At 33.1% G+C, this 70155-nt stretch overlaps 9 protein-coding genes and 1 non-coding gene across 21 annotated transcripts in view; 7 read left to right on the top strand and 3 right to left on the bottom strand.

Annotated features, from left to right (window-relative positions):
* Window positions 1-163, top strand: part of LOC140814970 (voltage-dependent chloride channel 1, chloroplastic-like) — a 2711-nt gene extending 2548 nt beyond the window's left edge. The window contains exon 4 of the mRNA XM_073174064.1: window positions 1-163. This exon is cut by the window's left edge and continues 116 nt beyond it. Within this exon, the coding sequence (XP_073030165.1) occupies window positions 1-70 (70 nt within the window). The 3' untranslated portion in view covers window positions 71-163.
* A 9932-nt stretch (window positions 164-10095) lies between these two features.
* LOC140813947 (uncharacterized) lies at window positions 10096-15989 on the top strand. Its single transcript, XM_073172772.1, has 14 exons — window positions 10096-10588; window positions 11358-11416; window positions 11601-11709; window positions 11801-11910; window positions 11985-12053; window positions 12397-12957; window positions 13317-13852; window positions 13950-14014; window positions 14403-14482; window positions 14597-14701; window positions 14780-14919; window positions 15026-15154; window positions 15351-15503; window positions 15587-15989. Exons 1-14 carry the CDS (start codon window positions 10420-10422, stop codon window positions 15759-15761), a joined length of 2460 nt encoding a protein of 819 aa, XP_073028873.1. The 5' UTR covers window positions 10096-10419; the 3' UTR covers window positions 15762-15989.
* Window positions 15990-17353: 1364 nt separating this feature from the next.
* Window positions 17354-21031, top strand: LOC140814263 (probable E3 ubiquitin-protein ligase RHB1A). 5 transcript variants are annotated; one of them, XM_073173193.1, is made up of 5 exons: window positions 17354-17597; window positions 18056-19134; window positions 19582-19954; window positions 20392-20501; window positions 20645-21031. In XM_073173193.1, the coding sequence occupies exons 2-5, from the start codon at window positions 19072-19074 to the stop codon at window positions 20666-20668; spliced, it is 570 nt and encodes a 189-aa protein (XP_073029294.1). In that variant the 5' UTR covers window positions 17354-17597; window positions 18056-19071; the 3' UTR covers window positions 20669-21031. The 5 variants fall into 5 exon arrangements, with proteins under 5 accessions (XP_073029294.1, XP_073029296.1, XP_073029298.1 ...); XM_073173195.1 differs by having other exon boundaries at window positions 17354-17622; window positions 18963-19134; XM_073173197.1 differs by having other exon boundaries at window positions 17355-17577; window positions 18963-19134.
* Window positions 21032-24983: 3952 nt separating this feature from the next.
* Window positions 24984-31755, top strand: LOC140814029 (histidinol-phosphate aminotransferase, chloroplastic-like). Of its 4 annotated transcripts, none has more exons than XM_073172879.1 (11): window positions 24984-25112; window positions 25932-25968; window positions 26056-26312; window positions 26852-26935; window positions 27064-27218; window positions 27311-27408; window positions 27759-27867; window positions 29883-30040; window positions 30160-30302; window positions 30394-30534; window positions 31491-31755. In XM_073172879.1, the coding sequence occupies exons 3-11, from the start codon at window positions 26076-26078 to the stop codon at window positions 31620-31622; spliced, it is 1257 nt and encodes a 418-aa protein (XP_073028980.1). In that variant the 5' UTR covers window positions 24984-25112; window positions 25932-25968; window positions 26056-26075; the 3' UTR covers window positions 31623-31755. The 4 variants fall into 4 exon arrangements, with proteins under 4 accessions (XP_073028980.1, XP_073028983.1, XP_073028981.1 ...); XM_073172882.1 differs by lacking the exon at window positions 25932-25968 and adding an exon at window positions 25868-25931 and having other exon boundaries at window positions 25014-25112; XM_073172880.1 differs by having other exon boundaries at window positions 25014-25112; window positions 25868-25968.
* Window positions 31756-35074: 3319 nt separating this feature from the next.
* LOC140814193 (ubiquitin-conjugating enzyme E2-23 kDa-like) lies at window positions 35075-38033 on the top strand. Of its 2 annotated transcripts, XM_073173096.1 has the most exons (7): window positions 35075-35285; window positions 35435-35514; window positions 36152-36266; window positions 36399-36451; window positions 36560-36688; window positions 37164-37211; window positions 37654-38033. In XM_073173096.1, the coding sequence occupies exons 1-7, from the start codon at window positions 35242-35244 to the stop codon at window positions 37782-37784; spliced, it is 600 nt and encodes a 199-aa protein (XP_073029197.1). In that variant the 5' UTR covers window positions 35075-35241; the 3' UTR covers window positions 37785-38033. The 2 variants fall into 2 exon arrangements, with proteins under 2 accessions (XP_073029197.1, XP_073029198.1); XM_073173097.1 differs by lacking the exon at window positions 37164-37211 and having other exon boundaries at window positions 35079-35285.
* A 1063-nt stretch (window positions 38034-39096) lies between these two features.
* TRNAY-GUA (transfer RNA tyrosine (anticodon GUA)) lies at window positions 39097-39181 on the bottom strand. The gene is given in 2 exon segments: window positions 39097-39132; window positions 39145-39181. It is a non-coding gene; the product is annotated as a tRNA-Tyr (tRNA).
* A 150-nt stretch (window positions 39182-39331) lies between these two features.
* LOC140814529 (bifunctional L-3-cyanoalanine synthase/cysteine synthase 1, mitochondrial) lies at window positions 39332-43090 on the bottom strand. 2 transcript variants are annotated; one of them, XM_073173546.1, is made up of 10 exons: window positions 42735-43090; window positions 41731-41840; window positions 41549-41606; window positions 40899-41162; window positions 40484-40621; window positions 40353-40404; window positions 40117-40196; window positions 39968-40027; window positions 39656-39736; window positions 39332-39560 (listed from the first exon to the last, which is right to left on the bottom strand). In XM_073173546.1, the coding sequence occupies exons 1-10, from the start codon at window positions 42912-42914 to the stop codon at window positions 39462-39464; spliced, it is 1122 nt and encodes a 373-aa protein (XP_073029647.1). In that variant the 5' UTR covers window positions 42915-43090; the 3' UTR covers window positions 39332-39461. The 2 variants fall into 2 exon arrangements, with proteins under 2 accessions (XP_073029647.1, XP_073029648.1); XM_073173547.1 differs by lacking the exon at window positions 42735-43090 and adding an exon at window positions 42346-42714.
* Window positions 43091-51413: 8323 nt separating this feature from the next.
* Window positions 51414-54551, top strand: LOC140814697 (ATG8-interacting protein 1-like). 3 transcript variants are annotated; one of them, XM_073173763.1, is made up of 5 exons: window positions 51436-51536; window positions 51677-51734; window positions 52828-53638; window positions 54005-54082; window positions 54240-54551. In XM_073173763.1, coding segments are annotated over exons 2-5 (906 nt in total). In that variant the 5' UTR covers window positions 51436-51536; window positions 51677-51732; the 3' UTR covers window positions 54255-54551. The 3 variants fall into 3 exon arrangements, with proteins under 3 accessions (XP_073029863.1, XP_073029865.1, XP_073029864.1); XM_073173762.1 differs by lacking the exon at window positions 51677-51734 and having other exon boundaries at window positions 51414-51536; window positions 52826-53638; XM_073173764.1 differs by lacking the exon at window positions 51677-51734 and having other exon boundaries at window positions 51414-51536; window positions 52826-53638; window positions 54195-54519.
* Window positions 54552-55281: 730 nt separating this feature from the next.
* LOC140813911 (cytochrome P450 86A8) lies at window positions 55282-58847 on the top strand. The gene has a single exon (XM_073172723.1). The coding sequence runs from the start codon at window positions 56786-56788 to the stop codon at window positions 58448-58450; it is 1665 nt and encodes a 554-aa protein (XP_073028824.1). The 5' UTR covers window positions 55282-56785; the 3' UTR covers window positions 58451-58847.
* A 1887-nt stretch (window positions 58848-60734) lies between these two features.
* LOC140813579 (probable glycerol-3-phosphate acyltransferase 8) lies at window positions 60735-63826 on the bottom strand. Its single transcript, XM_073172149.1, has 2 exons — window positions 63162-63826; window positions 60735-61815 (listed from the first exon to the last, which is right to left on the bottom strand). Exons 1-2 carry the CDS (start codon window positions 63795-63797, stop codon window positions 60940-60942), a joined length of 1512 nt encoding a protein of 503 aa, XP_073028250.1. The 5' UTR covers window positions 63798-63826; the 3' UTR covers window positions 60735-60939.
* Window positions 63827-70155: the final 6329 nt, after the last annotated feature.

Raw genomic sequence — 70155 nt, 5'->3', positions numbered from 1 at the left:
AAAGATCAAAACAAAGACAACTCATGCTGAAAGTTGGCCTGCCTCTTTGGAACAGACAAAAACCAGTTGAAAAAGGGATGTGTGTCTTTGTTCACAAGGATTTCTTCTAGTTTTTGTGCATATAACGTATACATTATGAAAAGAAAGATCACTCACATATATATATATATATATATATATATATATATATATATATATATATATATATATATAGATATATGTGTGTGTGTGTGTGTGTGAGTGTGGGTGCGCGCGCGCGCACTAGATCAGGGCCCATAATAAATTCAGATCAAGAACGTAAAGGTAAATCTCGCTCTAAAAAATTATATATTCTGAACAATGATGATGACCGGATGAATCGGGTAAGAGCTTTGTGGGCGATCACACCGAGATGAGTTGATGAGTTGGAGATGATTGCCCGGGCACCTAAACCTGTACTTTCAAAGGAGAAAGAACAATATTAATGGGCGTCGAAAGATTCTCCGGCGTGACCACTCCGACGTTCAAGTCAGTGAAGGGTTTTTAGAGATAATCTGATAATAAATGTTGTAGGCAATATGAAAAATAAATGAGAGTCTTTAATGCTAAATCAACTCGATATTTATAATAAGAAAATTAATAATTACTTTGTTTTCAGTATCCAACAACTACTTATGAGAGTAGTTATCCTTGCTTTCTGCCTTTACTGACAGGTCTGACAACCCATGCTTGTTTTGATTGAGTTCGGTTGCTTTTTACACGCCAAAAGTTTTGATAATAATGATTACAAAGCTAAGGTTTCTCATACCTATGCACTTGAGTACTATGTTTTATCGAGGTAACCCAGCCCGGGACACGTCATCCAAATTTTGTCTGAGCCCGGTCATCTATATATTTGGCGTCTTACATGATCCTATTGAAAACTTTCTATGATCTGGGCTATTCATCTATTGTCTCGGGTCATCCATGACCCGAGTTCTTCCGGTGATATCACCAATCAGAAAGTGTGATTTATCGGAATCAGATCAATTTTTAATAATTAAAAATAACTTGTTTAGTTTACATCACCGTATAAACTTTCAACTCTTTCCTTTCTTTTCTACATGGGATTAGTATCATATAGGCATTATGATCCATTTCCAAGAACTATTGCACGAAAATATCAGTCATGGAACCTATGCTTATCCCAAAATCCAATAATCATAAAATGTCTTGCGTAGCAACCACTCGTATGAATACACGCATATACATATGTATATGTTTGACAAATTCCAACTTGTCTCAAACGGCAGATTTTCCCAATCATTGTATTTGTTCCAACCCCGATATATATTTATACACGTACCCCTATGTTTCCATCTCCTGATCAGGAATATCAACTTGGGACCATTTCTCTACTCCTATATTCTTGAACAAGAAGACCCGACCCGAACACCCACCAAACCATCCATACCCGCCACACTGGTTCTGGAACTCCTGCCCGCGATCAGGTTCACCGCGGTGGACCGCCGGAAAGCTGTGCGGTGTGCTTCTGTGCATGAGTTCATCAGTTCATGGGTGAGGAAGAAATCAAGTGTTTGTCCCAACTCCAAGGTTTATTCCATCCTATCCATGTGAGCATTGTCCCCGTGATAGGATGGATGACCAAGATTTGCTCATGCATATATAGGACCCACTTTTTTTTTTGAAATTGTATTTGTGACAAGATCTTACCCATTGAAATGAAGTAAATGTAATATCCACATAGATAAGATCTCATCTACCCAACTCCAAGCACATTTTTCATCGGGGATGTATGGAGACCAATACCATTAGTCATTACCAGATGACGTGCCCGCTTTGTGGGACACGCCTATTGCCACGTTACTTGCGAGAAGAGTTCGATCGACGGCTGGAAAATGCCTTTGGCTATGATGCTGAAGATGATCGCGTGGACCATATTACAGCGGTTTTCCGAGTGTAATACGTCTTTTTTTTATAATAATTTTTAGCGAACATATTTTTGCATCATAATATATTACAGTATAATATCTTTTACAATTTTGTTACATATGTAATATAATTGGTAAAAACTAGTGTGAGACGGTTTCATGGGTCGTATTTGTGAGACGGATCTCTTATTTGGATAATCCATGAAAAAATATTACTTTTCATGCTAGGAGTATTACTTTTTATTGTGAATATGAGTAGAGTTGATCCGTCTCACGAATTAAGATCCGTGAGACGGTCTCACATGAGACTCACTCATATAAAAAATTATCTATCAGATAAAATACTTACACTTTTTGATTGCTACAACCAGGGGCGGAGCCAGGATCTTGGTTCAGCGTAGGCAACCATATAAATAATTGATAAAGCAAAAAAGAGAGCAATAATTAATCGACGGTTAAAAATAATGTGTCATAAAATTTGAACACAAGTTACGCACATCCAGTTGCATTGATAATTGATGGGAAAACTTCAGAAAAATGATGAACAACGACGTGTACAAAATCCGAAATAAAAAAAAATTATATAAAATTTACGTTCGAAAAATAAGCATTAATTCATTATCGATTGGAAAAAGCATAAAATTATAAAACAATTGAATGATCGACAAACATTGAACGAAACAACGAACCTAAAATTTGGTAACATTTTGAATTTTTTAGAGATTATGAAAGATTAAGCAGTAATTAAAATGAATTGGAAAGATTGTTACTCAAAGTATATGACGTTCGTAACTCGAGAAAAGAAAACACATACAAAAGGCTATATAGAGTGTATACTTAGATACTAATAACAAGTAAAAAATTGAGTCTAAAATTTGAGTCTACAAATTATTAAAAGAAAATTGGACCAGTATAGACAACTAAACATATAATAATAGCATACACAAATTAAAAATTTAGACATATATATATATATATATATATATATATATATATATATATATATATATCTATACTATTATAAATGTATGAGTTTGAATTGTGAATTTACTTGGTTACCCTTTTCCAACTATTACTTAATTAATGTCTTATTTATTTATTTAGGTGACTTTTCAATTTTCTTATCTAATTACCTAATTTTTTTAATTGATACATTTTATTTTACTATGCATTATTTCACATCAATATATTTTCTAAGCTTTATAATAAAAAATGGTTTCAACTTAATTTTTTTAAACTTCAAGTTACATTAATATATAAATTTTTTGTTAGCTGTTCAGATTTAATTTTTAAAACTTCAATTTAAAAAAACATATATGTTTTATACCTAAAAATAGTTCAAACTTTATTTTTTAAACTTCAAGTTAAATTAACATATATCTATAAATTTTTTGTTAACAATTCGAACTTAATTTTTTAAACTTTAAGTTTAAAAAAACATATATGTTTTATAAATAAAAATAGTTCAAACTTTATTTTTTAAACTTCGATTTAAATGAACATATAAATTTATGGTTAGCGGTTCGGACTTAATTTTTTAAACTTTAAGTTAAAAAAAACATGTATGTTTTATAAATAAAAAAAGTTCAAACTTTATTTTTTTAATTTCAATTTAAATGAACGTATAAATTTATGATTAGTAAACTTCAAGTTACATGTACATATAAATTTTTGGTTAGCGGTTCGAACTTAATTTTTTAAAACTTCAAATTTAAAAAAAAAATCATATATGTTTTATAACTAAAAATAGTTCAAACTTTATTTTTTAAACTTCAACTGAAATGAACATATAAATTTATGGTTAATATTTTTTAAACCTAAAATATATTTTCTATTTTCTAATATATTTTCTATGTTTTATAACCAAAAATGGTTCAGACTTAATTTTTTAAACTTCAAATTAAAAAAATATATATGTTTGATAACTAAAAATAGTTCAAACTTTATTTTTTAAACTTCAATTTAAATGAACATATAAATATATGGTTAGTATTTTTTTGACCTACAATATATTTTTTATTTTTAAATATATTTTCTATGTTTTTTTAAACTTCAAATGCATAAACATATAAATTTTTTGTTAGCGGTTCGGATTTAATTTTTAAAACTTCAAGTTAAAAAAACATATATGTTTTATACTTAAAAATAGTTCAAACGTTATTTTTTAAACTTCAAGTTAATGAACATATATATAAATTTATTGTTAGTATTTTTTAAACCTACAATAAATTTTTCTATTTTTAAATATATTTTCTATGTTTTATAACCAAAAATGGTAAGGACTTAATTTTTTAAACATCAAATTACATGAACATATAAATTTTTTGTTAGATTTTTTGTTAGCTGTTCAGACTTAATTTTTCAAACTTCAAATTAAATAAACATATATGTTTTATAACAAAAAATAATTTAAAATATATTTATTAAACTTCAAGTTAAATAAACATATAAATTTGTGGTTAGTATTTTTTAAACCTATAATATATTTTCTATTTTTTTTAACAAAAAATGTTTCATACTTAACTTTTTTAACTTAATGTTAAATCAATATATAAATATGTCATTATCTCATTTATATTTATCTATAACACTCATCCATACATTTTTAGTGATCTAATATTTGATTTGCATATGTTTCGATATATAAATTTAGCATAAATAAATATTTGTAGATGTTGGTGCTTTATTGTTTTTGAAATAATTGTGAGGACATCACGATATGAATAATTTTAGTTTTTTATTTTTTGTAATAATAATAATAATGTATTGTGATTTCACCGACTTATTAAAATGAACATACTCATATAATATTGCTCTAACGTTTGTTGATTTGATTGATTTATATACGATTAATGTATGTTTTTAATTTTTTAAAATTTAAGCTAAATGAACATATTAATTTTTAGTTAGAGGTTCAGACTTAATTTTTTAAACTTCAAGTTAAATAAAATTAATTTATTTAATTGATAGATTGATACATCATTATGCATTATTTTCCCTATTATTAGTTAATAATTGATATAATTTTAATTTAATTTAGTTTATTTATTTATTTAATTGATACATAACTATGCATTATTTCAAATAAAAATTTGAATGCTATTAATATTTCTTACATATTTTTTTATTATGCATTCTTTCACATGAAAAAGTAGGCTATTATTAATATTTTTTAAAGATATATTTTCTATGTTTCATAACAAAAAATAGTTCAAACTTGATTTTTTAAACTTCAAATCAAATAAACATATACGTTTTATAAGCAAAAATGGTTCGAATTGTATTTTTTAAACTTCAAGTTAAATGAACATATAGATTTGTGGTTAGTGATTCAGAGAATAAAATATAAATCAAACAAAGAGAAGAATTTTGTTTTCTATTATATATATTTTTTATTCAGCAATGAGCCTTTTATAGGCAAATATACATATGAAAAAAACCATAAAAATAGCAACAATATTTGACCACTAAATAACAAATATGCTAAGATAATTATTTTCTGTAATACTTTGTTAATAGTAAACAATGACTAACAGATTTTATTTGACAAGACAGATAACTAAGTACTTCGACAAACCTTTAACAATTCAATAATATCTCCCTTAAACCGATAAGGTAAACATCGGCTTAATAAGAACATCATCCTTCAAATTTGTTTTGTAGTATGCTAATACCAAGTAGCTCCCTTAGTTTATGAAATGCAGGTAGTTTCAGGGACTTGGTAAACATGTCAGCTACTTGGTTTTCACTTTTGCAATATATGAGATCAATTGTTTCATTCTTTGTGCAGTCACTTAAAATTGATATTTCACATCAATGAGCTTGCTTCTTTCATGGAGGACTAGATTCTTTGATAGTTTTATGGCTGAACTATTATCATAATAAATTACAAAAAGATCATGATTCTTGAATTTAAGCTCTTCAAGAATTTTTCTCAACCAAATAGCTTTACATGCACGTGAAGTTGATGCAACAAATTTAGCTTCAATGGTTGATAAAGTAACAATTGATTGTTTCTTCGAAGTGCATGGAACAACCGCTTGATCTAAGAAAAAAAATCATATCCTTAAGTTCTTTTTCTATCATCTCGATCTCCTTCAAATCTGATTGTTCTCCTTTCTTATAGTAGAGACCAAGTTCTTGTGTTCGTTGTCGGCATCATAAAATCTTCTTAACAACTTAAAAATGCATTTCTGTAGGATTCTCTATGTATCTGCTTATGAGACTGAAAGAATACATAATATCCGACATTGTTGCTGTCAAATACATTAAGCTTCTAACAATTTGCTTGTAAAATGTGTTGTCAATCTTATTTCCTTAACAAATTTTTGTTATCTTCAAACCATAGTCTACGGGAGTACTTGCATAATTACATTTCTTCATATTAAATCTGCACAAAATTTTTTGAACACATTTCTTTTGTGAAATAAAAATCTCATAAGTAGATTGAACTACTTCATATCAAGAAAATGATGCATCTTGCCAAGATCCTACATATCAAACTCAACCATCATGGACTTCTTAAATTTTGCAAACATGACACTATCATTTTCAGAGAATATAAGATCATTAACATATAAACAAACAATGAGATTTTTCCATCATCTTCAATTTTGTACAAAGTTTATACTCATATGAACTTTTTTGAAAACATACCTTAAAAAATAAGTCTTAATTCGACTATACTAAGCTCGTGGGGCTTGCTTTAACTCATACAAAGTTTTTTTTTCAATTTATACACTTTATGCTCATTTCCAACTTAATATAACAAGGAGGTTGATGGATACATATATATTCTTCCCAGTCTCCATGTAAGAATGTCGACTTTCCATTTTCTTTCAATTTACTCATGTAAATCTACTTCACACATCGTTTTTTGACCTTTTGGAAGCTCGATGAGTTCCCAAGTTTTATTTTTATCGATGGATGTGATTTCAGCATCCATTGCCTTTTGCTATTTTGATTCTTTGACACCTTCTTCAAAAGCTACTGGATCACAATATGAAAATAGAGCAAAATGAACAAATTAATCTTCAATTTGGTTATTACCAGTTACCTCATAATTTGTCATCCATGTTGCTCTTCTTCTAAATCGTTGAGATCTTTGTTCATTTTCTGTCTCGTTGACTAAAATATGTTGATTGATTATTGATTGTTGCTTGTACTCTACATATTATGCATTCTCCAAAGGTTGATGCATTTCTTCTCCATTTTCTCCATCAAAATCAGCTTGAATTGGTTGTTTAATAATATTTTCATCAACGAAAAACTACTGAACATCATGAATATTTTTGGCATTGGGATAATTGGATCTACCGATTATCGTGTTAGTATCTATTTGGTTCAACTTTGAACACAATTCTTTTTCTGCGCGTATATTTTACCTTGTTGACTTGTAACTCAACTGAGTTGAGATAAAGCGATTGTATTTTGTTAGCTCAAACCAATAAATACCGAAAGTTTTAATAGGTATTCATTCACCCCCTCTAAACATCTAGCCGGTCCTAACAACATATGAGATTGAGTACATGCTGATAGTCATAGCCTAAAAAACGAAAGCTAGAGAAATCCATCATTCATTGTTGCAATTGCAATTATTAAATAACAAAAGGACACTTGGTTATTGTATGTTGTTGAATTAGTTAAATATAATTTGACATAACATATTGATAAAATAATGAATTCCTTCAAAATCATTGCTTAAGAATTGATATGTGCATTAATCGATATTTGAACAGTCGTTTATTAATTATTTTAATTTAAATTATTTAAATTGTGTTTGTTTTATCCTTTTATTTTAATTTCAATTTAGTTTATTAATTTATTCAAGTTTTTGTTCAAGTTAATTAAAGAATTGTTTTTAATGTAGATTTGTAATATATCAAGTTTTTTCGGACGATATCTGTTCTTGTTATTAAAACTTGACATGTACACAGAAATAACAAACAAAATTACATAACGAAAAGTAAATTATTTAAAATAAACATGTGAAAACATGTAAATTTCATATATGTAATTAATATGAATTTATAAAAAATATAATTTTCAATTTTATTTATTATATCAACTAATTTTATCTCAAATAAAATCGTTTCCACGTGCAACGCACGTGCACTGTTCTAGTATATATATATATATAAACATATAAAAAAAATTTTGGCCCAGTGTCGGCACCAGCCCACACTGGGCCTATGCTGGCTCCGCCCATGGCTACAACAAACTCTATTTATTAAAAAAAATCCGAACACTTCCATACAATAGACCAAAAAATGAAGCCACAAAAAATATAAATGACCGCGAGTTTCTAAGTCATAAAAAAAATTATGGATGAGTCATGCGGAAGCCAACTTGGTGAGTACTTTATCCGTTTTCATGAATCAATTTCTCCAATATTAATTAATTAACTATACTAAGTGCCCCAGAAGAAATGTATTATCCAATAATATATTATCCGGTAAATAACAGCAAACATATATTTAATATATCAAAATATTATCAAATAATATTTCATGAAAACATAAAAACCAAAACTAAACAGTAATGTGGTGTACAGATTCTTGTAGAAGTTTTGACTATGTTTATTCGTGTAAGAAATACTAAGATAAAAAGGAAAGAATCGAGAATAAGTGATTTTATATTAAATACATTGTTTGATATTATGCGCAAGAACCTGCTTCAGTAAACTAGCGTAACTTTTACTATTTTTAAGTGCATTTTTAAATTATCGGAAAACCATTAATATTTAGAATCGCTTTAAATTATATGTATTTATCATACGGTGAATTTGGTTGAATTTACGTACAAACTACCATGTGATTGGAATTGCTTTTGTATTAATTTCAGTGTTTTAGTACCAAATGATGATTGTTCACTTCCTCGGTTTTCAGAAATCACGGCTCCGCCTATTTGTGATATTGTCCGCTTTAACATGATGAAGTTGACACAAAACAACCGACAAAAAAAGAAACGGAAAAGTGTAAAAGTTTATGTTTTGATGGGTTGCTAATCTAAATTATTTATGATAAAATCTCATTAACCCAATTAAACCTACAAAAAACGAGAGAAAAATCTTATCAAACCAACTAAACTAATATTAGTAGACAGTAATGTATACATGTTCCTGATAATATTATTATTATTATTATTATTATTATTATTAACTCGGGGTCGAAGCAACACGTGTATTGATATTATACATTGATTTAACTCCGGGCATCTTGGCTTTAAAACGAAACACAATGTGTGGCGTCTGCATACACGGGCTCTTTTACCAAATGTCATGGTTCAGTCCACTTGTGATATCGTCCGTTTTGGCCCAAGGTACTTTAAAATAATAATTTATTTTTTATTTTAAAATTTTAAAAAATAAATATTTTTTGACATATTTGTATTGAATAAAAAAAAAAAGAATATACCATTGAGTTTGAATTTGAATCCAAAACAGATGAATTATTGAAAAAAATATGAAAATAAACAAAAAAGACATAAAATAGATTTTAAAAAAAAAATCACCTAGCTGCCGCCTGTGTACCTAGGTGGTGCCTAGATGATCGTCCCTCTACAAATATTTGAATCACTCATTAATAAACTATATTATTTATTTAAAATCATAATATTTTTCTATCCAAAAATTTTATTATTATTATTATTAACCATATTGTTGTGTATACAAAAATAAATTATCAATATGTCAGCCTATCAATAAAATGAACGTTGTATGTAATTGTAAATTTTTCCACAAAACCTTTGCATAACAAACTAAACGTGTGGGAAAGTAAAATATTAATTATTATTTAAAAAAAATAGAGATTAATTATTTTACAATTTAAATCGGAACGTAGATTTTTTGATGATGTACAATTAAGTCAATGATTACGTAACAAAGTACTAAACTACAAAAATATTAAAAACAGTATTACATTATGGGGAAGTTATTGAAAAATCCCCAATCAAAAAAATTCTTTGGCTTCACTCCCTACCCACAAAATTATGGTATTATGTCATACAAAATGTGGTATACTTCATGTGGAAATGTGGTACACTTCATGTGAAAATGTGGTACTAAAAAAGTACTTAGGAACTGAACATAAAAAAAAATGACGGTTGGGGACTTTCCGTTACATTATTATAGCCCGACTATAATATAATCATGTGCGTGTATGTAATAAAGGATTTATGTACAAAAGCAAAGATCGAGTCATTAAAATATGCGCGTGACCTTTACGCTCCTCTTCGTTCTTGTTCAAGTACATAAACATCAGTCAACCAGTCAGGACCCAAAATCCAGAAAATAACATAGAAAATTCGCCAGATTCTGATCCCTGATTGTCATAAGTTTATTCATCACCAAAACACCCTTTTTCTTTATATATATATATACAAACATATTCATATATTTGTTATTTTCAATGCATTTTATTTATTTTTTAATTAGTAATTGTTCAGATTATATTTGTACCTTCATGAATCTTTGATTGTTTAAAGTGGAAACAGAATAAAATTGTCGAAGATGGTAAATTGGATCCTGGCTCAATCTTTTCTGAATATATGTCTGGCATTTATTGGATGTTTGCATATGTGCAATTCTCAAGAAAGTGGTCAGGTCAATACTTACACTATTTCGAGCTTCGCGTATGCACAAACTTTCCTCAAACCATATGACTGGCGTTATTTAAGAGGTAAATTTACTTCAATTTTGCTTTTCTTGTTTCTTTTTTCCCTTTTTTTTTATGATTCTTTGTGAATTATGAATGATCTTGAGCATAATTTAAACTTGTGTTCTTGGTGTTCTTTTAATATATGTGTATATATATATATATATACACATGTGTGTGTGTGTGTGTTTTGATGGTTTAAATTCTTGATCGTTTGGGTTTAATTCGCTCTTCTGTATGGTTTTAGTATTTTGAAGAATTTTTAGTTGTGACGCTTGGTGTGTTATATAGCTGTATTGAATTTCTTTTAATGTTTTTTTTGGGGAATGCATCTGATTTGTATTGGTCAATTGAGCTATAATCTAGATAAATTATTGCTCTATAATTTTTTTTTTTAATTGTTCTCACGAGTTAATGTATTTCCAGAGCTTAAAAGTTGTTAGCTTGAGGGTCGAGTTCAAAATACTCAAAAAAAATGTGTTGATGTTCGATGTTGAGTTCGACTCCGATATTTTATTACTGGAATGTTGGTCTCATTGATCCTTTTTCAATACCTTGTTGTTCATGAGCATTTTGGATTGTCATGTTTGGTGGTGGGGACTAAAAAAAGTTACAGTTTGAAGATGTTATTCCGGATAATCTAAATCTTGGCCTGGCAGAACTTAATTAAATCCTTTTGATTTTTAAAAGAATATTTTTTTTTTGTTTATAAGCATTAACATAAGTGTTTAGATAGTGTGACGTTTATTCGTGCGATAACTTAGAGTTTTGATGTCCGTGTGCCTCATTGCAGTTGAATTGCCACCGCGGTTTTCTTCAATGTCTCTGGCTTTGGAATCAGATGTAGACCTTGTAAGTCTTTGTACAGGCGTGCTGATTACTTATCACTTATCAGTAGACCTATAGAATAAAAAATATTTTCAATCTTCGTGTCCTTTTTCTTGGTACTTAATTGTTCTACTTAATATTTACACAAGTCATCGTGCGATGTTTAAGACACTTTCACATTTTTAATGTGGATGTGTGGTTTTAACAGGATCTCAGTGAAATAAAAAATGCGACCGCAAGCTCTATGCCCATGTTATGCTTTCGTGAAGGGAGTCCTCCTCTTCCTGATGTTTATAATACAACTCTAACCAGCCTAGGTAAACTGTTTGGTGGCATGTCGTCCAAATTTTGTTCTCTCTGTGATGAAATTTTTTAGGATATTACTTAAATAAGTTATTCATATTGCAGTTATAGATTACATTTCAAATAATTCTTTTGTTGGGAATCAAAGCCTTCAAAATTTTGAGAACTGCTATCCAATGCAGAAGAATATACAGTTGATAGTGACAAATGAGCAGGTTTGTTTGGAAACCTTTTATGCAGCAGATGCCTAGACTAGACAATTCCGAACATGAACTAAGTTTCTGTACAGATTTCTTCAGGAACGTGGTATTTCGGGCTATTTAACGGCATAGGACCAGTGAGGACACAGTCTAAAATGGTACTTTCTCTAATTGCTTCTAACAATGTTATTTGTAAATGATAGAATTTGTTACTAATTATGTTGCAGGAGTAACACTTACCCCTTCTATCATGTGTGGCTGCCTATGTGGCACTATGATAGAAAATGTGTTGTTTGAGCTCCTACATAATATAAATAATTAAAAATTGTATTGTGATAACTGGAGTATAGTGGCGAATGCGACCTTACATATAATTTCTTGAAATCATAATTATAGAAGAGCTCATTAATGCTAAACATTTTGAAATTCCATATGCGCTAATTTTGACATAACTCACTTACAATGCTCTCTTATCTTCTGACGTTCATTCTATATTAACAGATTAATCGAGGTTCAGGATACTCCTTCGGAGCCAATATTACTGTGGAAGGATGCACAACTTCAATGGTGGTTGGCCAGTTCTGCAACCAAACCATTAATTCACTTTCTTGTGAAGAAAACTATAATACAACCAGCAGTTTAACTTTTGGTGGGATAGCCAAAAATGTTATTTCCTGCAGAAATCCCAATGGTGTAGTTTGTCATGAAGATGATGGATCGAAAGTCTATTCTCTGGATTTGGTAGGATTCACCGAGGAGCTAATTATTACAGCATCAAATGTCACCGATAGCAGTGGTTTGATGTGTTATGTTAGACTCAACTCAATGCCGCTCAAAACTGCTTTTGATTTTTCGGGTGACATCAGTAAATCCCCTTTGGTAATAAGCCGTCCAAAAGCTGGCAGTTGGTACATTATCATTCAACCCATAGACGTCTCAAATAAAAGTGAGGGAATGCAGAAAAATAGCTTGAAATTGTGCTATTTATTGGATTTGCAAGTTTTTCAATGTCCTGAAAACAAGGCTGGATTGAACTGCACATTTGATAGATATGTTCTTCAGGTAGAATTTCAAGTTTCTGTTACTCAGTGAAGTTCTTTATGATCAACATTGAGTAGTTTGTTCATTGTATAGGATATATTAATAACTGAGATTCAGTACATCAATCCTCCAAGATTTACGCCCTTAAACTTAATGGACAAGTGAGATTTGCTCTTTGAACTCAGTTCCTTAAAGTTTATTGTTGGATCTAAACTTTGGGCTTATGGGACGGGGATTTTTTCCTTTTGATATTCATAACTTATTCTAGTGCATATTATAATATTCGAAAGTAGTCTACGTAGTCTAGCTTTGACATCAGGTTCATTTATCTTTGAGAAATTTGAGCTTTTTTTAGCTTGCTGAGAATCATTTTTCTGCAGGCGGTACTTCGGAAAAATCCATCTATCCCTTTTGAATCCTATTATGTGCCATTAAATCAAAAAATGTCTCCAGATTCTACTAATTTTCCTCTTGAACCTCTCTTGGGCAACTTTTCTAATGGCGAAAATACCAACAATTTTTGGACCTTTTTCCTCCTGGATATTCCATCTGCTGCTGCTGGAGGAAGTATCCACGTGCACATTGCATCTGATGTGAAGATAAGTTATGAGATATACGCAAGATATGGAGGGTTGCCGTCTCTGAAGGATTGGGATTACTTCTATGCAAACTCCACAAACAACAGCAATGGTTCAATGTTTTTCAAATTGTATGACTCGGATGACGACAAAATTAGTTTTTACATGTTATTAGTCAGAGGCGGAACCTGGAGTTTTGGGTTGAGGCGACTGAGTTCTCCTTATGGTTCCGCAAGTCAAACTATTATCTCCTTATCATTAGAGAGGTGTCCTCGGAAGTGCTCTTCTCACGGAACGTGTCAATCTGTTTTAGATACTAGTGGGCTGACTCTTTACAGGTTTGAATGTGTTATCTTCTGAAATTTATTGAGTTGAATAAAAATAGCTAAACTTTCTCTAATTTGTTTATCTTCTGTTTTTGTGCCTTGGAATCAGCTATTGTGCTTGTGATCGGAACCACGGAGGCTTTGACTGTAGTATAGAACTTGTATCTCATCAAGGTTGGTTTATTTGCTTATATAAATCTTAAAAAATGCTTCTTACTTCTTTTTTTGCTTCTAGCCACCTATTTCCTTGTTTTACATGGGCCAGAATTCTAGCCTGCTAATAAATACCAAGAACCACACTTGCATAACGAAAGGAGGGTAGCATTTTTAGGGTATATTCAGGAATTCGGAGGAGGTCTGGCCCTTTAATGGACTTGTGGAAGCAAAATTTCTAATTTTAGAAAAATTATACATTAAATTCAAAAGTTTTCTAGTCCGAGAGGGCGATTGCTCCCCTTATTCGCGCCTAAATCCACCTCTACTTGTGGGGCTACAACCATCCTCTGGAATTGTCATTTTTTTACTCTTGTGCTTTTGAGCGTTACCATGAAATCTTGTGTAGGTCACATTCGACAATCAATTTTCCTAATAGCATCCAATGCTGCTGCTATGCTCCCAGCCTATTGGTCCCTCCGAAATAAGGTATTCAGCCTTAAAAATTCGTTAAGGTTAAAAAAAAAAGAAATATTAGCACTCAAGTTTTCCAGCTTATCCCAGCCATCGCTTTATCTGCATTTCAAAGTCGGTTTTCTCTAGGCATTTGCAGAATGGGTTCTTTTCATGTCAAGTGGAATCTCAAGTGCTCTGTATCATGCATGTGATGTAGGGACATGGTGTGTGCTATCTTTTCACGTCTTGCAGGTATTAATTTATTATAGGTCTCGAGTTTTATCAGGTTTCCTCATCTATGGCTTGACCTTGGTTGCATGCTTCTTCCAGTTCTTGGACTTCTGGCTTTCTTTCATGGCTGTTGTTAGTACGTTTGTCTACTTATCCACTATCAGTGAAGTTTCGAAAAGGACAATACACACAGTCGTTGCAATTCTAACAGCTCTCATGGCTGAAACTGGTCCAACGAGGTAATTTGTCCGTCAATACAATATGCGTATACTACATGTAGTATCTGGTTTGTTCGTTCAATAGAATTGCATCATCTCATTTGATTGGAAAGTGGGCTTTATTCAGATCTTCAAACATAGCTCTTGTAATAGCCATTGGAGCGCTTGGTCTTCTTGTTGGGTTGCTAATCGAGCTCTGCACTCGTTATCGGTCACTATTCTCCTCAACAGAGTTTAATATAAATCTCCTTCACGGGTATGTAAATCATCTTGCTGCAAAAAATTTTATGGTAGGTGCGTGAAAAGTGTGAGATCATTGTCAGCCACCTCCCATCTGCTGGATCTTTCATTAAAAGTCTATGATACATACTATATGATTAATGTTAGTACAACTACCAATATTAACGATCATCATGTAATAAATTTATCCTTCTCTGATAATTTAAATACAGATGGGAAACTGTAAAGAGTTGGATCCGTAACATCATCAAGACGATTATAAAACGCTTTCGCTGGGGATTCATTCTTGCTGGTTTCGCTGCATTAGCAATGGCTGGGATAAGCTGGAAAATGGAGAGCACAGAAAGTTACTGGATTTGGCACAGGTATACAATACTTATTCCAAACCAAAATCTTTCTTTTCTTTCTCTTTTCGAATATCTCAAGTTTGGTTCAAATCGTCATGCAGCCTGTGGCATATATCCATCTATACGTCTTCGTTCCTGTTCCTCTTTTCGAAAGTATCTGTTATGAACTGTGATAACGAAAGATCTTCTGGTGGGAGCTACGGATTAGCTCGACAAAATTCAATCACCGGAGTCGAGCAAATACGTGGAAGTTCGACACCGTTTGCAACTCTATAGTAGTTGTATATCAGCTTTACATGCACCGAGTATGAATTTCATTTTCCGTAGCTACACAAGGTGAGGTTATACAACAATAAACATGAGAAGAATAGGTGTATATTTTTATATGGAACTCAGAAAATGTTTCAATAGGGTGAAAATTTGTGAATTTTGGAAGTACTGTGCTCACATTTGATCTTATCAAAAATCGCTTTTTGATATATAAATTTTGGATCTGAGTAAACGGATATGCGAGCGTGGATTGTGTTTAGAGCATCTGCATTGGTATGTTAAATTGTGTTGTAACACCAATTTTTTTGTTTAAACCAATGCACAATTGAGTTATAACTGACACTTAGGCAACAGAGAATACATATTTGGATCATCTACAAACACTGATATTGTTTTTTTTTAGATAAAATGATAAACTAATTATTTCATATAAAAAATGTACAGGTGTTGTGTTTCAACTACGAAGTTTAAAATCCAAGAGAATACATTGTTAATACATTTGAGCACAAAAAAAATTTTGAGCAAAAGTTTTATTTTTCCTGCGCGTGAGTACACATACAACACTAAAAATTTGGTATGTGCGCACAATCGCACTGTTAGGAGAGTGGGAGTGACCGACAGTTGTTATCCACTCCCATGGATACATTACCTTTTTGTTTACAATTTGTAGATATATTTTATTATTTAGTTTTAATCTGTATTTTTAAATAATTCATTAATTTTAAAATAAAAAAGTAATGGTTGTTTTTATTAAAAAATTTAAAAATTGTTTTAACGGTTATTTCACAGCTAATTAACGTCTATTTAATAAAAATAAAATAAAATATTCATCTATAAATATTCATATATAGAGTATGTTTTTTGTAATATAGTCTCACGAATCTTTATCTGTAAGACAGATCAATCCTACTGATATTCACAATAAAAAGTAATAATTTTAGCATAAAAAGTAATACTCTTAGCATAAAAAATAATATTTTTTCATGGATGACTCAAATAAACGATATTCACAATAAAAAGTAATATTCTTAGTATAAAAAAGTAATATTTTTTCATGGATGATCCAAATAAGATATTTGTCTCATAAAATACGACCCGTGAGACCGTTTCACACAAGTTTTTGTCTCACACGTTACCCAAATTATTTTAAACATCAAAACACATTATTCTACATCATAAATCACTCCAAAAAGCTTCTCTCTCCTATTTTCATCATCTCAATTTTTAAATTTTTTATTCTTAAAACATACTTTGTTCCGAAATGGATGAAATTACCGAAGTTTTTTGTGTAAATAATTTGAACCCCAATATTTTTATGAGTTAATGTGTGTTATAACGAGAACAAATATAGATATCCTTAGATAAAATGATCTTGCAGCCAAAGTTTTGTCTAATTTTACAATGATTCTAGTCAATTTTGGAAATATTTGTTTCCTAAAAAAATTGGAAATATTTCATTTGCCCAAATCGAATTTTACCATGTTTCTTGACACGTAGGTTTCTTGTTAATAATTTTTTCATTATTCTATTATTTTGCTGTCTGAATAAAATCTGAATAAAATACAAATCTGCATATTATTATAAAACGAAAATGTTAGCCACCACCCAAAAATGCTTTACGTGCCAATCTATTCACCATTTTTGACTTCTTGAAACTTCTGTTCATTCCCACGTAAGCCCTCGCTTGCTGTTACTGGCAAATATTTCCTCAATCTTGACGAGAATTTAAAAGGCGGGGGCTCATTGGTTTGATGGGATAAAAACCCTTTCATTTTCCTCGAGCTAGTGATACTGTTCACGATTTTTTTACCAGAATTATCTGGTAGAACTCCTTGCTCGTGGGTGGGTATCTATGATTGTAAAAAATGTGCGTTTTTCTGCAGTTTTGTTTTGATGGGGTGCTTGATTTCTGTGGAAATGATATTTTCTTTTCCTGTTGTTTTGATTTTCGTTTAGCTTTTTTTTTTTTTGCCAGTATTTGTTTTTGCGTGGTACTGTGCTGAATTATTGAGTTCTTTTGGGTAAGATTAATTATCTGGTGTTGTTTCTTCCGTGCGTTGACTAGCTTTTGCATTTGTGGCACTTATTTGAGTAAAGATTTTGTTTTTTTCCGGTTTTAAGTAAGCGGAGATGATGTGCTTGGATTTGACATTGGAATCGAGAAAAGATTGAATCGGTGTATATTGAATCATCATAGTTCTGTTGTTGAGGCGACGTCATAATGTATTTCATTGCTTTAAAACTTACATTTTTTGAAAATTTACACTTTCACTTGACTTTTTCATTCTGTCGCGGGGCAGGCCACTCCTCGTGTCCCCTTTCCCATGGAATTCTGCTTGTCTTGTGAAGTTTGAGAATTTGGATGCGTAGGTACTGATTTCATCGGTGACAGAGCCAAAAATTCGGTGAACACGGGAAAATGGAACTCAACTCTGGCTCTGCACTGGAGTTCATGTTAATGTGTTTTCTGCAATTCGCGTGCTGCTTTAGTCCTTATTTAGTATCATCTTCACTATTCATGCATGACTCGTAGCTAAGCCAAGCATGTTGCTTTTCACAGTAACACAATTGTATTATAATTAAAGATAAAGTGAGCATGGCGGAGGAAGAGAGGGTCACTTCGAGATTTGAAGTAGTTTAACATGTTCCATAAAATTCTCTCTTAACGTGGTTACTATTGCTTTCCTGTCATTTTGGGAACACTCGGGATCGCAAACATAATTCACTTTGTTAGATGTTTCACTCAATTAAATTCTTGAGAGTTGTATAAATGGAATTGGGCAATCTCTCTCTTGATCAACATTTGGGGTGGAGTTAAGCTCAAGTTAATTATCTTAACATATTATTATAGCCAAAACAAACTGTTATGTGTTGGAATGTGCTTATAACACTTATGGGCTGCCCGTTAATATTTTGTGAGCATTACGCTACAGTTATTTATTTTAGGACGCGAGGGACGACTGGATTAATAGATTGGAAATTATATATATGGACTTGATAGTCTTCTCCTTTGAGCTAGCTTTTGGGTTGGAGTTTGGTTCAAGTCCATTAATCTTAACACCTTTGTTATCGGATGATTCGGGTTTTATCGTTTGATTCGTGATCATTTTGATCCTTCCTAATTCCTTGATGCATTTTATTTGGTTTATTTCTTGGCAACTTCATAGCTCTTTCGTATTTAATTTCTTGTTTGTTATTTAATAACAGATTCTTGTGATGTAATCATGAGTATCCTTTGGATTTTATAACTTTTGGGAACAAAAGGAGGTTGAAAAGCGTTACGAGGTCTGAGCTTTTAAGTAAGAAACTTGGTGGAATGGGAGGTTGCTGTTGTTCTTCCAGGAAGCATCAGTTTCACGGAACACCAGTGTATTATTATGTGAGTCATCTTATTTATCATTCTTACCAACCCTATTTTGAATTTTTTTTTCGAATAACCCTCTGGTGATTTTTTAATATCCTTGTATGTGTTTCTTTATTAGTATTTCTAATACTCACGGGCATTTGGTTTCTGGTAATATTTAGTTTACTCTTGTTAAAGTATGAGAACTTTTTTTGGTTATTTGAAATTCGTAGAAATGTAGCATTGGAGTATAGAGTAGAAAGCAATCTCAATACATTTGGTTTGAACTCCATAGAAGTATAGTGTTGATGTAGATTAGCTTTGAAGACGAACATCTTTCGGAATGGACCCGAGATGATTGGAGGCATTTATTACATTTATCTTTATAGTCATCCATTAATTTAATCCCATATATTTTAGAAAATTATATTTCCTTTCCCAATTTTTTATAATCAATTCTAATATATGAACTCCATTCCACAGTATCCACGAGGTTCAGAAGAGCATGATTCCCTAACATCTCATGATGGCATGGCTACCGTACGAGCTTCTGCATTGTTAATCGACGTGAACCTAAATATGTCAACTCCTGACGCTTATCGACCCCCTCCCGCTCCTCTCCCATATGATTCAGTTTTTGGGCGCCCAGAATCTACGGATCCCGAGTCTGGAGAAGTGACTATAAGTGCACACACGCTGGAGAAGCCTAGCTGCATAGTTCTTAAAGGAGCAAATTGCTTAAAAGAATCAGAAATTCTTTCCGTTTCTCCGAAGAAAATAGATCTTGAATTTTTGAAGTCGGAACCGCTTACAGTTTCAACGGACGAAGATGATACATGTCCTACGTGTCTTGAAGGTGAGTACTGTTGGATATCTTGCCCCCCAGAAGTATGCTACGTTTGTTCTTTACATTTTCACCGCCACTTTGCGACTAGTTATTATGATTTCAATTGGCTACTTTTGAGACCAAGTCTGAAGCTTCTTGTCTCAAGTGCAGTTGACTCATCCTTATTTATGAAGCTAAACATAATATTCTAGAGTCTAACTTTAATGCTTATAATATTTGGTATATTATCTCGTAAACGTTAAAAAGATTAATGAATTCTTTGAAGAAACTTCACTTGTTGGAGACGAGGCACTGATTTCATTCTAGACTTTCAGCGAATAGCCTTGAACTGTACTGGAGGATCGCTTTCTTACGCGTACTTTCATTTTTGTCAACTTATATAATGGTTCAATATTTGTTCTAATTCACAGTTTTAATCTTTCTATCCTTCACAATTTTGTCTGCAGAGTATGATAAGGAGAACCCTAAAATCTTGACCGAGTGCAGCCATCACTTTCACCTTTCATGCATACTCGAATGGAAGGAAAGAAGCAATATGTGCCCCATCTGCGATCAGGTTCGTCAATACTACTAGTTCTCTATCACGAAACTTGGATATGTAACTCTGCAAAATTTAGGTTGTTAACTTCCTGGAAATTAGCAATAAAAGACTTGACTAGATTCTTGTGATAATGGACATTTTAATTCTTGAACCTGCAGGAAATGATTTATGAACGTGTATGAAATTTCCAAGATGCATACTTCTTTGGTTTTTCGATTTGTAGCTTCCCGATGTATAAACCAGCAGAACCACGCCATTCATTACTCGTCGTATATTGGATTCAAAGAGCCTCTAAATACAGTTATTGATCCTGAATTCAATAAAATTAGTAAATTTATCCATGTATATATATATATGTCAAACTACTGGAATCTCCCCAAGGCATACCGGTGTCTTATTCGACGCTGAGAAAATTCACCGTATACATAATTAGCGATTTCTTGTAACTAGGGAGCCAACTGCAGTGCAAAAGAGCTCCATCATATTCAATGTTGTAAGTGGTGAAGATTTAAAGAATGTATAGATATGTGGACGCTTCTTATTTATTTTCCAGTAGCTTCTTTGTGCTCAAATTGAGTGTGTCTTTGTACATTACTCGATTCAATTCAATGATACTGGTAGCTGGGTTTATTCAAATTTGTGCATAAATTCCACATAGCAGGACTGTATATCGAGTTAGTGATTTTACTTCAAAGGGTTTTAATTTTTGTTGGTATGCGTTATTTTTAAAAAATTTTGAAATATAGTATCGAATTAGATAGTAAATTTTATTATAAAGTATTTTTCAAGATAGTAATGAGAAATTAAACTTAGAAGAAAATTAATTTTAGGTAGTAAGATAACGGGGAAACATGTTTAAAGAGAAGAAAATGGTCTAGTGTTTTGGTATTATTTTCTTTTCTTAGAATCACATAAATTCAATAGATAAATCAGTCTTAGTTACATTAATCAACCATAAAAAAAAAAAAAAACGATCTTTCAACCCACATTACAGGTGAAGGATTAGATAAGGCAGTGTGTCTATTTGTTTAACTATCAAATTTATCATGTGGCGAGATCTTACATATTTAAAACAGAGTTGCCTCAGGGTTTAGATTTTTCGAAGTTGAAGTCACTGCCTGGGCAGCTAAGAAAGAATCCGACCAAACTCGAACCAGATTAAACTCACCTTGAAGAGCAAGCAACATACCGTGATGCATAACACCAAGTTCTGCAGCTACGATCGATCCTGGATGACGATTACCTCTTGCTGAAACAGCACAAACCGAGCTAAGATGATCACGAATCATAGCACCCACACTAAAGCAGCCACTTAGCTCATTATTATACCTTTCATCCACATCAAGTCTAAAACATCCACAGGATGCTTCATCCACTTTTTCGTGATATACAAGAGCAAGGTTCTAAATTTTAATAGATTCGGAAGTAATGATGTATTTTTTAATTTTTTTATGATAAATATTGCTGTATTATTTTATGCAAATATAATATATTTAAATTGTATTGTTATATATAATAAATATATGATTTTTCTCGTGTCTGTTATTGTCTCCTAATATCTATTCTTTACTCCGCCTCTACTTCTCGGACAAACATGTCATATAAGGCTTATATCCAGTGCACTTTCTTTGACTAGCAAAGTTTGCACACTATTGTGTTTGTCCGGAGTTTACCCAGTGCACATTGAATAATAATAAATGCGATCATAAAATAATAATTATTACCATACTCCAAAAATTAACTTAAATTCTTATTGATGTTAAATTAATGTATTTAATGAAAGGACGAATGAGCTAAAAAAAGAATATACTGTTTTCGGATTAGAGTAACTTAATTGTCTAAAAAATACGAACAAGAATACAGTAAGAGAAAATCCTACACTGTTAAATTTACTAATTCCTAGTTGTACAAAAGTATTGAAATCAATTAGCTATATAGTTTAGTTAAAAAAATTTATCTATACAAAGTTAGGGCCTTAATTTGACACTCAAATACATAGAAAACATAATGTTTTATGTTAAATAATTATTAGGCTATTTTTATTTCTACTAATTGTAGAATTAATGCTTATACTTAATAAATGACCAAAATATCTCCTACGTTCACGCTAGTGTGCATGGAACCATCAGCGCCAGCTGAGCTAGGTGTAAAGCCCGAGATTTTATTACTGTAATTTGAGATTAATCTGAAATGATTTATTCATTAATCGAGATGACTATAAACGGAACGGATCAGATCGGGAGAGCCGAAAGAAGAAATCACATTATGTGTGAAGAATAGGATTGGCGCACACGCGCGACGTGTTGGGCGCACATGCGCGAGGAAGACAGAACCATGCGCGCACATGCGCGACTTGAATGCGCGCACATGCGCGTTCCGTCCAGAATGATCGGCGCATATGCGCGACGTAGATGGCGCATATGCGCGAGCCAACAAAAGATGCTGGTTGAACTACCGGCGTATATGCGCGACTTTGTGCGCGCATACAGAACATGCACGACGCCACTTGCCTTGCTGCATGTATGGTATATATATATATATATATATATATATATATATATATATATATATATATATATATATATATATATATATATGCCTTCGAATTTCCTCAGAAACAAAGGAAAGAATCGTAGTGAAAAGCTTCTGGAGAAGAGTGAAAAAATCCTTACGCCTTTTGTGAGAAATCCGTCCGTCTGTTTTTGAATCCGATTACAGTACTGTGTTCCTATCGACGCAGGCTACAGCTGGACGTAATTTTTGTTAAGTTTAGACATGATTTGAATTTATGATATTGTCAGAATTGAATACGAATCAGATATGATGTTTCTGCTACAGTAGGCATTGTGTAACTGAAGTCAGATTAAAGAATAGACTGTTTATGAAATTGTTATGAATTTCAGAGTTGAATTGATTGAGATTTGATATCAGAGTTGTATTGTTATTGATTATGAGTTATATTAATACCGATTATGACTCGTGGTATTATATCTGTGATGTTGTGATTGACGGGGTTATCGAGACTGTATCGTTATGCCGTCGAAACATCAGTTGATTTAGATTGATCAGGTTCAGTAATGATTTCGATTGTATCGTGATTTCATGGATAGAAATTAGATTGTACATGGTTCCGATATGGATCAGATTATGTATTGATTTGAGTATTGATCAGAACAAGTCTTGAATTGGATATATACCGATATGGTGTTTATGTGATTGTCATTGCCAGACTGGGTATGGACAGATTGGAATACAAGACTTCGTCTTTGTCAGACCGAGAAGATAAAGGTATAAATAAATGTTGATTCGGGATTGCACAACTCAAGTTAGGTTTGACTTGAGTTTCCCTAAATCACATACTTTATTTCATTGCATTGACATTTGCAAATTATCATATTGATATGTTTAGCTTATTGAATTATAGCAGAGCAAGAGTTTGAGTCTAGGACAGATCAGCCTAGCTAGGGCAGAACCGCCGAGTCTTTGTCAGAACCGCTGAGACTCTAGACTTACGGTGTATCGATGAGCTTAGGTGTAGATCGACTTCTATTGTAGACATTCGATACAGCATGCCGAAGTCTAAATTAGATTGGGATCCCTAGGATAGAAATAAGTTGAGATAAGATAACAAGTCATGGACTTAAATACAGATTTGTATTAATTCATGTGGTCAGATTGGATACATGTTTTAATGTTTGTTTATGCTCTTATATATGTTTTATATGATTGCATGCTTACATTGTTTATACTGGGATATTTATATCTCACCGGAGTTATCCGGCTGTTGTCATGTTTTGTATGTGTGCATGACAACAGATGGGACATGATCGGGGTCAAGAAGATGATGAGAGGAGATCAAGATTAGAGTGGTGATTCCGGACTTGGATGTAGACTTGGTTTGATACTTGAAATTTAGTAGTTGCACCTTAGATTAGGTCTTATATTATTTATACTATAAAATTAAGGTCTTATATTATTTATACAAAATATATAATGGATACTAAATTCATATTTTTATAAATTAAACTTAATATTTGAAAACTATTTATTTTATGTTGATACATAATAAATATAAAAAAATAATTAATGTATTAAATGAATAATTTTATAAAAATATATAAACGATAAATTCGATAATAATATTTTATTTTAAGATACTAAGATTGTTAATCTCGGAGGTAGTTTAGTTATTTATATTATAATCTAAAAAATTGATGATTAACTTTTAAAATATGATTTTTTTTCCATCATACAAATATATTGAAATTTAGTTTCTTTTTTAAATCAAAATTTTATAATAAAGGAAAGTTATAGATATATTAATCAAGAAAAAAAAGAAAGTAATTGATCAGGGTAATGTTATGAAAAAATAAATAAATAAATAAGTCAAAGATTGTGTAAATACAGAATATCCATTTTCGAGGCGGCGAGCTCTTTTGGGCCTAGTCAGTGGGCTTTTTTAAGGAAATGGAAACAATAATAAAATTAAGGGCCCAAAATAAAGCTAAAATCCAACAGCCCAGAACAATTTGGAAACTGTGTACTAGCCACCATTGGAGCGGCAAGATTCACAGGGAACTCCTGGTAGAAATCAGCGGATTTTTGGCGAGGATTCTGAATTCTAGAGTATGTTCAAACTAAGTTTTATAGTTTTATTGCAAACAAAGTTTCCTTCGTCGAATCCTTGTGAATTTGCTCCAGTCTGGACCTACTAATTAATTTACTGTTAGTGATTATTTGTTTAAATTCACGGGAACGCGTGATTGTTATGGGAATGGTTAGAACTCGGAAAGGAAAAAAAGGTTGTTTGTTTCTAGAGAACTATAAAACGCGAAGTGCTAGGATTCTTGGACTTTTGGTAGTGTGTTTGATGTACTGGTTGAAAAGAATCCTGAATAATTTAAAAGTTTTCCCTTTGACTTATTAACGTCACTTCTATGTTGTGATTGGGTTTGAAGGATTGGGTTGAGGTTGGGCATTTGGAAGTTCTCAATTTTTGAATGCACCACTATAATCAACGGATGCTAACATTGTTTTTCGAGAAAGTAAAAAGGAAGGTTTTTTAGGGTGACATCATAGGTTTAAGCTCATCCTTTACATGTAAGTAGAGCATTTGATAATGAATTAGGGATTTAGAATTCATAGCGGAATATTTTCAAAGCTAACACCACTCTTTTGTTTGATTACTATATTTTCAACTATGGCCTCGGACAGTTTGATTTCAATGATGATGAACCAAATGATCGCTAGATGCATGCTTATAGTCATTGTTTGTTCAGTTTTCATGTCATTTTGCCTTTCTTTCTTTTAGTTAGTTCAATTGCATTTAATTGTTGTGCATAAAATTCTATTACGGTGTGCACACATGACAAATATGCCAGAGAGCTAGCTCTATAAAACTTGTGGCAAGCACTAACTACTACTCTCATGGGCCACGATATACAGGTCAGAGCTTAATCTATCGCACTATTACCACTCAAAGGTATATTCTCACTTGTACATATTAGTGCACACACATTCACTCGTTATTTTATTTTTTGGTAATTCTTTCTCGTCTTGTCTTTGTCAGTGGGAAGTGAATAATCATACATGGGCGTGATTGATTTATTCTGCAACACTTCAAATATTTGCATTGACACACGAAAGCCCACTCGCAGTTCTTGTTCATTTGGACGGAGTAAAATTAGGTTTATGTCCTCCTCTGTGTTGCCTGATTCTGTAAAAGTAGATGGTCAACAGGATTGTGGCTTCTCATTGACTGGGGATTCTTTTATTAGACCCCACCTCCGGAAATTGTCCCCTTATCAACCAATTCTTCCATTTGAGGTGGGTGAAATCTCTCCATTTTTTCCAGTTAAATGTATTGCATGGTTTCATATATTTGTGTTCACCTATTTTTACTTTTCTTTTGGTTAATTTTATTTGAAGCTCTCATCTTTGGAGTAACAGCGAAGTCACAATATTATTGCACTATAGTTGATTATGATGACTATGGTAAAGATGGGTGTATCCTATGCACTTTATATTGTTTGCCGGCAATATCAGTTGGTTTTGATTTTTATTTCACTTTTTTTAATATTAATAACTAATTTCCTCTGATGGCACCTGATTTAATAGTGTAGTCAAAATGAACTATGAGTACTTAATTTCACCATTCTCAAATGGTGTAACTTGTGAGATGAATATAATCCCAGTATATCCCATTCTCATACATCTCTGATGCAATAGACTTGTTAAATCTGATTGATTCTAGGCAGTTGAATGTTTGTTAGTTGATTTTCTTTCCTAGAGAACTTATTTGCCATTTGATTTAATGATGTGTTTCGTGTGTTGTTTGGATTAAAATGGAATTGTATGTGTGCCAGGTTTTGTCTCTTCGTCTTGGTAGGAAGCCCGAAGACATTGTAAAACTAGATGCGAATGAAAACCCTTACGGTCCTCCGCCGGAGGTATGGCTAATGCTGCATAAAGTCTTTGTTTTATGCATCTGTGGATTTGGATATGTATCTTTATAAGTTTATCCCCTCGTGCATGCATCTTTTTTGGATTTTTTTAACAAATTACCAGTTTCTTGTAGGTTTTTGAAGCGTTGGGATCAATGAGATTCCCTTATATATACCCCGATCCGCAAAGTCGTCAATTACGAGCAGCACTTGCTGAAGATTCTGGTATTGAGGCTGAATATATCCTTGCTGGATGTGGTGCTGATGAATTAATTGATTTGATAATGAGGTTTGTGGCATGGTCCTTTGTAAAGGTTATTTTATCTTTATTTTGTCTTTTATGGCTTGATATATTTCTCTAAGCATTGATTGATGCTGCAGATGTGTATTAGACCCTGGTGAAAAAATAGTGGATTGCCCACCGACATTTACAATGTATGAATTTGATGCATCTGTTAATGATGCAATTGTTATCAAGGGTAGGTATGTTTTAATCTTGCACGGAGTCTGAAATTGGGGAGTCAACTTCCCTCCATCTTATGTGGATCCTTGTGTACTTCATCAAAGTCTCTCTCCCAGCTATTCGAAATATTCTCCTTTGATGAGTTTATGATAAATGGCCTGCATATGTTGGTGAACCAACGCAAAATTATGTTTGTAATTAGAAATTGATGACAGATATATGTTATGGTAGATTGGTAGTCATATTTTTCGAATTATACTGTTTACTTGATTAAGCTTTTGACAATCTTATATATTCAATCATGTATTTTATGTTTTCCTCTCATGATCTATATGGGCTAATTCTATCCTTTTCCCTGTTTTGCAGTACCCAGGAAGTCAGACTTCAGCTTGGATGTAAAGCGGATTGCTGAAGTTGTTGAGCGAGAGAAGCCGAAGTGTATATTCTTGACCTCGCCTAATAATCCAGATGGAAGGTACTTTTGTGTTGAATTTACTGTTTTCTGCCTTTTTTGCTTCTTTGGGGCTTGTAACTTTTCCTGTGACGATAATTTGTCTCGTGTAAATATTTGTTTCTTGTTGGATTTTTTCAATAATTCATTCATTGAATCAGTGCCCACTTTAAGCATATTCTCTCTTGTTAAATTATTTGTGTGCAGTAACATCCCATGACTTTTGTTTTAACTTTTTCTCTCCATGTTTTTTGCCAATGGCAAAGCAATCAAAGGCATTTTCTTTTCTGGGTGAACTTTGAATAAGCTCTATTTGCAGAAATTTTCCTCCATATAATATCCATTTGAAAGGTGGAAACTAGAAGACCTTAAGGCTCTGTTTCCACATGTCATGTTTTGTATGTCTTTTGGCTACACCAAAGTTAGTGACCAAATAATGTGTGTATGTGATGTGGCAACCCTTGGCAGGGTGGTTATTGTCACGCCTCGAGCCCGGGCCCGCGCTTGCATGACTTTTCAATGAGCCCTATAGCAACTACTTCGCAGTCGTCCTCATTTTACGAAAATGATTAACCCAAGTTGCTATAGAAGTCAATTATAGCTTATTATAAACTCATTTTAAATATTTAATTTTTAAGATGTGGGACAAGAGGTATCACAATCATCCCTCTTTCAGAACGCGACATCCTCGTCGCCGCCTGACCACTCGATCCCCCTTCGAGAATCTAGAGTTGGCTCCTACAGGTTCAAGAGGTGGCTCACGTCATGTAGCACTTTGTCCCGCAGGTTCAAGAGGTGACTCTCATGCACGTAGCACTTTGCCCCGCACAACATTTATTTCTTGGTGTTCCATGCCGGTAACCAGCTCTGATACCATTCTGTCACGTCCCGAGCCCGGGACCGGGCCCGCGCCTGTGTGACAATACAATGGACCCCTATAACAACTACTTCGTATTCGTCCTCGCTTTACGAAAATGATTAACTCAAGTTGCTATAGAAGTCAATTGTAGTCTATTATAAACTCATTTTATATCTTTCATTTTTAAGATGTGCACATGAGGTATCACAATTATTTATCTATTTTGTACCGTACTCATTAACATTGGTACACAATTTACATTTCTGCCCTTACATCACTGTCATTCATTCTCCTTGCATAAAAGCCATAATGGGCTTAAAAAAAACACAAAACCATAATTGGTCATTATAACAGTTCATCATTTTGCATAGCTAGTGTTTATGCAGCTGCTTTTCCTCATTGTCGCAGCCTCAACTCATCTCCAACAGCCAAGGAGGTTGATATTGTTCGAGAAAACCGACTAAAAAGATGGAAGTAGGTCACCATCGCAAGTACACCCTAATTCTGAAGGAATTATGCGGTGAAGACTGAAGATCGAGGAAGACAGTCGGCATTTTGGAATGACAAGGGGCAAATCTAAACAAAATTGAATCAATTAAACAACAAAAATCTAAAGCCCAGAACATAATTGGGAAGAAACCAGAGTAGTAGCAACAAAATCAAGTACTCTACAATGAAAAGTTACAAAGTTGCAAAACCCTGTTAAAAAATTCGTTTAATTGGAGGCCAATGAACCAAAAAACAAAGAAGAGATGCAGGAAATAGATAGTGTATCACACAGATTGTGAGAGAATTCTATTTATCTATCTTACTTTTATCCCATCATACAAACCAAGCGGTACCTAAGCGTGTAAGTAAATTAAAAGACAAAAGATAAAAGTAGGATAGGAAGATATATCTACTTTTTTTATAGAAGTTAGAACTGAGTAATATATTACTGCTTTTATGGTATAGTAAAGCGTTTTTGGTGGTTAACATATGGGTTCATTGGTTGATTGCCGAAATTTGTCAGTATCCCATTCAAGTTTTTAGTGGAGCAAGTCTTAGAATTGTGTCGTGCTTAACTACTGCAACGTATTCGCTTGATATGCTACACTATATGCTGTTATGGGTCCTTGTGGACTAAGTTTTAACTATTTTTTTCATGTATACTATATATAACTTACCTTTTGTCTGACAGCACAATTGATGATGAAACTCTTCGGAAAATACTTAATTTGCCAATGTTGGTTGTGCTGGATGAGGCGTACATTGAATTCTCAGGACTTGAGTCTAGGATGGGATGGGTCAAGAAGTATGAGAATCTAATTGTGCTTCGAACATTTAGCAAACGAGCTGGTATTTTTTCTCCTTTAAAGAGTTTCGTGTTGTACTAAAACAAGTAATTCCCAACTTAACTTGCATTATAAAGATCCAAATTTGAGCTGATAATCACAATTGACATCTTGGTGATGCAGCTTTAGCAGGACTTCGAATTGGATATGGAGCATTTCCTTTGAGCATTATAGAATATTTATGGAGGGCTAAGCAACCATATAACGTGTCCGTTGCTGCTGAAATTGCGGCATGTGCAGCATTACAGAATCCTGCCTATCTTGAGGTATTGGGAACCAACAAAAGACATGGATTAACCTTTACCTATATCTTATAATAGGATCTTTATATAATTCAATGCCGTTAATGTGTGCCAGAATGTGAAAGTGGCTTTGGTACAAGAACGGGATAGGCTATTCAAACTTTTGAAAGAAGTGCCGTTTCTCAATCCATATCCAAGCCACTCTAATTTCATTCTTTGTGAGGTCAAGTCTGATATGGATGCCAAGAAGTTGAAGGTACGAAACCTTGACTTGTGTTTAATGTTATCATCTTTGAACGAAAAATTAGGCCAGTGATTATGTTATGTCTTTGTCTCTTAAAGGCTCTTAATTTGCACAAGCTTTCTGTTGCTAGACAAGAATTCTGTCATGAGAGCTCCTAATATATGATTGGTAAAGTAGATTTGATTTGGAACTTTATTTTCTCTTTGATTCATTTTATAATAACTTAATCATTGAGTCCAATTAAGCAAAGGCTGATTCGAGCTTGTGAGACCATTTAATTTTTAAAATATTTATGAAAATATCAATGATGTGTCAAAGTTCGCAAAAGACTTATGAGTAATCAAATAAAATAATACGGGATTCAGTTCGACTATATTCTAACATTTCAAGCTTCGCTTTAGTTGGATAATTTCGATTCAAATTCAAGCCGACTCAAAGAAGTTGCATTATAGTTCGATCTGTTTGCACGACTAGTCTCACGAATGTAGTATAAATATAAAAGCCATCATGAATACCAGGAAATGGAGTTTTAATTGATTCTGCTAATATGTGGTCAGAAGAAAGTCAAAAATGTTAAAAGTCGTGTTTTTAAGTTGCTCCTGCTATCATGCTTACATGAGAGTGTTGAGACGACCCTAAACTTCAATTTTCTTGGCTAAATAAGCATTTATAGAAATGTTAGTGATTCAATTGTGCACATATTATGGAAAAATTAGATTTTATTTTTCGTCGTCCCCAACACAAATGGTATCAGCACTAAGTTCAGTTCTTTGATTGCTACATCACGAGTTGGAGCAATTGTTCAGGAAGAACTATCGTCGAGATTGTCTCATGTGATTGTTTATGTTGCATATCGATTGGCACTTTGTTGGCACAAATTTAAATATTTGAGTAGCATAGTTTCTACCAGTTACAAAGATGCTTGACCCAAGAAACGAATTGTAAGCAATCATGCTTCTTCCTTGTAGGAAGACCTCGCGAAAATGGGAGTGATGATTCGTCACTACAGCAACAAAGAGTTGGCTGGTTATGTCCGTGTTTCTGTCGGCAAACCGGAGCATACTGATGTTTTAATGGAGTGTCTCAAACGCCTCTATTGATCGAACCTATTTACACCGTTTGGATAATGTTTTCTACATTTCAACTGTTGTTTTGCTGCACTAGAAATGTGTGTAGCGAATGTGCATTTTGATTTATTTCCCCTTGGAAAATAATGAATCTCTTACTCGAATATTTCGAATGAAATTTGTGGTGATTATCTAAAAGCATTCATATAGTTAATTATACAACGTAGAGTATTAAAATGTGTGGCGGCCGCCTATGCTATAGGTTGGTTCATGCACCCAACTCATTGTAAATGGTTCCGAGTAAATTGACATTGATCGAGCAAACTTTTCCTGTGTGGTTTTTCGTTTATATTTACGTTTGGACCAAAAAATATTGTTTATTCTACCAGCGACGCAAAATGTAACATCATGCACTCAGCAAATGGAGGATTAAGAGCAGATATACTTGGGTCGCCGTGATTCATATCGGTCGTAAAAAGTAATATTTTTCATTCAGATCATTGTATGTTGTATAATATATTTTTTTATATAAAAATAATATTTTTGATTTACACAAGGTTTTTTTTATAACATAACTAACGAAAATGAAATTATATTGTGAAAAATATTTTGAAAATAAAAAATAATATTTTTCGTAGATTGGGTCGAAAATTTGTCATACAAAATTGGTTTATAAGAGGATTTCACTTAATTTTTCGTGTCTCGGTTTATCAGATCATGCATATGTTTTGAACCCTGTACTATAATATATTTGGTGTTATTTACTATTTATATGAGAGAATCTGGTAACTTCATGCTCACCAAAGGTTGTGGGCGGCGCTACCAAACTTGAATTGACGCAGTTTTCTTTAAATAATTTTTGCAAAAGAAAAGGGGGGAATTGCTTTTACTCAACTTTTCTCTTGCATTGCCCAAACAACATATATAATTAATATAATTCAACAAATTTTTTCTTAATAATGGATCTGTTTGTAGTCAATACTAATCGAACTGATGACATTGACTATAATATCAACAAATTTTTTCTTAATAATGGATTTGTTTGTAGTCAATACTAATCGAACTGATGACATTGACTATAATATCGATTATAAAACCAAACGCTTGAAGTTTTACTAAAATTTATAGCTGATTGTAACAGTGCAATTCATATACTTTTAAACCGCACATAGTTTAAACATCATTTTTGATTACTCAACTCAACAAAGACAATTACTAAACGTCTTTTTTGTTAAGTAAATTGATTGTTGTCATAAAAAAACGAAATTAGATCAACTTGATTACACTTAAATAAAAATATTTAAATACTTTTTTTAAAGGAAAAATATTTAAATACTTAAAATTGAATTTTATCATAATTAATTATTGTGATTGTACGTATGACGCGTGCCACGATAATAGCACTACATAACAAATTAAGCAAACAAAGAAATGTTGGTGTGTTTCCTAGATAATCAATCTATTCAAATTCCATAAATATTATATCTTTTCCTAAACTATGCAAAATTGTAAGAATGCAATAATTGGAAATTCGGTTCATTTTCGGAAGGTTGTATGTATGTCAACTTATGCTTGTTTATATATATAGACACACACATACTAGAACAAGTGCATGTGTTTCGCACGTGAAAACATAAATACGTGGAATTATATATTTGAAAATAAGCTAATGCGTTTGATATATTTCTTAATCTTATTATATTATCATTTATTTTATATAACTGACGAACAACGTATCAAAATTGATTCTAACACATCTCTAAGTCTAATATACAAACGTTTGAAGATAATACCAAAATTATTATCAACGTTGCAAGAATTGGTTGGGCTATCCATTCAACTGACGATAGTCACGTCTGCATTAATATATTTATTAATTTATATACAACACAAATTTTCTAATCTTTCTCGTTAATTTGCCACCAAAATTTTAAATTTTAAACTAGGTCTTAAATTTGAAACTCTAATTATAACAAATATATCTTCATAATCAATAACCAAATTTAATTTTCAATAAATAATGGGGCCCATATATTATATGCTATGGGCGAAGAGTCATTATTTTATTACAGAAATGATACTTTGAAAATCTATTTAAATAAGTTTGATTCAGGCTTAATATTATGATGATAATTTTTCCTACGGATTCGAAGTTTTATGAGAAAAATCCGAACCGAAGAAGGTGATCTTTTATTTTTTCGGATTCAGCGATTTTTTAAATCTCCAAAATAGTTTTGAACGGGTATAAAAATTATTCTCATCACCGAACTCTCTGAAAATATAATATAATAATAATATTTTTGAAAATATTAATAATATATTATTAATATCGATATTAATTTTAATTTTTTTTGCAAATAATAATAATAATAAGTTCGGGTTCAGATAATCTCTGCCATTCCCGTCCTTGCTTCATTGATATTTTTGAAACATAGTTAAAAAGTTTATCCTCGTAAGCAATTATAGGTGTGTCGTGTGTGGATGAAATTTGGAGATGAGGATGAAGCTTACAAACCCCGTCCAGTCCTATTTTCAGATGATACCCCCGGATGGAGGATGTACTCGACCAGCTCTCGATAGCCCATCTTGTTGGAAGCCCAGCATTCTAAGAAGCCCGAGAGGTTATCTGTGAGGTCATCCCAGCCGACCTCCCGTGTTAGCAGTTGCGACGATCAGAGAGGACAACCGAGCTCCCGAGCCGAGCTCCCTGGCCGAGGTGCCGAGCTCCCTGGCCGACCTCCCAAGCCGAGCCGACCTCCAAAATGGTAGTATCGGTGTGATGGGAGACATCTTGGCCGAGCTCTCCAGCTGAGCTCCCAGGAGGTCCAGACTTCAGGCGGGTTCGTACATATGAAAATTCTTGCTCAGATCTTAAGTGCATGGCCCACGGAGAGCAAAAGCCCAGAAAAATAAGGCCCGTTGTGAGTCTAACCAAATTTGGCACGATATCTAATCAAATCTGGCACAAGATCTCATCAAATCTTCCGAAGATTATGAAGATCTAAACCTACCAAACTAGGACTCTACGGTTCACCTATAAATACCAGGTTTCGTTAACTATAAAATTCATTCATATACTCACATTCTCTCGGCACACACATTACTCTTTCAGTTTTCTATTCTCTGAATTGAGCGTCGGAGGGGCTACGCCGGAACAACCTTCCGACCCCCTTCTAACACTCTTGTTTGTGTTTCTTGATTTCGAGGTGTTGGATCTGAGCTCCACGGGTGACGTGCCGATCTCCCAACCAACGTATCGCGGATAGATCCGAGCTCTCCAAGCGAAGATCTGACCTCTCAATTAACATCGCCGATTTCAGCAATATCATCAGACAAGATTTTTTTTCGAGTCTTCTAAATTTAATTAATTTTATATAATTTTTAAATAATGGACTATCCATAATGATATGTGATAAGTTCAAGAATAGAAACTTATTATTACACTTTTTTTTAAAACATGATTTTATTTTAGTTATTATACATTATACACATGTAACATGTTAGCTCACACGCATATCTTCTGGTGTTCTCCATTTATTCATCAAGGCTCTTCTAAAGTCCCTTGCTTTATACAGTTGAACAAGCAATTCTGCTCTCTATTTCTTTCTCCAGAAAAATCAAGATAATAGAGGCAAGAGTCAGTAGATTAACGATGTCTTCTCCGAGCAAGAGGCGTGAGATGGATTTAATGAAACTGTAATTTCTCATGTTTTTTTTTGGCTTTACTTGTAATGCGGAGTTGATTATTTTTTTTAAATAAAAAAATCATGCTTTTTTGCATTTTTTTCAAGAAAATGATTATTTGCAGGATTTTGTTTTTGTTTGTTTTTTCTTTCCTGAAATAGGATGATGAGTGATTATAAGGTGGAGACTGTGAATGATGGGATGCAGGTGTTTTATGTGCATTTCCATGGACCTAAAGACAGTAAATTTCCTTATCCTTCTCTCTGGTTGTTGATATTTATGTTTTTGAATGAAGATTTTGTGGTGTTTGATTGTTGGGTTTCTTTTATTTCATTCTTAATCTAAGTTTGTTGACTTTGCAGTTTTTGTAATTTATTGTTCCATTTTTGGGATGTGTAGATTTATTTTATCATGATTATGTTTCATGATAGGCTAAGTTTTTTTTTTAAAAAAAAAGGAAGGAAGAAAAGAAGGAACGAGAAGAGGACTTTTTGTGTTTTTTGTACTTCATAATTGACATTATTTAAGTAACTATTCTATTTAGCTTTTAATTCTTAATGTTTAATTAAAATGTTGTTTGCATTCATCTTTGTGATCTATAAACCATTTGTCCGTGACCATGTCTTAAGATTGTGTGGCAATTGAGAAAAAATGGAAAAAGAAAAGAGGGTGGTACTTTTTGGGTTGTTATGTATACTTCAAAATTGATAGCTCTTAAGTAATTCGTAGTTTTTAATATTTATCTTTCAAATGTTGCACAAATGTTGAAGTTTTTTTCAATTGACTGACTACCTGGCTCTTATAAGTTGAGATCAGTTTCTGCCAACGAATCTTCATTTTGTTTCTTGGAATGAATTCGTCTCTGTTAAATGTGCTAGGCCCTTACCTCGGCGGAGTTTGGAAGGTAAGGGTGGAGCTTCCCGATGCTTACCCATACAAATCTCCATCTATAGGATTCATTAACAAGATCTACCACCCAAATGTGGATGAAATGTGAGTAACATATATTTAAAGTTTAGATTAATGTGAGTAACATGTATTTAAAGTTTAGATTATCTCCCATTACTGAGGAGTAAATTTTTATGTGTATATTGAGAGTATTCTTTGTGGATTATGGAAATTCAGGTCAGGCTCAGTTTGTTTAGATGTTATTAACCAGACTTGGAGCCCCATGTTCGGTAATTCACTAGTATAGTTTATTTTGCCTATGCAAATTGTAGGTTTTTTAGCTATTGATGTAAATATCAATAGATAAGGATGCTTCTAACTGCATACATACTCGACAGACCTAGTGAATGTGTTTGAGGTATTTCTGCCGCAACTTCTCTTGTATCCTAATCCGTCGGACCCTTTGAATGGGGAGGCGGCAGCTTTGATGATGCGTGACCGAAGTGCTTATGAACAAAAAGTCAAAGGTACCAAAAGCTTCACTTCTATAAATTAGTAAATGTCTAATGCTTTCTGGTTTTTATACGGTCTGCCGAGATCAAAAGTAAGAAATACCCTTGGCTTCTTCTCTGCATACTGTTGCTTGAAGTTCGAACTACCAAAAAAAGGTTTGAGCGGCTCTGAAGTTTTCAAGTCTATCTGATGTTTATTTTCTGGACAATGCTTGGAATTTTCTTTTTATTGTTCCAATACAATGCAAGGCAAAGGATCCCAGAATCATTATCAACACTTGGAACTCATGCTTAGTTCTATTAATTTTTTTACAAATTTATCTCCGTTCGAGCCTATCGTTTAAGGTATTTGGTCTTCCTGATGATTTCATTCCCATGTTTTGAAATGGGAACGATCCATGTGAGTGGAATTGTTATTCCTGATTTAATCAAGAACTTTTATTGTCTTTTCCAGTGACACTTCACGCTTCCCATGCTTTGTTTTTCACAGTTCACTGTAAAATTCGGAAGGACCTGAGAATTTTGTGGATCGATGATGGTAACTTATATATTTTGACCGGTGAAACTTACATTATTAGAATATGTTACACATGAAATTGGATTTTCTTTCATTGAAGGGGATGGCTCCCACTGCTCATCCTCTTGGCTTCGTCCTTGCTCTGAAACATTAATAGATCTTCTTTTACGAAAAAGTAACACATATGGGCAAATCTAGGATGTCACAATGGAAAGAATTATATATAATTAAAATTCATTTTAGTTGACTGATCTCCTCCCTCAATCCCCCACCTGAAATCCCTTTTCCTGTTGAAGGTGGGAAGTTCTTTTCTACCATTGTAACTGTTGTGAATTCACCCCTAGTGGATCCACCTTTTTTGTTTCTTGCCACTACCAGATAATATACCTGGACTTTTTCTTGATATTAGATTCTTACATCAACAACATCTTGTGAATGTGACGCCCATGTGCGAATTTTCCAGAATATTGTCTTAAATATGCCAAGCCAGAAGATGTAGGAGCTGCACCAGAAGAAAAGTCTAGCGATGATGAGCTAAGTGAGGAAGAATACGACTCTAGCGACGAGGCAGTAGTGGGGAAAGCGGATCCATAGCTGTCCTAATCATGTTACTATCCACCTGGATTCTGCATATGACGACGCACTTGGCTACACCCTCAAGATCAAGATCCTTTCAAATTGCACATAGCAAAATTATTTAGTTGTACCGTTATTCAAACATGTTTGATTTACCTATTTAATCAAATGTATGGACAAACCATGTTTGTGTAAATGTATTGTGTTTCATTGAATGAGATTATCTGCTATTTTATAACTGGGTTCAGAAGACCATTTCGAGTCGAATTTTCATATTCTTTCTCAAGTTTGGCATAATGGCATGACTTTCAGATCAGACTTTAGATCGACTCACCTAATGAACGAGGTTTAGTTAAACAAGAAGCCAAAATGTGGTCTCACGAATCTTTATCTGTTAGAAGGTTTAACTCTACCGTTATTCACAATAAAAACTAATATTTTTAGTAAAAAAAGTAATATTTTTTCATGGATGACCCAAATAAGATATCTGTCTCACAAAATACGAGGTCTCTAACAAGTTTTTGCTAATATGTGGAAGCTAGTTTAATTTTGGAAATAATATTGGTGATTAATGTCGAACAAAATAATTTCAATTCAGAAACGGATTCGAGTTTTTCTGAATTCTCTTGGAGTTCGTTAAGCAAGGTATACATATACGTTATATGATTGAATTATGGTATAATTAATTTGGTGGAGTATAAAACAGGAAATTTTGGTTGATTCCGCAAAGGCATGAATCTTGATTTAAAATCTAATTTAAAAAATTAGAACTACACCTCCCTTCAAGTTTGTAGGATTATATAACAAAAATAGAAATGTTTATTATATCTTCAAAAAAAATGGTAAATTTTGAAAAATATGGTTAGCCTATTATTTGATTTTTGCTATATGTAGGAAAAATCATTTTAAAAATAGTCAAAATTAAGAGGGTCTATTTAATATTTCTGTGTGTAATATTTTTATTTTATTATATAAAATTTTAATACATTTGTTATTATTTTAAATTTATTGTATATAATTTAATAGACATTATTATCATACGAGTTAAACTTAATTAAAATACTTTAAATTTGATAGTAATTTGAAATCAAATTTTCTATTTAATCTAAATAATTATTAAAATTTCTAAAAAATAATTATTAAAACATTAAAAATTATAACCAATTGTTGTGTTTTGGCAAGTTGTAACGATTTATGTTAGTGGAAGGGTAAATTCGGAATGTCATAAAAATATTTTACCAATAAAATATTTTTTACTACTAGGAGAAAAACATAATACGCTTTTATTTAATTTAATATAATAATAAATATTTATATATAAAAATACAAATCCGACCTGCCGGATTCGAACCAGCGACCTAAGGATTTCAGCAACAAACTACAGTCCTCCGCTCTACCAACTGAGCTAAGGTCGGTTTGTGAGGCTTATCTGTTATGTAATATATATTTCAAAATCCATGTTCAAGAGAACATGTCAATTTCCTATAATCATTTTTATAAATTAAGTTTTATTTGTGAAAATACACTAAATCGTTACATGTAATATAAGATTTTGGGCCTTATCCTTTTGCCAACTCAATTATTTTGATATAACAGAGAGTCAAACAACTGAATTGATAAAGAAAGCTACAATAAATTTACTACACACACCCTTTCACAAGTACAAGTACAAGTTCTACAATTTCCTTCAAGGCCTTAATCAACCGAAACAGGTTGCATATTTTCAGCCTCTTTTCTTAGCTCTTGGAACAGGACAGATGACAAGTATCGTTCCCCGAAACTCGGATGCACCGTCTGAAACAAATTAGTATAATTTTTACGAAAAATTAAAGATTTTGCAAAAACAACTCGAATCAAAGTTTTGGTTATTGGAGTACACCCCTACATACCACAATGAGTCTGCCCTTGTTTTCAGGCCTCCTAGCAAGCCTGAGAGCTGCAACGGTATTCGCACCCGATGAAATCCCTACCTACAAGACACCACACCTTCATCACATAAGCTAGCATGCCAAATGCTTGATGTAACAAGATAAAGATTATAGCGTGGAATTTGATTTCTGATGACATATGCAGATATGCTTAGTACATCAAAGTAGTAGTTTTCAGGGGGCAAACGAGTGGAATGTTACATGGTCACATTTTAGCAAAACAAAGAATAACAAGAATCAATCAAATGAAATTTGTCACTTGAACTACGTTACCATGAGTCCTTCTTTCAATGCCAATTCTCTAGCCATGTTAACAGCATCTTCACTCGAAACCTGAAGCACAGCGAATATGGGAAACATATTTTAGCTTCTGTATTTAGCTGAAAATAAACATGTTTTCACAGCAAGAATGTTTTGATTACCATGAGAACCTCTTCCATCACATCCATGTCTAAGATATCTGGTTTGAATCCAACTCCATTTCCAGTAATATGATGAGGACCTACAAGATCGATAATAATACACAGTTTTACATAGAAATATGTTGCGAATTCTCAGTCGATGCTCCGCTCAAAAATGCGCTTCGGAGGATGACATTTGTCTATCTGATAGATAAATTTGGTCCAAGAGTTTCTTAACAATTTCCACTGAAATATACCTGCCTTACCACCATTGAGAATATTACTTTCAGTAGGCTCAAGTCCATAAATCTACAAAATGAACATTAAGAAAATTGATAAAGTTGTTTATATCTCCATGTGTGTTTTATTTAACATCTATCTGTGTTACCTTCACATCGGGATTTTGTGATTTCAGGTACCGTCCAACACCGGAGACGGTGCCACCACTTCCAATACCCATGATGAAAATATCGACTTTACCATTGGTATCATCCCATATCTCAGGACCTGTGGTCTCAAAATGTACCTATATATACTTTGGTTTAAAGATTACCAACACAGCAACACACGCTCAAGTTTGCTTAATCTTAAAATAAAAATGACATGCATTATAGGCGGATGTCTTTGTAACTATATAGTTAGAATTTAGAGAGTGCTCATGTAATCAGAACAAACATAAAGTTACATTAATATTGCTAGTTGGGCTAATCATTTGCTAACTAGTTGCTAGTAGAGCCCATTGCTTAGAGTTTTGATTGCATGAAACCTTTTGGTTAAGGTAAAATGAGGTTAGAGTTTGATACCTGAGTATTGGTTGGATTTGAAAACTGCTGAAGCATGAAAGCATCAGGCGTTGAATCCAAAAGTTCGTAAGCTTTCTTGACCGTACCTCCCATTCCTTTGGTTGGATCAGTGATGATTAAATCAGCTCCGAATGCTCTCATCGTCACTCTTCTTTCCAAACTTGTGTAAGAAGGCATCGTCAAAACCATTTTGTATCCTTTCAATGCTGCCATAAATGCCAAGCTGATTCCCATGTTTCCAGACGTGGGCTCAATCAATGTCGTCTGAAATTAAAGCAGAAGTTCAGCTATATATATATATATATATATATATATAGAGCCGAAATTTGAAATGTTATATGTGATCTTTCAAAGTTAGACGTGTTTCCCTCCAAAGTCCATTCAATCACCCCACCTTTCCTCCATCCCCTCTATATGAGAAACCACTACAAAAACAAAAATCCATCCAAACATGCCAATAGATTCCCATCTTGAGGAAGAAACATGCAATGTGGTCTAAAAATTCTATTTAGAAGTTCAGATATCCGTAGATGAAATTGATTCAACTATAAAAATCCATTCAAAAAAACTGATTTAGACAACTTTCTCGGCTTATCATCCACATTTAATAAAAATCCAGAAAGAAACTAGATGTTTACAATTCGACTTACCTTTCCAGGCGTGATCAATCCTTTCTTCTCTGCATCTGAGATCATGGCCAATGCAGGTCTAGTAACAAAAACATATGAAAATTCACAAGTAGCCAAGATTCAAGAATTTTAGTGGCTGGAAAGGTAATGACATCAAAGAGAAAAATAACAGAAATGTAAAGTAAGATGGATAAAAGATGTACCTATCTTTGATGCTAGCAGTAGGTTGCATCATTTCTTGTTTAGCAGCAACATAAGCGCCACATCCTTCAGTTACTTTGTTAAGATACACCAGTGGTGTTCTCCCAATGAGCTGCATCAAAGGAAACATCATGTTACAATCCTAAGTCGAGTTTCAATCAATAGTGGGGTGGTAACTAAAACTCAGACGCTCTTCCCATGATAGATTCATAATTGTGTATTCAATAAATGTGATCGATGAAAGAAAATTTTATCTTTATAAATGTGCTCTTAATAATATATGTAACTTGAAAAATCAAATTTAGTCGGGCTTTTTTAAAAAGAAAATTGCAATTTTGATCATTTATTGTAGCTTCTTGTGATTTTGGAAATTTATTATTTTGATAATCATATCTTTTTCATGTAGAATATTGATGCAATGTTTTATGACGTATTATATTCACGTTAAAAAAAAATTTAAATTAGAAAAAACAAAGGTATCATATTAGGACTTAAATTTGACAATATATATGACCAAAATCGAGATAATCTACCAAGACCAAAATCGCAAATAAAAAAAATTGTACATTTTTAAAAGTTTCGGAAACCAATTTAGATAGGTCCGGTCGAAGTTATACCACTAAGTCTGGACCGGGCTGTTGATCCGATCCCGCTGGTTTAACTTTTACCCCATTAACCGTGGCAACTCCCCTTATCAAGTCTTTTCGGACAAGCAAATTTCTGGCAATTAAAAAAACTCACCGGCACCAAAAAAGGGAACCATTGAAACAAAATGAACCAAGAATCCCACACGAGGATTCTTGGATCTTGATAAATCATTAATATATTATTACTTGAGACCACTCGAATTATCATGCAACAACTGAAAATCAATTCTAAAACATAGAATTGACATTGCATTGAAGATTAGGAGCCAAAAACTTCATCTGGGACTGTGAACCCATCAATAATATAGTATATTCAAGCTCTTAAAAACTTCAAATTCGTGAAATTATATGGAAATCACCTCGTAAACTTGTTTCTTGATTTTAGTTCCGGGTAGATCTTTGGGCAGGTTCCTTAACCTCTGAGCAAAAGAAGGAAAATCCGCCAAAGGGTTTGCGCTGGAAGTAGTAAGCAATTTTCTTGATTCATTGAAACGAGAGTATATGAATCTTTTCTTTGAAAGAATGCTGAGAGCCGCCATCGACTGGTTTTCGAATAGGGAATGAAATGCTAAGTAATTAGTGTAATGGAGGAATTCGAGCGATCTGTTACTTCAACTACAACTTTGCTTCTGTGCTTTATATAGGAAAGATATCACAGTACGCTTAATTAGTTTTATTTTTGTCCAAATGAGTTCTTTGGTTTCGGCTTGCAGTGGCAAGTTATTCGTGTCATTTTCAATCACAGCATCTATTTCATTGTTAATTTTACATTAAATTAGTATCATTTTTGCACGTTCATTTCTAACCTATTTAATTCAAATCTTAATTCAAAAAAAATATTTTCGAAATATTCTTTTTATTTTATGTATATTAATTATTATATTTTATTTAATATATTTTAAATTATGAATAATGTTTATATTATATAATCAATATTATATTATAAATAAATTTAAATAATATTTATAGTTATATTTGTGATAAAAAAAATTAAAAATAAAAAAGCAAATAAAATAAAAAAAAAAAAAATAAATAAAATGAAAACCTCTGCGCCAAATTGGCGCAAAGGAAGTAGCGCAGCCTCCTTCGGAAGACAAGATGCTGCACTAAAATGGTGTTGCCCTTAACAATTGAAGAAACAAAAGAAAAAGTTTTTCTTTTTTTTTGTTTTGGTTCAGTGGATACTTTGGTAAATTTGCTTTAAATTTCATACTCAAACTTAAATTTGTATTCAGTTATTGTAAAAAAAATATATGTTTTTACACTACACTACTTAGTCCATAACAAAATGTGTTTGAACTGTATGAGTCCACGTCCGTTTTTGTATGAAAACCGATACAAAATATTAAAAACATGATACTAATATATGATATTTGAGTATCAACTCTTTCAGATCTTGTATTAATATATGATTTTTGAATACCCAAAAATATGTATAGCAAGTGTTAGAATTAATGAGAGATTTTTCTTTCAGATAAAAATCAGTATAAATATTAAAAATATAATATTGATATATGATATATGAGTGCTAACTATTTCAGATCTGATATTAATATATGATTTTTAGTACTCAAAGATGTGTAGCAAATGTCAGTATTAATAAATTTGTTTCAATTTTAAAACAATTGATAATCAAATATCATATATTTTCAATATTTTATACTGCATTTCATCCGAAAATGCAAATGTATAATTAATATCAACATTTGTTATACATGTTTAAATATTCAAAAATCATATATTAGTGCATAATATGAAACAATTGATATTCAAACATCATATATTAATATTATATTTTTATTGTGTTATATCGATTTTTATAAAAAAAAAAAAAACACGTGAACTCGTGAAGTTCAAACACATTTCTGACACCGGAGACTGAAACCAGATTTTTGATCGCTATTGGAAATTTTTGAACAATTTTCTGATAATTTAACATTATTTGCTGAGTAATTTTTTACTAAGGTAACAAAAATTATACTCAAGATATAAAACGCATGTGCCACAAACTTGGATTAGTGGACCCACATCAATCTATGGTCGTGGTGTACTTGGTATAAACACTAGATCATTTCTAATCATAAAACTTATTTCGGTGTAAATTTTGTATTAATATAGTACGATTTTTGCATCAAATATAATATTTATTTCTAATTTATTTATTTAAAATCTTGCAAAAAAAATATTATCGATTTATACTTTTTATTTTACATATATTAATTCTTATTATTTAATATTTTTTTACGAATGTAACATAATTAATATAATAATGAGTAATCTTTATATATATAGCCTATATTATATTATTAATAAATGTATATAATAATTTTTAAACTTATAAATTAATTTACATATAATTAATATAAATAAATATTAAAATAAAATAAGTAATTAAATATTTATGCATAAAATTAAATGAATAATTATAATTAATTTTGTTGTTTAAATATTTAATTTCTAAAACAATAAAATAAGTATTAAATTGTTATCTATACGTTATATATAATTATTAAAAACAAATAATCATATTATCATTTCCTTGGCTTTTCACAGTGGCGAAAGATTGTGCCTCTAGCCGAGCCTGAGAAGCCATGGCGCAAAGTAAATTTTGATAGTTGTTGTCTCGGATTTATTACACCTTGGTGTTAAGGTAGTAATATCTAAGTATTTGATTCGATGACGGTAAGAGGTCACGTGCATTTTTTTTTTATCGTTTTTCAATGCATTGCATCATATGAAAAAAGATTATATGATTTTCCTCGTAACCATTGAATCAAATACTAGGACATTATTCATGTGCTAGAATCGAACTGACCGGTATATTGTAAAAAAACTCGTGGACACAATAATGTTATATATACATATATATAATATCAACCTTGTAAAAATAAATATTTTGAGCCAAGTTAAAAAAATATTATTCATTAAATAGAAAATATTATAAAAAATCATTTCAATAAATCTGAAAACTACTTATAACTATTATATATTCCTATCATTATAAGTAATAAATTATTTGCAACAATTTAAAAAAAAAAAAATTTCATTCAATAAAAAAATTATAAAATAAATCTATTTTTAAGTATGATTATAAACTATTTATAACTACTGTATATTCCTATCATTATATATGATAAAAAAAATTCCGTCGAGTACAAAATATTTTCTTTTTTCATTCAATAAAAAATATTGTAGAAATATATTTTAGTAAATATACAAACCACTTACAACTAATATATATTCCTATCATTTTTATGTATTTTGAATTTATAAAAATAAAAGATAAAATATATTTATTTTTAAAAATTAATAATAATTTAAAAATTTTAAAAGCAGTTAATTAATTAGATTTTTAAAATCTATGCAGGCAAGTGGCCTATAATTATTTCATGAAATCAATGAAGATTTGGCCCGGGTGTATTGAATGATTTGGAGTGCTCGTGACATTTTTTGCATTTGAATGTGTGAATTTTAAATTTATAATAATAAATCTTTTACTTTGTTTTTGTAAAAATATTTGACAATGAATTTCAAATCGTAAATAGTTATTTTTTGAGTCATTACGATGAAATGAAGAAAATTAAAAATATTTGGCGGAATTTGAAATTAAAAATATCATTTTCAGTGTATGGAATGACGAGATTTCAAAACAAAATTTGTATTTAATGGTGTCTGATTAACTAGATGAAATTCTTACAAAATTGAAGAGATTTCATGAGATTTATGCTATGAAAAAAAATTACATATTAACTTTGTACATCCACCTAATTAACTAAATAATTTCCCGCATGCAATATTTTAAACCAAAATATAAGATATTAAGAAAGTTAGGTAAAAAAACATATAAAATATTTTTATCATTAAAATTTTCCACACAATATTAAAATCCATATTTTTAATATTAAAAGTTTAATTTATCAAACTTTGGTCAAAACATATTTGTGAAGTTTATTTGTTTTTTTAATTATTAAAAAATTATTTAATAACAATATTACTTTTTAGTTATTTTTTTAAAAATAATTTTTCCTAATCTATCATGATAAATAATAAATGAATATTTTACATAAATGTCATTAATAAACGAGATTTTAAAAAAAAACCATAAGAATTTTTTAATATTATTCTCAACCCTCGTCAAAATGAAACTCTTAACTTTATGAAATCCGATTCCGACTCCCATTCCGAAATCAATTCTAAATCTAAATTCTATTTTTTATTCATCCAAACGTGGTGTAAGATGGCAAGTACATATGAAGAAAGAGATACGTAGCAAACAACGTCTTCTAAATTTAGCAAATTCATGCATCTCTCTAGTCGATATATCTATCCATGCATGTAGCAGCCATGCCTATTCAAATTCCTATGGCACTAAAAATTTTGTGTCATGCATGCATTTAGTTATGGTGTTTAATTCATGTGAAATTTTCTAAACATAAACTGTTAAAATATATTAGCTTGCGTCTATATCCATAATAACAAATCCATTGATTTTTTTCGAGCAAATTCAATTGACAATACTAAATAATTTCGTGAATTTCAAATCTATCTCAATATCGAGTTTGTCAGAGAAAACGATATACTATTTGTTTTCATTCTTTTAAGGAATCATGGAATTTGAAAAGACATGGCGGCAACATCGAGAGACGAGAGATGCATGAACTTCATTTGATTGAATAAATTCAAAGTACATAAAAAGTTAATTACATCTATGTCAATACAACAACTTGAATGGGGTTCGTCCCCACGAAAAAGAAGTCGCACTCGGCGTTCATAATTAGTTAATTTGAAAGCCCATCCGTCCACCATGCAATTAAAAGACAAATGGGGATGGAGAAAATATCAAATTAAATTAAATATGTTAAAAATCTCAATATAATTTATGGAAAAAAAAGTATATACTTTAATGCTAAAATATCCCATCACCTACACCAAAAAATTGAAACCAAATAGTAAATCAGCCATTATATTTATCAGGCCTAATTTTATGAATCAATTTGTGCTGAAAAAAGAAACATGGTAATTCAAGAAAAGACACAAAAATTTAGCCACATTTGAATTCTTTGCTGTAGCTGAAAACACAACACCGATGCCATGCTCTTTTTAATGATCAACTGATGATCTCGTTTCGTCTACAATTTTTTAAATTTATCTTACACAGTGTGTGATCCATCATTTAGCACATGAATCTGGAGTCCATTTGAAATATAATGTCCATCAGTTATCCATTACCCAGTGTATCGATGGACAACGTCAATCATCGTCATGGCCTATAATATTTTTCAACATGTACGTGCATACATTAGACATCTATCTAATATTATCAAAATGAAGAATTCCTTTAGATTTGGATTTTTTTTAAACTAATACCAATTCATTTAGGGTGTGTTTGGTTGGGTGGATTAAATAAGGATAGATTAATAGTCCAATATTTATCGTTAAAATTTTAAGATGTTTTAATAATCATTTTGACCCGGTTTAAGATCCAATTTTATTAATCAAATAGTTATCCATAAAATTAGATCTTAAACCGAGTCAAAATGATTATTAAAACAACTTAAAATTTTAACGATAAATATTGGACTATTAATCTAGCATCGGTATGCGGCGTGACACCTCAACATGTCTATCTTCATGGTGTTCCTCCTCTTGCTCGCTCTCGTGCCTCTCCATCAGTTCCTTAAGTCTCTGCTACTGTCTTCTTCTGCGGAAAGTTCTTTCGGTCAAACTGCTCAACCTCCACGTCAAGTGACTTTGGCAGGCACTGAAAAAGATGCCTGGAATAGAATATGGAGTGTTAGCTCAGGAAAAATAAAACAATGCTAAGGAAAATAAACTAAAAATAAAATTGTGAATTAATAGTCCTCGCCAACGGCGTCAAAAACTTGCACTGTAAAACTCTTGGTCAAAATTAATAATATTTAAGGTCGAAATAATCGCAAGTGCACGATGTCAAGTTATAATATAATGTACTAGAGTACGAGTGTCGTTCCACTAGAGACTGTATTTTGCAATTATTATTTCCAGTTTTCAAAATCTTAGCAACGAAATTTGAATGATTATTTTCTGCTACTATAATTCAATAAAAACTCAAAAAGAAATTTCAAGAATTAAATAATGTGATATATAATCTAGAATTGGTAATTAAAATTCAACGATAAATGAATTTATTGGAAATTTCGGTTCACCCACCCCTCGTTATTTACTTAATTCGCTCGACAGTGATTTACGCTTTTGACATGATTTCCTACACAATTGAACACGCTCTCTCGAGTTATGTCAAACTAATTCTACTCATTGAAGTAATTAAATTTATTTAATTATTTATCAAAGGTGAATTGTATGCTGGTCTATGAAATCCCTTAGTTTTCGACCCTTATGACTATAACTATCAACATATATCCAACTTCATATTTATATGTAAATTGTAGATCCATGGACTATGCTACTCGTTCATATCACAAGTTACTCTCTCGAACTCACTCGCGATATGAGATGATTATTATTGTTAGCTACCCTTTAATAACGTAATGAAAAACAGTAGCATACTCAAGAATAAATCGATAGTCGAAACATAAATTACTTTAATCTAAGTTTGGGGTAGGATCCCCTTAATCCCAACAAATATGAAAGTTAGCTACTCGAATTCATAGTAAAAACTAGCAAAACAATGTTTAAATGATAAATTCTAAATAAGAAATATTAGTCGTGACGAAAGTGCGAAGAATTGTGTCCGAAAATCTTCAAATCTTCAATCCAAGCAATTGCTCCAAGCTTTCTTCTCCTTGTTCTCTTCCTTGGCTGCCGAAAAAATCCATCTCGTGCCTCTCCCTTTTGTTTCAGCATCCCTTGGTAAAAATCTCACGGAAGACAATAATTGATTCTCAAATTTTTTTCCAAAATTAAGTCACACTCGGGCGGTAAAGTTCTACTGTCCGAGCGCCGAGTCTTCTGTAAGTTAAGTCTTCGGAAGTCACATCTCACGCCCGAACGTTAAGATTATATCGCCTCGGCGCCAACTCTTATGTCCAAGGCGTATTGTAATAAATACTCACGCTGGAGTGGTAAGATTCTACCACTCGAGTGTGAGCTCTTCTGCCACTTTCTTGTGGCCTTCACAGTACTTCTGTCCCGATTTCGACTCTTCGGTACTTTACGTGCAGATTCATCACGTACAAGTGAGACACTATCATATGCATAGGCTAATTGTAGAACGAACGAAATGTAAATGAAATGTACGCATGCACAATACAAACACACGCAAAATTAATGCAATAGAACACGTAAAAATGACACCTCTCAATTCTCTCGACACTTCAATCCTTAGTCCCCGCCTAAAACTAGGTGATCCTTGTACGCATGGCCGATCCCCCTGGGCCCAAAGCCTTGTATCCTTGAGCATACACACGATCTTCCCTCATATAAGATGTAGTCCTTCTACTGTAATCTTTGTAATTCTTATCTCGAACGTCAATCATCATATCTCGTGGTACCCAACACTTATTTATTACACTCCTTGGGGCAAACTCATTTTCACGATCAAGTCAATAGTATTTACATTAACTGCTACCAAAGGAGGAAAATGATCATTGTCTAATGTCATGGCCTCCTTTTTCTCCAAAAATTTGAGGACTCATCCATTGATCATTTCCTGTATCACATTCTCAGAAGTGCGACAAGAATTCACGGCATGATTATGAGAATTAGAATTATCACCATGCTTCTTTCTTTTAATTCATAAATGATTGTGCTAAACCAAGGAATGTGGGGTAAATTGTGCCCCCGAGCGTGATCTCTTATGTCTTTTATAGACAGACACTCCTCGGCAGGTAAAATCCTTGTCAGCTGCGGACTGTGAACATGGATTTGTAACCTTAAATGTTTACATCACAGGTTTTTCCTCTGATAAGCTACCCAATATTTTTGGTTTTTTGATGGCATCTCGATCCTCTTCTTTCTGGTGTGATGGAGTATCCTTGGTCCTAATCCATTGGCTGCTTGCTTTCAGACTCATAAGGGTTGTCTTCATCTTTTGAAGGCATCTACTCCCTCATATCTTTATTCATGGTATTATTAATGAAAAATTACTTCATGTTTCTCAGTGTTATCTCATCTCCATTGGACGCCCCAAATTGTTTGTTCTAATTTTTTCGGTCGTTTATGAATTTGTATACGTAAAATATGAAAAATCAAACATTTAAAATATCAAACGATGCGAGTTCCCGATCAGTTCTGGCCCCCTCGATGATGCAACCAAATCATTTGAAAAATGCAGTAAAATTCTTCAAGTGACAAGAATACATGACTAAGTCATTAGGAATCGAAAATAATATCTATTTACAAACTTGAATGATGAAAATGAATGCTGGAAATTGCTGAAATATAAGAAAAATATGCTGAATATTGAAAGCTAAAATATTTACGCATGTTAGTGATAGAGTTGAGTTGTGTTCGACGATGATCCTCCTCCTTCTCGACAATTTGCTGATTTTCTTCGCGCAATTTTGATCGTGGTGTCATGGCACAGTTACAAGCCCGCGATTTGGTCGCCCAACATTTAAATTTTAGCCACCGCTTCCATTTTGTCCTCATTGGCTGATTTTTTTTAAAAAAATTATTGGACTTCTACCTCATATTTCTTGTGAGCCGAATTTATATTTTTAGAGCCAACATATTCATATAGTAATTAATTTTGTTTTAAAAAAAATAAATTTTTTTCCCAAATTATATATTTCCTATAATAATTTATTTTATGAAAACAAAAAAAATAAAAAGAAAATTATCACACAAAATTATATACATATTTTTTGAAACGACACAAAATTATATTGAAAACTCCGTAAAATTTAGGTAAAAATTTATGTGAAACGGTCTCGTCGTATTTGTGAGATATATCTTTTATTTGAGTTATTCATGAAAAAATATTATTTTTTAATATTGGTAGAGTTAATCCATCTAACAGATAAAATATTCGTGAGACCGTCTTACAGATACATTATCTAAAATTTTGTTAGCATATAAGTAAAAAACACGCTAGAAGATATTGCTACCGGCTATGTCGGTTATCTCACCCGAAAAAACCCGTATAAATTTCGGTTTCTCATTCCTTCTTCTCATCTCATAGTCATAACCCTTTGCTTGCAAGTTTCTTCGGAATTAATACTGTGAGTAATCGTGATGATGCTTTTTAATTTTCTTATATATTTTCTTTTTCAAATTGATCTGTAGGAGTTTATTTAAAAAAAAAAATTAATCTGTTCTTGGAATTTCTTGTCTTGTTTTTTTTGTAACTCCGTTGATTCAGATAAACACGTGGATCTGAACCTAGTCACCTGCGATTTTTCACCTATTTGAGTTGCGATAATTTAATCTATTTATTTGCTTCAGTTGCTTTATTTTGTGTTTTTACGAATTTATGGTAGCATATCATATGATGATACGGGTTCTTATTTCATATATATATATAATTACAGTTGATAAATTGTTTTGCTTATTTTTTTAATTTGTTTGCATCATAAAGTTTTGTGTTTGTTGATTGTTTACGGAAGCATATTTATACATTTGAACGAAAGTGTTGCATCTACCAATGAATAGGATCTATGGTGGTTATTGGCTTTTATGCTTGGATTGTTATTTTTTCAGCGGTTTGTTTAAAATAATATGATGGTTCCTGGCATCAAAACAGTTGTGCTGGGGACTCATTATAGGACCTGGGTTTCATTTGATTGAATGTTTATTTTTGTTCATACCGTGAGTTGTTTTTCATGGTCCTGTTTAAGGTGCAAAGTTTAGAAGAATGAATTTATGGAATTATTTAGATGAATATTGTTTCTGAAATATATATATATATATTTCTTACAATACATTGAACACCAAGAAAGGAAGTGAATTGGGAAGACATTTTCTTTAATTTCTTATGTTATATTGGTAGACTTGAATCTAACTATCTAAGTAAAGGGGAGAATAATAAAGACAGTTTTTATATTATCATTTCATAAAGGAAGACTTTAATTCAAGAGAAGAGGAGACTGTAAGAACTAAGCTAATTGAAGATGTACATTATTACTCTATGAAGCGGAATTGCATGCTTGTACCGTGTAGACTGTGAGTTTTGTATTGGAGCAGCCTACATCCATGCATTTGCTCTTGTACTCGTGTGAAAACACAAATTTGATTGGCATAAATCTTGGAGATCAATGAAAAAACTTCTTTCGAAACATTCCTTGTGTACAAAATAATGGCCGTACGTCAACTTCACATATTTTATGCTTGAAGTTATTTCCTTATATAATGTGTGCTCAAAGTTAGCTGTTAGGTATAATTTATGTTTAGTGCCCTTACATGGACCACTTTTTTCTTTTCTCATGAGCTTAATAGGTTTGAGATATTGCATATTCTTTGCCTTATCTTGCTTATATATTGTATGTGTTAACTACTTCTGAGATTCCTGCAGATGGCTGATGATAAGGAGGAAGAAACCATGCCCAAAGGAAATGAATGGGAGGTTTTGGCTCTCACAGACTCTGAGTATGCTGCTGCTTCTGGTCCCAAACGAAGCCCTCTAGATGATAGTCAAAACACTTTAGTCGGGGAGGATGCTGCTGAATCTTCAAATCCGATGTTTATGTCAGGGCATTTTGTATTTCCACGTAGTCAGAATGAGAATTTGCAAGAAAATTCTGAACACAATGAAGAATACAGTGGCAAGGGGGGTTTCGAAGATGTTACTGAACGTGTGGTGAATCAAGAGGGTAAACCAGGTTCAAAGCATGAAGAACTTTTGATTGACGAGGGACTGATTCCTGATGAATTTCCTATAACTCCAAATATTGATGAAAAGGGTGATGAGATGTTCTTCAACTTTGCAGATGATGCTTCCTCCAATTTGTTAGGAAAAGAGCAGAGGATGCAAAGCGCTGTGAAGTTTGATTTGCATGACAGCAAAGCAACTTCACTCAGGAATGAAGAATTCTCAGAAAGTACTGAACCATCTGAGTCTCTGGGCGATGCTGAGAACGCAAGCCTGTCAAATGTGCAGCAGCATGGCAAAGAAGTTGAGGATAATAGTGAACCGTCCAATCTTCCATGCGAAGCTTGGTGGAAAACGCATGCTGCTTCTTTATATGACCATGCAAAAAACAAAACTCCATTTTGGTCTATTTTTGTAGCTGCAGCTGTTATGGGAATTGTGATTCTTGGTCATCGGTGGCAGCGAGATAGGCAACAAGCTTTGCTACCGAAGTCACAGTTGGTTATTGATGATGAGGTAACTGATGTCAATTATGTTCATTTGCTGGTCCATACATGTTCTATTTACCATTTTATGGACAATGTTTGTATCATTATTAAATCAGTACCATGTTACATGAAATTATTAGGATTCAAAATGACTTATCTTTCCTGCTTTGCTGTTATTTCCTCTCTAAAGTATGATTAATAGTTCTGCGAGAGAACTTAATATTTAACTCTGCCTGATATAAATTTATATCAGATTATTCTCTTTTCGAGAAAGGAAGATGAATATTGGTGTTCCAGATCCATTGTCTCGAAACCACAATCTGAGGCTGTGAACACAGCACGCCTACCAACAGACTATCTTATCTCGTCTCTATCTCATTTTTCTTGTATACAGGGCACATGTTGGATGCTTGGTCCAGTTTCTCGACTCAAAGCTGTTACTTTGGGTGGCCAGCCTAGTTCATACATCAGAGTAAGTACCTTTAATAAAACTTAAATGCTCAAGGGATAACAGTTTAATGTCGAAGTTTCCTTTTAAAAACTATGAATTCCTTGTGTTCTGACCAACTGCGACCCGTCTTTAGGATGGATTTTGAATGACTGGCTAAAGAAATATTCTGAATTTGCAGTCCGTTTCTCTGTAGAATCGAGGTTTGCAAATGGTTGGACTCTCCAAGTTTCACCCAGATGCTAATACCCCATAAGGTTTGTCATATTGATAGCATTGGAAGGTGAAGAAGGAAATGCTCATTGTAATGTAAATATGACTTCTGTACGCGAGGCCTTGGAACATATTTAATGTGATATATTACAAGCTACACGCGTTTATGGCTATGAAACGACTGACGTGATGTTCTTTACTCAGATTATTCTGTTTTATGAGTGATTATGGAAATAATTTTGGATTTATTGTCAACAAGTTAATTCCATGCATCGATATGTATGACATAAAATACAAAATATGATCTTTTATGGTCATTTCGACAATATCAGTATATTTTTAAATTTTTTCTTGGTTTTAATTACCTGGCTTAATCTTCCCAGATGTTAACACTGTAGCTAATATCCAAACTGGTAAACTATTTTGTGTGACTGATAAGTGATAATGTTGTATAACTGATTTTTACAAATTAAATCAATGGATAAACGCCTTGCAATTTTCATGGAAACAGTAAATTTTAGTAATAATCGAGAGTATTGAGTTCTTATTAATCGCACCACAATTCAATACTCGGACGTGATATGTGACAGGGATCCTACTAGCGTCTCTTTGCTTGATCGTCTTTGGAATTCAATTTGATTGCATTTCCTCGGTCCTCCTTGTCTTTTTTCCAATCAACCAGCTTTGATTATACCTGCTTTTCGAATGCTGCCCGAGAGGTAGTAGCGTCCTCGACCAATGTGTAGCGTCTTTACAATACATTGATGATCTACAAACCGGTTAACTCGACACTACCCTTGCGGGCACTACTCGCAAGTGCCCGCAAGGGTCGATCCAACGGCTCGGATTTTTTCGAGTCAATTTTTTTTTTTTCATTGGAGGTGGGCCCGGATCACTCATGTGGAGTGATCCGGGCCGTTCATTGCCCGTGCAGGCACTACCGTGTCTGCACGGGTAGGTTGAAACAAACCCTACAAACCCCCTAAGACTGTATCCATTTCCTTAAAACTTGGTGGATTGCTGGCAAAAGATGCACTTTCTTGTCAGGACGCAGATGCTCCCTTTAATAGAATACCGATTCAAGCTCTCTATGTTCAGTTGATGAATGTGAAAAATACTAGTTAAATGCATCTCTGTTGATTGTCAGTGATAAGAGGGGAAAATATTACATCAAAATCTTTTTGTACACTTGGTGGATTCTCAGATGATGTTTTCACGTGTCATGATGATTAGATGTTACGAGTGTCCGGTAAACGTACCGAATGTCTGCATACAAATGCCGATAATGATGTCATTAACTTTTCAAATGCTAATATTTTACGCTTTTTATGTTTCTTAGCCTGGTATGGAATTTGAGGCTCTGAGTTTGATTCCTCTGAATTAATATATCTTGATTTCCCACATAATGGCATGACAAAAGGCTCAAAAGTCCAAATGCAGGTAAGATTTGTATTTTCGGAAAAAAAGAACTGACAAGGTCGACTTTTTCTTGGCAGGGAAATCATGGCAGAATGGTTGACTTTTGTCTTCTGCACCATTTGCATTGAAGATGGTCAAATCTAGATTGTGAAACTGAGATAAAAAGGTAGAAATTTACTGGGGTTTGTAGATAAAATCCAAATGGAGAAAGATAAGCTTTTGGGTCACGTAATTTAAGCTGCTTGTTATAAATTGTTGGTGAGTTGTTCACCCAACTGTAACTAGCCACTACCTCCAACCCATGTTTCATTTATGATTCTCATCATTTATATATAAATCAAGTTCACCGGTGTAAAAAATAAGATAAAAGTGTAGTATACAACGAAATCATGACAGCCACTTTTCCTTATTTTCTGCATTTTGTGTATGTATACTGAAATTCTTTCCTTCTTTTCTATGTAGTTTCTCAACCAATCTCATTTATTTCCATTCATTGAATGCTCGAATTTAATGCTACCAGCTCCTTTTCTGCAGAAATTAGTTGGAGAGAGAGAGAGGTAAGGAGGAGAGGAAGTGGTTTGCTTTGATGAAAAAACCACTACGAGTTTCTTTATTTTTATTTTTATTTTAATTGCTGGTTTTTTAACAGAGTTGTTTCCTCATTTGGTTGTTTTTCAACTGCATCTGCAATGCATTTATGGTGGTGCCATCTGATTGTGTAAATTATACAAAGTAGGGGATGGAGTAATTCAAGGCACTGACTGGCCTAACGTATTACCTTTCATTGTCTCATCTATAAATTCCTCTTTCTGCTCATCTTTCTTCATCCCATACACAAATATAAACACAACATTTTTACTTCTTCCTCCTCCACAAGTCTTTCTGGTTTTTCTTTGAGCATTGTTTCCTCATAAGTAGGTCGTGTTGTAAGTCTCGGCTTTTCTTGAAAATTCACTGCTTTTTTTTTCATACCAACCGCTCCACCATTAATATAGTTCTCGGTGGAGTCAATTTTATTGTTGAGCGTTTGATAATGTACTTTAGGTGAATGCCTTCTTGTAGTTTGGAGATTCTTTAGCGAAAATTACTGCAAACATGGATTTATCCTTAGCAGTTGTGTTATTTACTGGTGTCACTTGCTACCTGATGTGGTTCACCTATATCTCCAAATTACTCAAGGGTCCTCGTGTGTGGCCCCTATTGGGCAGCCTTCCCGATTTAATAGAGAACGCCGAGCGGATGCACGAGTGGATCGCCGACAATCTCCGAGCATGCGGTGGCACTTATCAGACATGTATATGTGCTATACCTTTTTTAGCTAGGAAACAAGGCCTTGTGACAGTCACCTGTGATCCCAAGAATTTGGAGCACATTTTGAAAACTCGGTTCGATAATTATCCCAAGGGTCCAACTTGGCAAGCAGTTTTTCATGATTTTCTTGGCCATGGCATCTTCAATTCTGATGCTGACACTTGGCTTTTCCAAAGAAAGACTGCTGCTCTTGAATTCACCACAAGGACCCTGCGTCAGGCCATGGCTAGATGGGTCAACCGAGCTATCGACAATCGTTTCTGTCCCATTTTGAAAGAAGCTCATCTTGCAGCCGAACCGGTGGACTTGCAAGACCTGTTGCTTCGGCTCACTTTTGACAACATATGCGGCTTGGCTTTCGGGAAGGACCCTAAAACTCTGGCTCCAGGGCTACCCAATAACATCTTTGCATCAGCTTTTGACCGAGCTACCGAGGCTTCTCTGCAGAGGTTCATCTTCCCAGAAGTCGTATGGAGGTTGAAGAAATGGCTTCGGCTTGGACTGGAAGTCAGCTTGAGCCGAAGCCTGGGCGAATTGGACGAGTATTTGACCGGAGTCATCAATACACGTAAGCTTGAACTAACAAATCAGCAGAAGGATTCTAACCAACATGATGACCTGTTGTCAAGATTTATGAAGAAAAAGGAATCTTACTCGGACAAATTCTTGCAACACGTGGCGCTCAACTTCATCCTCGCCGGACGCGACACATCATCGGTGGCGCTGTGTTGGTTTTTCTGGCTTCTCACGCAGAACCCAAGAGTGGAAAGAAAAATTCTGCTCGAGATATGCTCGGTTATGATCGATACGCGTGGCGAGGACATGAACTCGTGGATTGAGGAACCACTAACATTTGAAGAAGTCGATCGTTTGGTGTACTTGAAGGCTGCATTATCGGAAACTCTTAGGTTGTACCCTTCGGTGCCGGAGGATTCGAAGCATGTTGTGGCCGATGATTTCTTGCCTGATGGCACATTCGTTCCGGCGGGATCATCGATCACGTACTCGATATATTCTGCTGGGAGAATGAAGTCTACTTGGGGCGAGGATTGTTTGGAGTTTAAGCCAGAAAGATGGTTGTCTTCTGATGGAACCAAGTTCGTGATGCATGATTCTTACAAGTTTGTCGCATTCAATGCCGGGCCACGGATATGTCTAGGCAAGGATCTGGCATATTTGCAAATGAAATCGATAGCAGCTGCTGCCCTGCTCCGGCACCGTTTTACGGTGGCTTCGGGTCATAAAGTTGAGCAGAAGATGTCATTGACGTTGTTCATGAAACATGGCCTTAAGGTCAATGTTCATGAAAGGGACTTAGGTCCATTGGTTGCAAGTATTAGGAAATATCGAGAAGGGGAAACTTGTGCCGGTAAATGTGGTGGCTATGGCGGAAATGAGGGTGACGCTGGTCGTGCGGTAGGGGTTGAGGCGGTGGTTTCGATGGCTTGAAGTGGTGTGGTGGTTGTGCAATGTGTAGGGTGGCCTGTTAATTACTGAGGTTTTTAGCATAACTCAGTGTGAGGCTGGCACTCTTGACATTTGGTGCAATAATGGGGCAATGTCACATGGAATGCATTAAGCTACTCGATACACAAGGTGTACATGTTTAAAAGGTACAATCATTCAATGCAGTAAGTTGAGAGGTGGTGGTCTCATTAATGGGTTGAAGAAAGAATGATCTCTGTCATTTTTCATTTTTATGTTTTTTGTGCCTATTTTTTTCTTTACATCACAAAATTCTTAATAGTTTTGGCACTTTTGTTACAAAGTTGGTTTCTTATTATAGTTTCTATTCTTTGTAATTTTTCTAAATTTGTTTGGGTAACAATAATGATATATATCTTTTCAAACAAGTTTGCACAACATAGATACATACCTCAATACTTCATCTTGTATTTCTTGTGTGTATGTTTTACCATTTGGATCCTTGATATTCAAGAAGTCTCCCACGTATAATTTGAAGAAAAGAAGGAGAATTATGTCAATTCGAGTATTCTTTAATGACATGAATCTCCTTGATGGATGCCACAAGAGTCCAGAAATTGTAAGAGTTAAGCCAAGGCTAGTTTTGGAAATTGGCTGATGCTGCCTGTTGTGAAAAGGCTCATGTTTGGCTTTGGTCCAGATTTTTGACCCAAAATTTCTAAATGGACTAGAGGGGTGAGATCCGATATTGGGGGAAGTTGAAAATTAAAATACGTACGAGGTTAAAACTCTCGCAGGAAAGATAAATGAGGGAATGTTTATAAAATATATTACCAAGTGGTTAAATTTACGGATAATTGAAAAATCAAAAGATAATTTGAAAATAAAAATGAAAATCAAAGAGATTTCATGTGAGACGGTTGTACAGTTTTATATTTGTGATATATTTGTGATACGGATTGACTCGGTTTATATTTAAAGTGACAAATAATAATTTTATATATTTTTCATGAGTCGGTCAATAAGAAAATCTGTCTTATAAAATTAATAGACAATCTCATAAAAGTTTTGTGTTACTTCTAAAATCACTTCAACCTTTGGAATGTACCTTTTTTCGGTTTATCTACTCATCTAATTCAATATTCATGTCGGTCTTAATCGATAAACTATATAAGTTACAAACTTTTATCATATAATATTTTTCTCCGTAATCGATTTGGACTAATAGAATACATTATCGATTTTGAAAAATTAATAGGTTAGTTTTTTATATATAGATTTTTTTTATAACTTCATGATATTATTTATATAATAACTCATTAAGTTGCTAAAATATATAACAATTAAATATCACATTGCTTAAAATATGAACATATTATGAATTGATTAATTTCAGAATTCTGAAAACGACTTATCAAATTGCAATAAAATTTACAAATTATTGTCGATGCCTCAAGTATTTGGCTGTGGTATATATGATGAGTAGGTCTCTTGTAAGACAGTCAACCCTTTAAATTGGATGACTCTACCGATATTCACAATAAAAAGTAATACTCTTAGCATAAAAAGTAATAATTTTCATGGATGACCCAGATAAGAAATCTGTTTCACAAAATATGATCCGTAAGAACGTCTCACACAAGATTTTGACATATATAATGAGCCATTGCTAAATCTTGAGATTTTGAATTGATTTATTATCATATATCTAGCTCAATTTAAATGCAGAGTAATTTGATCCAACTAACATTTTAAATTTCATCACTCACACCACATTAAAATTTCCCACCAACCATTTAAATTGGACATCAACTTTTAATAGCCTCATCAAGAAGGAAAAGAAAATGGAAGAATTTAATTCGTGATATAGAAATCTGCATTTAATAAGTTTTTTATTAAAATAAATAAATAACATAAAATTTTAAAATTAAATTAGATGTAAAACGAAAAAGGAAATAAAAATTCATATCAGAAAAACTATCCCAATCAATGTGGTTTTGGGTGGACTTATGCATCGATTAGTTATACCATATTTCTTTTATTTGTGACACAAATACTGTCGGCATTGGACAATATTGTCGGCCTTTTTTGGAACTAATTGAGGTTAATTGACAATTGACATTTTTAAATTAATAATAAAAGTAATGTTTTAGCAATCATGACTTTAAAAAACATCATTAAACAGCATAATTTATTTTGTCTAAAACTAAGCAAATAAAATACTCCTAAGTATTTGTATATAATCCACTGGAATTTTTGCTCTTGGAGTATTGGTAAAACAAGGTTCGAATAGCTTTTGGATTCGAGGTAATGTAAACAAACCAGTAGATATTTCATCATAAAAGACGAGAAGAAAACTAGTAATTTTACAAACATCCAACAAATGACCAAGATCATGCAGCAGTTATTCTTGGACAAAATAATATTTGGTTTTAATACTTCATGCCCATACCTATAAAACTATATTTGTATCCACTTTTCACTCGGAACCCCAAATTATCGATGGACAAACTTCATTTCTTGGAATTCATTGATTCCACTTTCCCATCATTTCCACCAAGCATCATATACTTGTCCTTCCTAGTCAACTGAGTGCACTCAAATCCCAGTGAACCAGCCAAGATTTTCTGCACATGATTAGCCACCTCGATCGATGATTTTCCGCCGGCCTTCACAGTCATCTCCTCCGGAAGCCTCTCGAGAAATGTGATCTCGTACGTCGGTCGGGGATTCATGAAGTAGTAGTAACAATCCCAGAACTTGACACCCCTCACAGTTGTGCCATGGAACATGTTTTGCTTAAGGTTGACTGCCACTGGCACAATTCTGTCGCTCAATTCAGCGAACAAGGCGCTAAATCTCAGTAGATATGGCTCCCTGCAAGTGGTCCCCTCAGGGCAAACAACCAGGTCTCCTTTTTGGAGTAAGGCCTTGATCATAGCAGCATCTGCCTCGCGGTCACGAGTCAAGGCAATAGCTGGGATTGGTGAGAGGAATCTAGAAAGCTTGCTGACACTGTATGTCACACATGAAACTTTACGCCCTAGAGCAATGGCAATGACAATAGGATCTAGTGCAGTGCGATGGTTGCATACATAAAGGTTGCCTGGGGTGCCACGGGAAGGCGCAGGAGGCGGGTTGCCCTTGATAACCAGGTGAATACCAAGCATTTCGTAGGTGTAACGTACTATTCGTTCAGGCAGGGGGAGGTTGAAGTACACACGAATTATGGATAGTATGAATCCAAATGGCAGCCAAATGTAGGTGACGAGGGCGTTGAGCGGTGTCGGGCGCTGGACTAATCGACCATCGTGGAAAATCAGTCGGCTTTTCAGGCGATCAAGTGGCAGTGGCCTAGCTGTTTGACTTGGGTGCACCATGTATCCCTCCTGTCGAGCATGGTTTAAAATTAAATTGTGATGAAGAAATCAGTGAGGCAAAAACTTCAACGTATGTATCCTGGAATTAAATTAAGACTTCATAATACAAAGTTCATACCACACTCCACGTATAATGTGAATACATGGGTCCCACAATAATTTTATATAGGAGAGAGTCTCGTGTGAGACCGTCTCACGGGTCATAATCCGTGTGACGGGTCAACCCTATCCATATTCACAACAAAAAGTAATACTCTTAGCATAAAAAGTAATAATTTTTCATGGGTGACCCAAATAAGAGATCCGTCTCACAAATACGACCAATGAGACTGTCTCACACAAGTTTTTGCCTTTATATAAACTCAAAAGAAATAATATGTTATTAGATAATTAATATCAGATATATTTCAACAATTAGTTTTAAAACAGGCTAAGTCGGTAAGTCGTGGAATAAAGTTTGACACGTGCCCTGTTCAACTAGTTTGGGTCATGACAAATGTAATGGTAAATGTTGTGGCCCCTTTTCTCTCGAGTCATTACAGCCTCAACCACCACATTTAGAGCATCGCTCCTCAGTATTATTACTGGCATGTGGTAACATTTAATGCCTGTGAAATACAAAAGGATGCAAACAACACAACTGCAAATATCGGCAATTGCTTTTCTTTTCTTTTTTCCACAATGGCCACATCAAGAAATATAATAAAATTTTGACAAGAGTTTTACGGAGATGTTGATAAAGAAATGAGACCCAAAACTTGGCAAGAAAGAATATCATCATTAGCACGATCCTCTAATTTCCTCGTTAAAATTGGAATTATACGAACAAAATCAACATCACATCGAGGATTCTTGCAATTAAAGTGTACCCACATCACTCTCCCTTAAATCAGAGTTGTATTCACATAATAATTATGAATTGGATTATTAACAAATATTTTATGCCATTTGGGTCAAGATTTGTCCACTCAAAAATGGTTTTATCTTTATCTTCAATTTTATTAACTTGTGTAGTTTGAAAGCTAGGCTATAAAATCACCTTTTGTACTTTGAAGAACAAAGCGATTTTATTTTTTACCTGCTTGAACTCGTACGAGTTATTTTTGTACCCTAAATCGTAAATTTACCCAACAAAAATCGAAATGCGATGGAAAAAAGGGGAATGTTATTCTCTATTTCAACTACTGAAAACAAAATCGTCTGTATGCTATCTTTCGATAGCATTTCAAGTAAAATTCACAAGTTTTTCACCGCATAAATCATAATCAAGCAATTATGAATCAATTTCATCGAGAAGTCATTTCCACGGAAATAGACCAAATTTTTTTAAATTCAAAATAAGGAAGATGAATTACCTTGCAAATGGACATGAAATCGTGATCAGATTCCCGATCTCCGATCCCAATATCTGGTGTTTCCTCGCCGAACTCTTTCAACACCCCCAATTTCTTCCATTTCCCCACCAGCACGCCCGGCTTCTTCACGAACCCCGTGGCCCTCCTCGTTTTCGGATCCACCTCAATCTCCGTCCCGATCACCTTGTCTCCCCCAAGAAAATCCTTCACGAACGGCTCCACCATTATCGTCGGATTAGCCGTTATAATCACCTTCCTCTTACACTTGTCAAAGACCTCGTAACTCTCAGCCCTAACGTCACCAGCATAAAACTTGGGCAGCACCGCGCGAGACACTAGCTCAATGTCACGCACTTTGAGTCCTGAGAAGGAGATATAGATCAGCATCTGTATGGCCATGGCTTCGGAGACGAAGATGTAGGCTATGACGATGAGAGGAAATGAGAGGAGAAGTATTAGCCCCCGGAGGAAGCTCCCGGCTTCAATGGCGACAAGCATGAAGTACGGGAATGAGGAGCGGGAGATGAGGAGAGTTCCGTCGAGGTCCGCCGCGATGGAGTGACGGTTCGAGGAGGAGGTGTTGCATTTCTCTATGGACGGGAAACGGGCGGCGGAGGCGGCGGCGGTTTTCCCCATTATGCGTCTGTGTTAGGACTTAGGAGTGAATGCTGCTATCTGCATGCGATATATATTCTGTATTCATGGGGGTTGGGAGATGGAGTGGGGCCCAGTTCTCCTTCGGTTGGGAAGGTTCAAGACTTCAATGCTTGCTTTGGCAGAGACAATTTTATTTATAATATTTAAAAATTATTTTATTTTCATAAAAAAATATATAAATCCCATTGTGACCTAAAAGTCGACAAAAGCAAATTTTTTTTCTTGTTAACGTAAAATATAAAATGTTAGGGATCTATCGATCATCTCATACTATCTACAGCTGAATGGCCAATCAATAACTTTCACCAAAACCATAAACAATACAATATGATATGTTAGAATAAACGAGGCTCAGACGAATTGATTTTGACCTCTCCAAATCACATCAAAACCCTGGTTACTAATAACCAACTCAACCCTAAGCCCCTAAGTACACATATCACCAAATAGTAGGAAAACTTAACCAATGCTAGAAACGACATTGATAGAGACAACATAATGAACCGAAGGCAGTTTCCAATCTCTCACACACTCTCGTATATCACTTGAGAAATAGAGACGAAGAGGGAAGAGACCACATCCACCAAGCAAATAGCACTGCACGTAGAAGAAGAATGAAGACTACAACGCACACTTTCACGCTACTGCGTGTCCCCAAAACTCATGCTTGGCTGCTGGGAACAATCATTATTTAAAATAAGACATAACCTAGTAGGCCAAGTCTTTAAGGGAATGGGCATTGGGTTATTGGGTTTGGGATAAAGTTAGGCCAAACCAAATATTTCCCCACCTTTCGGCCCAACGTCGGTTCATTGGACAGGAGGGCAAAAACTTGTGAAAGACAGTCTCACGGGTCGTATTTGTGAGACGGATCTCTTATTTGGGTCACCCATGAAAAAATATTACTTTTTATGCTAAGAGTATTATTTTTTATTGTGAATATGGGTAGGGTTGACCCGTCTCACGGATTATGATCCGTGAGACGGTCTCACATGAGACTCACTCGGACAGGAGAGTTACCTACAACCATCATCATTGCCCCACTAGCTTGCAGAAAAACAAAGTTAGTACAAGTACCAATTTATAGCAAACACCAAGTAAGCTACATAAAAGAACAGAAACCGAACGCATCAGTCAGAAGTATCAAACTTCAAAAATTTTAAAAAAGATCTGAATTTTTCAACAGACAAACACTTAGTTCCCATATCAGCAGGAGTAAATTGAGAAGGAATTTTTTCAAGATAGACTATGCTTTTTGCAACCACATAACGAATGCAATGGAATCTAACATCAATATGTATAGTTCTATCATGAAAAACAAGATTCTTACACAGTTGTATACCAGACTGGCTATCAAAAAATACTACAACTTCACCTTCAAGAAAACTAATTTCAAAAATAAGACATTTCAAACAAATAGCTTCTTTTAAAGCTTCGGTGACAGCAGCATACTCAGATTCAGTGGTTAAAAGAGCAACAACGTGTTGTAATTGAGATTTCCAGCTAATACAAGCACCACACAATGTAAACACATAAGAAAGTTCTTGATTTTCTATTGTCCCTATCATTTGCATAGTTAGAATCCACATATCCAACCAATTTAACACCAAAATCAGATTTTAAAAATTTTAAACCATGCTTCACAAAACCATTCAGATATCTCAAAAGCCATTTGACAGCTTGTTAATGGTAAACACAATGATTAGACATATCCCGGTTCAAACAACTCACAGAATATGCATTAAATACATGACAGAACCTATAGCATTTTATTATGTACATTCTTCATGTTTTTAACATCAAAATCAGTTTTAAAATATTATTATTTACTTAGAACAAAATGACCAGGTAAAGGTACATTGACTGGTTTTGCATTCGACATGGAAAATTTACTCAAAACTTTTTAACATAAGTATCATGATTCAAAAAAATGACAGAACGTTTTATATCCCTATAAATGTTCATGACAAGAATACGTTTAGCATCTGCTAGGAATTTTATATCAAATTTACAACTCAAGCAATTTTTGACATGATCAATAGTTTTCACACAAGAACTAATCAATAGCATATCATCCACATAGATAAGCAAGAAAACATGAACTTTAGCATAGTGTTTGAAATATAAGCAATAATCATAATTACTTCTAGTAAAAAATCTACAAAGAACATATATTCATCAAAAAATTTGTTTCATTGCCTAGGAGATTGATTCAATACATACAAATATTTCTTTAGCAAACAAACATGATCGGATAAAGTTAGAAACTGTTGTGAATGGCTTGAAGAGCAAAGAGATTGATTTAAAAACCAATAAAGACGGTAATAATTCTGGTGAGGTAATGTTCGTTAGAGCAAGGTCTCAAAATAGATTTCAAAATCAAAAACCTTCAAACATCCATAATCAGTCTTTCGTTAAAAATAGAGGTAAGAGTAAATCAAGGTCTACGTCGAAGTCCAAGAATATAAAATGCTATAATTGTGATGAAACTGGTCATTACCCAATAATAGAAGGTACGAGATGACCGATGGACACCTAACATAAAACAATGTTTCCATTAGTTTTTTAGTAAAAAAAAATTCTTTCTCAATCAACTGATTCTTCCTATAGCTAAAGTTAACGTGATGCAAAGAAGATACTTTGAACCCAAGTAGATATTGATTTGTCAAAGGTTTTTCAAAGTTTGCCGTTATGTGTCAATTACAAAAAGTTTAGTGTATACATACAAAACTTTGGGATTTTATGAGTTTTGAAAGAGATGATTATTATAATTGAATTTCGAATATAAAATTTTGTTATAAATATGAGATTTTGATGTTAAATAAACTATAAATCAGTGCACGATATCAGTTTGAGAAAGAAGAATAGCAAAGCTACTAATTAAATTAATATATTTACTACTTTTTTAGCGAACACACGCAATTCTATTTTCTTATATGTACTACAATCGACTAGTTCTAGTAGATAAAGTCGGTGGAGCATGTCTCCACGTTGAGTGAGTCTCATGTGAGACCGTCTCACGGGTTATAATATGTGAGACGGGTCAACCCTACCCATATTCACAATAAAAAGTAATACTCTTAGCATAAAAAGTAATACTTTTTCATGGATGATCCAAATAAGTGATCCGTCTCACAAATACGACCCGTGAGACCGTCTCACACAAGTTTTTGTCCTCCACGTTATATTACGGATTACGATTTACGGGTGAGAAAGCTTTAATGTTTGATGACTCACTGATTTAATGCACCGCACAAATAATCAAAATACTTTTCGTTTTCTTTTTTTATTTTAAAAAAATGACATTTGGTGTTTCCCTTATTGCCTACATTTAAGAGTAGAAATCAACATTTTTAAATAAAAATATCATCTCCATTAAAAAAAAAACAACAGAGATTCAAGAATTTATATTTTTAGATAGCATGATGAAAGTCATGAGACGTGTTTGGTTAAAACTCTCAAACTCATACTTGGTGATTTCTCCTCTTTGTTTCGCTACGTTACTTATATATGAGTGAAAAGAAAATAAGAAATCTAATATTTTTTGAGTAGGTTTTTTGTGAGACGGTCTCATGAATCTTTATCGGTGAGACATGTCAACCTTACCGATATTCACAATAAAAAGTGATATTTTTTCATTAATGACCCAAATAAAATATCTGTCTCACAAAATATGATTCGTGAGATCGTTTCACATAAGTTGCGGTACTTTTTTAGTTGCTCGATAATTGGTGTTCATTCTTCTTGGTACACTCAACCCACATATGCGTGAGAAAGGAGGTTAAATGGATTGGCACATTTTCAAAGCCAATATTGGTCATCCTCCCAACACACATGGGTGGTGCGCAGATGAGGTGGAGTTGACTTTTTATTACTTGTGAAGACTTGGCACTAAAATTTTCATTAATTTTTACGAAATTTGATGGTTTATCAAACTTTACGGATAAGACTAACTTAAATAAGACAGTTGGGAGTTAGGGATTTTACACTTTCGGTGTGTTATATTTTATACAAAAATATTATAAGACTAACAAAAAAAAAAAATGATGTTCTTGAGTTAATATACTTGATCGGAGCTCTTAATAATCTCGATAAAAACTTAAGAAAATTGTAATTTTACTTTTTTTTTTTTTTGCATTTTGATTTCAGTGTTTTTAAAATTTAATCATAATCCTGTAACTTTAAATTTTTGACAAATTTAGTGCTTATATGTCCTCCATGATATAATTTAATTTGATGATACCAAAATTTTATATCGGGTTCGGTCTAAAGAGCGGATTTTCAAATCTTCACGGATGAATGGGTGGGGTCGGCTTTTTGGGTTCTGCACAGATAGAAACAGGGGTAGGGGGCGCTGAAGAGTTTTCCAACGTGACCCCTCCGATATTTAAGTCAGTCTGGTGAACAAATTTAGAGTGAAACATAGCAGTGCTAAGTGAGTGTTAATGTGTATAGGAGACTTCAAACACTACGACTCTATCTCAATGACGGCTAGGACTCTAGCCTTATCTTGATTGGATTTACCCGAAGAATCCCGGATTTATCGGGATCTTTATCTATAGATGAGAATATCTTCAAATCCCTTAGTCACGTCGGGACTCTGAATTTCCGACGGTTGGTGGGCTCAGAATTCCTGGTTTTTTTGTGAGCTTGAACTTCTGATAGTGTTATGATTCTTTTTAAGTGTGCACTCGGATCCGTCCAATTATATCAAATTTAGGGACGACATAATTGTACCTCCACATTAAAATTTTCTTCTTCTGTTTTCACTGAAAAATGAAATGTTTTTAAAATCACTTGATGATGTTTTTCTATCGAGAGAAATCACAGCTGTTGATTTTTTGCTCAGCATATATGTGGTAATAAATTTCCTAGTTATTACACATTATTATTGGACATTATTGGCTGTCAACAATTGCTTGTGTAGGGGCATAAAATTCAATTTAATGAATCAAATTCAGTTTTGCAGCAAATGCGTCGGAAACATTATTGATTTAGACGGAGATACATGCATATATAGAGTCAGCTTCAAATTTCAGTACTCATAAATTAAGGATAGAAACTGTCACTCACGCACACGCTTTTTGTATGTTGTATATATACTATGACAAAAAAACTTGTGTGAGACGATTTCAGAGATTGTATTTTATGAGACATATATCTTATTTAGATCATCCATGAAAAAATATTACTTTTTATGTTAATGATATTATTTTTTATTGTGAATATCGGTAGGATTGACCCGTCTCACATATAAAGATTTGTGAGACCGTCTCACAAAAGACCTACTCATACACTATATAAACATCAAAATATAAATGAGATAAGAATTTTTTTAAGAAATGAGAACTAAAATTTAGTGTATAATAAAATGAGAAATGCAAGACGGGTGGGAAAAAAAATAAAAAGAGAGAAGTTGAGAAATGGCAAGTGGTTTGCAAATTTGTGGTGTAAGGAGTGGGTTAGATATAAATTAAAGTCGATGTACTTGAGGTAACACGTAAATATCGATATGTGGAAAAATAAAGGAGGAAAAGAGTTCTGATCTCCGTCCATTGATATTGAATTTGAGACTAAAACTGACAAGATTCACGGACACAACAAATGTGAATCTTCTAAACTTTTATGCAATTTTCTAGACGTTTTATTTTTTAAATAATTGCACAAATTTAAGAGTATGTATGCGGCCGATTTAAATACCCATTGAGTAGGCCAATAAAGTTTAAATCGATCAATCCTTAACAAATTTCAACTTTCAAGCGCAAATTGAGCTTGGTTTGATTTTCCTTCGGTACTGTACTACTGTATTAAGTATTGAGAAGAATATGAGTTTTATTTCTTTCATATTTCTTTATGTTCATATTTGTTAGAATTTCTTCAAATTTAATTTCAAATTTTAATTTACTTCACATTTTATTATTAATTTGTTCAATTAAAATTTAGAAATTAAAAAATCATAAAATATTTTGAACAAAATTTTTTTTATACCCCTATATATTTATGGATAATTTAGTTATTTTATATTATATATAGAAATGATGATTAACTTATAAAATATGAATTTTTTTATTAACACAAATATATTATATTAAATTTTTATAAAATTAACATTTATGATAAAGAAAAGTAGTAGATGTAGGCATAAACTTGTGAGACGGTCTCATGGGTCATATTTTGTAAGACATATATTTTATTTAAGTCATTCATGAAAAAATATACTGTTTATGCTAAGAATATTACTTTTTATTGTGAATATCGGTAAGTTTGACATTTCTTACATATAAAGATTCGTCATATCATCTCACAATAGATCTATTAACATCACAATAGATCTATT

The sequence above is a fragment of the Primulina eburnea genome, chromosome 15 (assembly GCF_022965805.1).
Source record: "Primulina eburnea isolate SZY01 chromosome 15, ASM2296580v1, whole genome shotgun sequence".
In the NCBI taxonomy this organism is placed as follows: Eukaryota; Viridiplantae; Streptophyta; class Magnoliopsida; order Lamiales; family Gesneriaceae; genus Primulina; species Primulina eburnea.
The sequence above is the reverse complement of the archived record's forward strand: the minus strand, read 5'-3'. Positions and strand labels throughout refer to the sequence as shown.

Bases quoted from the DNA above. Each gene is read 5' to 3' on its own strand.
- LOC140814263 (XM_073173193.1), top strand. From the start codon at position 19,072: ATGGGAGGTTGCTGTTGTTCTTCCAGGAAGCATCAGTTTCACGGAACA. The intron at 19,135-19,581 runs GTGAGTCATCTT...TCCATTCCACAG, and splicing joins GAACACCAGTGTATTATTAT to TATCCACGAGGTTCAGAAGA. The intron at 19,955-20,391 runs GTGAGTACTGTT...TTTTGTCTGCAG, and splicing joins ATGTCCTACGTGTCTTGAAG to AGTATGATAAGGAGAACCCT.
- LOC140813947 (XM_073172772.1), top strand. From the start codon at position 10,420: ATGGTAAATTGGATCCTGGCTCAATCTTTTCTGAATATATGTCTGGCA. The intron at 14,015-14,402 runs GTTGGTTTATTT...AATCTTGTGTAG, and splicing joins AGAACTTGTATCTCATCAAG to GTCACATTCGACAATCAATT. The intron at 15,504-15,586 runs GTATACAATACT...ATCGTCATGCAG, and splicing joins AGTTACTGGATTTGGCACAG to CCTGTGGCATATATCCATCT.
- LOC140814029 (XM_073172879.1), top strand. From the start codon at position 26,076: ATGGGCGTGATTGATTTATTCTGCAACACTTCAAATATTTGCATTGAC. The intron at 26,936-27,063 runs GTATGGCTAATG...AGTTTCTTGTAG, and splicing joins CTTACGGTCCTCCGCCGGAG to GTTTTTGAAGCGTTGGGATC. The intron at 30,303-30,393 runs GTATTGGGAACC...AATGTGTGCCAG, and splicing joins AGAATCCTGCCTATCTTGAG to AATGTGAAAGTGGCTTTGGT.
- LOC140813579 (XM_073172149.1), bottom strand. From the start codon at position 63,797: ATGGGGAAAACCGCCGCCGCCTCCGCCGCCCGTTTCCCGTCCATAGAG. The intron at 61,816-63,161 runs GTAATTCATCTT...CATGCTCGACAG, and splicing joins ATTTCATGTCCATTTGCAAG to GAGGGATACATGGTGCACCC.
- LOC140814193 (XM_073173096.1), top strand. From the start codon at position 35,242: ATGTCTTCTCCGAGCAAGAGGCGTGAGATGGATTTAATGAAACT. The intron at 36,452-36,559 runs GTAATTCACTAG...CATACTCGACAG, and splicing joins GACTTGGAGCCCCATGTTCG to ACCTAGTGAATGTGTTTGAG. The intron at 37,212-37,653 runs GTAACTTATATA...CGAATTTTCCAG, and splicing joins AATTTTGTGGATCGATGATG to AATATTGTCTTAAATATGCC.
- LOC140813911 (XM_073172723.1), top strand. From the start codon at position 56,786: ATGGATTTATCCTTAGCAGTTGTGTTATTTACTGGTGTCACTTGCTAC.
- LOC140814529 (XM_073173546.1), bottom strand. From the start codon at position 42,914: ATGGCGGCTCTCAGCATTCTTTCAAAGAAAAGATTCATATACTCTCGT. The intron at 40,622-40,898 runs GTATCAAACTCT...AAGTATATATAG, and splicing joins CAAATCCAACCAATACTCAG to GTACATTTTGAGACCACAGG. The intron at 39,561-39,655 runs GTATGTAGGGGT...AATTTGTTTCAG, and splicing joins ACAAGGGCAGACTCATTGTG to ACGGTGCATCCGAGTTTCGG.
- LOC140814697 (XM_073173762.1), top strand. From the start codon at position 52,826: ATGGCTGATGATAAGGAGGAAGAAACCATGCCCAAAGGAAATGAATGG. The intron at 53,639-54,004 runs GTAACTGATGTC...TCTTGTATACAG, and splicing joins AGTTGGTTATTGATGATGAG to GGCACATGTTGGATGCTTGG.